The sequence below is a fragment of the Schistocerca piceifrons genome, chromosome 6 (assembly GCF_021461385.2).
Source record: "Schistocerca piceifrons isolate TAMUIC-IGC-003096 chromosome 6, iqSchPice1.1, whole genome shotgun sequence".
Classification (NCBI taxonomy): Eukaryota; Metazoa; Arthropoda; class Insecta; order Orthoptera; family Acrididae; genus Schistocerca; species Schistocerca piceifrons.
Genome location: NC_060143.1, coordinates 149,925,292 through 149,997,380, shown reverse-complemented (window position 1 = coordinate 149,997,380; position 72,089 = coordinate 149,925,292). Strand labels below are relative to the sequence as shown.

Sequence of the window (72,089 nt, the reverse complement as noted above, 5' to 3'; positions counted from 1 at the left end):
AGTTGGGCATAGAGCTTGTCCAGGAATTCGGTTAATATCCACATTTTTTGTTTAGGTTGTAACCTCCCCGCATGAATAAAAGTCAATGATAATAAAAAAAATGAACCAAATGTTGACTCCCCACAAAATATCGTTAAATTGAAATGAATCCAAGCGTAATCGCCTCACACAAAAATTAAAGAATAAGAATGGCCCAAATGTAAACTCCCCACAAAATTAAGGAATGACAATTGATCGTAAACCCACAATAATATTAATCAAATAATGAACCATCAACCGTACGTAACATCTGAACAGAAATAATTAAACCTGATAAATTCTATAAGGGCAGCAGCGCTGACCTTCGGCCCTGTATTCTGAATAATAAAAGCAAAATTCTTACCCCAAATAAAAACTGCAACTATATCTGCTCTTATCTATCGACACAGCTTCGTGCAATGCTGACGTATATTTAATTTTGATTCTTGGAGGAAATGCATAGGAAATATTCTTTAAATTGAAATGAATGCTTTTTCTTCAAAAGAGTGGAAAAATTCTTTAAATTGAAATGAATACTTTTTCTTCAAAAGAGTTACTTTATAAATAATTATTATTGGGGCATTTTTTGAACAAATTAATTACAATTAACATACATTACTAGATGTGTGCAATGCTGCTTCATTACCTTCTACAACAATACTCATCGTCCACTACAATCCTGACCAGAGTCGCAAGAAGAGCACGCCGCCGACGCATGCCGACTTCTGCTCAGTACAACTACTGCCTCTGTGGACTCGCCACACACAACTGTTCCTGCCGACTCGCTACACGCAACTGACTAGCACTGTCGTCTGGCGTGGTCAAGCGAGGACTAGCCACGATAAATAACTCTCTGGTCAGAGATTCTGTCATGCCTCGCCATCGCTGGTAATGAATACATACGTGTTTCAAGGTGTTCAACTAGTGCTTTACACAAACCATTTTGAACTGCCTTTTTGTGAGTAGCAAATAGGTCACAACACTTTTTACCAAAAATGTGGTTGTATTTGTCTAAATATTTATCTTTGTGGTTATAACAATTATTAGAAATTTCTTTCGAAATTCTTAATTTTAACAAACACTGTTCTTTAGCTGGCAAGTCACTCACTCTTATTAATCCTTGATGCACTTTCTTCTTGTAGTGTTGTTTATGGTACTGTTCACTTATTAGTTCACCCACAAAACAAGTCATTTCAATACTTGAAAAATCTACTATTCTTCAAAACAGTTGAAGATGGAAGACTTCAGATCCACACTTACAAAACTCTTATTCACTTGTTTATTGTGTTCGGTCCTGCAAAGAAAGTAATATGAAAAGTAACTCCAATGGAATTCGCAAAGTGTCTGGTAGAACACACAACATAACTGATAAACTATGCAATGAAATATCGTGTTTGTTTAACCCCCTAATTAAAATTGCACCTGGCAAGTAGTTACAACTGAAGTTTTAAATCTGTATACATGGAGAAACATTATTATGTGTATACTGTATGCAAGTGTGGCACAACAAATGTACTGTTAATTTTAAGAATTAGAACTCTTACCAATTTTTATCTCTGCCCATTGTTATTTAAAAGTAGAAATATTTGATCATTTATTGTATGTAATGATTTAAACATCATTTAACCAATGTCAACTGTAATAATTTCAAGCCCTTGTTTGCTAACTTGGCACTGCACTGCTCTATTACTCTCGATGTAGTTGAGTCTCAGTCATACTTTTTTGTGAGATATTCCCATGAGAATAAAGAACATTCTGTAAAATTTTCACTTGTTTTCATTCAGTCCCTTTTTAGATATTGACCTGCGGAAATTGACGTTAGAAGGGTTTTGGCCATTTTTGAAAAGCTCTAGAAAAAACAGGAGTGCATTCTCAGGACTGCAACTTTTACTGCAGGTAGTTATGTAAGTACACAACACAGAGATAACATATTATTAGTGAGTCTCTCTTCCTTCATGAAAATCAAAGGCCTTAAAAAGTGAAGATTGATAAATTTTTTGGTTTTTTTACAGAAAGAGTTTGAGTGACTCTCTTGCATGATAGAAAAATTTAAAAAAATTATGCCTTAAGTTCATTTCATGCTGAGCACACTGGTTTTTGAATTATTCTGAAATCTTTTAAAATAACTTGGCAACTAAACTTTCCGCAAACGTCGATTTCCACTAAAATTTGCCCAACCACCATTGTAAAAATTGCTGCCAGAAAAAAACTATAACTTATAAAAATTTTTAAAGCAGCGTTTTGTGAATGCCTGCCTATAGGGAGCTCATGATAAAAAATCAAGAAAATCAAAAATGTTGAGCAACAAATTTTATTCATATTGGGTGATTTTAAATGGATTGACCCATTTGCTGTTCGAGTGTTAGCAGACATAGGCGACATAAAAGTGAAAAAACTTGCATACTTTGCCTACTTTCATTCCATAATGTCATATGGTATAATATTTTGGGGTAACTCTTCAAGTGAAACAAAAGTTTTCAGAGTCCAAAAGCGTGTAATACGTATTATTTGTGGAGTAAACTCACGGACTTCTTGTAGAAACCTCTTCAAAGAACTGGGTATACTAACTACTGCCTCTCAGTATCTTTACTCCTTAATGAATTTTGTCCTAAATAATATATCTCTTTTTCCAACAAACAGCTCAGTTCATACATACAATACCAGGAACAAAAATGATCTGCCCAAGGACTTAAAAAGCACCTACTTTAGTTGAGAAAGGGGTCCACTACTCAGGAACACTCATCTTCAATAACTTGACAGCAAACATAAAAAATTTAGTTACAAATAAAGATCAGTTTAAAAGGAGCCTGAAAGACTTACTAGTGGCCAACTCCTTCTACTTCATTGACGAATTTTTTAATAGAAACAAATGATGTACACTCCTGGAAATTGAAATAAGAACACCGTGAATTCATTGTCCCAGGAAGGGGAAACTTTATTGACACATTCCTGGGGTCAGATACATCACATGATCACACTGACAGAACCACAGGCACATAGACACAGGCAACAGAGCATGCACAATGTCGGCACTAGTACAGTGTATATCCACCTTTCGCAGCAATGCAGGCTGCTATTCTCCCATGGAGACGATCGTAGAGATGCTGGATGTAGTCCTGTGGAACGGCTTGCCATGCCATTTCCACCTGGCGCCTCAGTTGGACCAGCGTTCGTGCTGGACGTGCAGACCGCGTGAGACGACGCTTCATACAGTCCCAAACATGCTCAATGGGGGACAGATCCGGAGATCTTGCTGGCCAGGGTAGTTGACTTACACCTTCTAGAGCACGTTGGGTGGCACGGGATACATGCGGACGTGCATTGTCCTGTTGGAACAGCAAGTTCCCTTGCCGGTCTAGGAATGGTAGAACGATGGGTTCGATGACGGTTTGGATGTACCGTGCACTATTCAGTGTCCCCTCGACGATTACCAGTGGTGTACGGCCAGTGTAGGAGATCGCTCCCCACACCATGATGCCGGGTGTTGGCCCTGTGTGCCTCGGTCGTATGCAGTCCTGATTGTGGCGCTCACCTGCACGGCGCCAAACACGCATATGACCATCATTGGCACCAAGGCAGAAGCGACTCTCATCGCTGAAGACGACACGTCTCCACTCGTCCCTCCATTCACGCCTGTCGCGACACCACTGGAGGCGGGCTGCACGATGTTGGGGCGTGAGCGGAAGACGGCCTAACGGTGTGCGGGACCGTAGCCCAGCTTCATGGAGACGGTTGCGAATGGTCCTCGCCGATACCCCAGGAGCAACAGTGTCCCTAATTTGCTGGGAAGTGGCGGTGCGGTCCCCTACGGCACTGCATAGGATCCTACGGTCTTGGCGTGCATCCGTGCGTCGCTGCGGTCCGGTCCCAGGTCGACGGGCACGTGCACCTTCCACCGACCACTGGCGACAACATCGATGTACAGTGGAGACCTCACGCCCCACGTGTTGAGCAATTCGGCGGTACGTCCACCCGGCCTCCCGCATGCCCACTATACGCCCTCGCTCAAAGTCCGTCAACTGCACATACGGTTCACGTCCACGCTGTCGCGGCATGCTACCAGTGTTAAAGACTGCGATGGAGCTCCGTATGCCACGGCAAACTGGCTAACACTGACGGTGGCGGTGCACAAATGCTGCGCAGCTAGCGCCATTCGACGGCCAACACCGCGGTTCCTGGTGTGTCCGCTGTGCCGTGCGTGTGATCATTGCTTGTACAGCCCTCTCGCAGTGTCCGGAGCAAGTATGGTGGGTCTGACACACCGGTGTCAATGTGTTCTTTTTTCCATTTCCAGGAGTGTATATATTCATACTATTGGTATTGTTATTTCAGCTTTTTTATTAAAAAAAGTGACATGTTCCACTTCCACGAGGATCTCCTCAACACGGATCTATGGAACGAAAAACTAATCTAATCTAATCTAAGGCACATTGAACGATGCTTTTGAATTTTTTCTATTTGTGCTCCACTTGTTGTCCTGCACACTGAATATGTGATGTTGACTAAACAGCTATTCAGCAATCTGTATCCTGTCGCTCTCGCTAAGCAAAAATCTTTTCCTACCTTCATTATCAGTCTTCATAACACCTGTAGCATTCATGGTATTGCAGCCTTATAATGAAACCATTTAAATAATTTTTTCACTGAAACTTGTATACAGTGGTTTAGGAACAAGCTAATCTACTTAAATCACATACGAGTACATTGAAGATTAAGGAAAAAAAACTTCCCTAAGTGATGCAGTAAATTAAGTGTAATAGAACGACGATTACAGATTGATGATAACGAAAATCGCAAACTTGTCAGTTTACTAATAATCTTGTCTCTCTTTTAAGACTGAGTGGAGAGAGAAGAAAAATAAAGATCGTCATCATATTGTCATGTACGTCATTACAGCTGGTTCTAAGATCAAACCATACAGGGATGAGGAATTAAATCTATCCTATCTTTTTCATCCTGCCATTTACCTAAGAGAATTTTGGAAAACCACAGAAAACTTTAATGTGGGTTCTGGTTCTAACGCGAGTTTTGGCAATTGGCTGTGCCTCACCAGTATGGCATACGCCATCTGAATTTCTTGGAGACCGGAAATGTTTTTATGATATATGAGCAACTAGTTTCTTTCTTCGATCACTTTAGTGAACATGTGTCAGAGATGAACACAATTTGAAGGACCTTCACACATTCAATAATATTGTCAAATTTTCCATATACACGGTGTTACAAAAAGGTAAGGCCAAACTTTCAGGAAACATTCCTCACACACAAATAAAGAAAAGATGTTATGTGGACATGTGTCCAGAAACGCTTAATTTCCATGTTAGAGCTCATTTTAATTCCGTCAGTATGTACTGTACTTCCTCGATTCACCGCCAGTTGGCCCAATTGAAGGAAGGTAATGTTGACTTCCGTGCTTGTGTTGACATGCGACTCATTGCTCTACAGTACTAGCATCAAGCACATTAGTACGTAGCATCAACAGGTGAGTGTTCATCACGAACGTGGTTTTGCAGTCAGCGCAATGTTTACAAATGCGGAGTTGGCAGATGCCCATTTGATGTATGGATTAGCACGGGGCAATAACCGTGGCGCGGTACGTTTGTATCGAGACAGATTTCCAGAACGAATGTGTCCCGACAGGAAGACGTTCGAAGCAATTGATCGGCGTCTTAGGGACCACGGAACATTCCAGCCTATGACTCGCGACTGGGGAAGACCTAGAACGACGAGGACACCTGCAATGGACGGGGCAATTCATCATGCAGTTGACGATAACACTAATGTTAGCGTCAGAAAAGTTGCTGCTGTACAAGGAAACGTTGACCACGTCACTGTATGGAGAGTGCTATGGGAGAACTAGCTGTTTCCGTACCATGTACAGCGTGTGCAGGCACTATCAGCAGCTGATTGGCCTCCACGGGTACACTTCTGCGAATGGTTCATCCAACAATGTGTCAATCCTCATTTCAGTGCAAATGTTCTCTTTACGGATGAGGCTTCATTCCAACGTGATCAAATTGTAAATTTTCACAATCAACATGTGTGGGCTGACGAGAATCCGCAGACAATTGTGCAATCACGTCATCAACACATATTTTCTATGAACGTTTGGGCAGGCATTGTTGGTGATGTCTTGATTGGGACCCATGTTCTTCCACCTACGCTCAGTGGAGCACATTGTCATGATTTCATACGGGATACTCTACCTGTGCTGCTAGAACATGTGCCTTTACAAGTACGACACAACAAGTGGTTCATGCACGATGGAGCTCCTGCACATTTCAGTCGAAGTGTTCGTACGCTTCTCAAAAACAGATTTGGTGACCGATGGATTGGTAGAGGCGGACCAATTCCGTGGCCTCCACGCTCTCCTGACCTCAACTCTTTTGACTTTCATTTATGGGGGCATTTGAAAGCTCTTGTCTACACAACCCCGGTACCAAATGTAGAGACTCTTCGTGCTCGTATTGTGGATGGCTGTGATACAATACGCCATTCTCCAGGGCTGCATCAGCGCATCAGGGATTCCATGCGACGGAGGGTGGATGCATGTATCCTCGCTAATGGAGGACATTTTGAACATTTCCTGTAACAAAGTGTTTGAAGTCACGCTGGTACGTTCTGTTGCTGTGTTTTTCCATTCCATGATTAATGTGACTTGAAGAGAAGTAATAAAATGAGCTCTAACATGGAAAGTAAGCGTTTCCGGACACATGTCCACATAACATATTTTCTTTCTTTGTGTGTGAGGAATGTTTCCTGAAAGTTTGGCCGAACCTTTTTGTAACACCCTGTATTGACTGTCTGAAGGCGCGCTTTGAATTATTTTCAATCCTAAAAATACTGATGAGCAGTATTGATGGACCTCAAAATATTCTCAGTATTGTTTAGATTAGATTAGATTTACTTTCATTCCAATTGATCCATAGTGAGGAGGTCCTCCAGGATGTAGAACATGTCAAAAAAAAAAAACAACTGAAACAAATAAGCTGATGTACCTTCCACAGGTCCCAAATGGAATGATCGTTATTTTTTTTAATGAACACGATATGAAGAAAATATTTTACAAACACTAATGCACTGAGATTAAAATAAAAAAGTTTTATTTATTTATAAGGTAATAAACATGTAATAGAACTACACACTTATCTACAATGAACACATTACTGCACTGAAATCGTTGAGAAGTTATATTGTACTTACACACACACACACACACACACACACACACACACACACACACACACACACACACACACACACACACACAGATCTTCTGGTTCTACTGAGAAATTCGTCAATGAAGTAGAAGGAGTTGCCACCGATAAATCCTTTAGGCTTCCCTTAAAGGGAATTTCACTGGCTGTTAAGATTTTTATGGCTGCTGGTAAGTTATTGAAAATGTCTGTTCCTGAATAATGCACACCTTTTTGTACAAGAGTAAGTGACTTTAAATCTTTGTGAAGATTATTCTTATTTGTAGTATTGATGCCATGAATTGAGCTGTTGGTTTGAAGTAGTGATGTATTTTTAATGAAAAATTTCATTAAGGAATAAATACATTGGGAAGCAGAAATTAGTATCCCTAGTTCCCTAAACAGGCTTCTGCTGGATGTTCTTGAGTTCACACCACATATAATTCTTACTGCACGTTTTTGTGCCCAGAAAACTGTAGCATGGCTTGACGAATTACCCCAAAAAATAATCTCATATGACATTATGGAATGAAAGTAACTATAGTATGCCACCTCTTTCATTTTATATCCCCTATGTCTGACAGAATTCACATTGCAAATGGAGATTTGTTTAGATGCTTCAGCAGTTCTGTGGTGTGCTCCTCCCAGTTGAATTTACTATCAAGCTGTAATTCCAAGAATTTAACAATTGTGAGCGACGTGTGGGTGCTATTCTGTCATTCTGCGCAACGGATTAATCTGAGATGTACCCTCTACCCTGTGGCTCTATAAAGGCACATTTGCATGCTGTGTGTGAGTTTCCTCAGAAACGCGAAATCTTAATTAAATAATTAATCTCTGACAAATAAATAAAGCCTATGGCACAGAACTACAGCGCTATGCCGCTGATAAAACTAAATACAATTATGACACTCTTATGTTTCATGAAGAAGAGGTAGGTCATGTACAATAACTGGATCATGAAGCACGTATATTTTATTAACTGGCACACCGCCATATTTGATGTTATTATATAAGAGCACTGCGAGTTTCAATCTCACTTGGCACTCGACTCTGTAAAGATTCCATATTTATGAAAGTAAGTAGAATTATTTAACTGTAGGCTTATTCGTTGAATATATCTGATTTAACTAACTGTGTAAATTTTTTATGTTTAGTAGACAGTCACCTCTGTACGACGTATTGACATGGCTGGCAAATTATTCTAATATTGAGATTTAGATTTTGAGTCCGCACCTACCGCAGCAGTCTTTGGAAACGATTTAAACACGAAGTCCGATTATTTGAGTCTTATTTCACGGTCAACTACGAATAACATGGCATTTACGAAAAAGCCATTGTCAAGCGTCTGATACCAAATAATTAAACGTCCACGTTGCAGATAAGCAAATATTAATTACAACCAATCAGTATCATACCTATGCAATAACCAATATTTTATTTTATTTTATTTATTTATTTTATATTGGCGACTGCGTGTCGGATTTGTTATTTTGTCATTTGTTACATTGTTCTCTTTGTTTCATGTGAAAAACCAACTTTCTGGATCTGGACTTGAATATATGAGAAATAACAAAAATCTGAAGATATTTGCCAATTCTAAAATTTTGCGGGAAGACGCAACGAAGCTTCCAGCAAAATAAGATAAGACGCAGCATCTTTGCATTGGCAGGCTTGACCAGACGCATAATTCAGTGTATTAGCTCTTCAGTAGATTCTGTAGTATTTCTTTCGCGTGTAGCAGTTTTCAGTGTTAAATTTCATTTTCAGTACTTTTCCTTAAGCAATACCTTCTGCAACAATACCAATACACGAGTGTACAATATGGCCGACTTCTGTACGATACGTTGTAACATGGTCAGCAGCCATTAACAATAATCCCATATTCAGTTTACATTTTTAAATTAACAAACAGACATTGTTGCTACAAGCGATTCATGTTCAACTGCATTTTATTTTAAAACCAGAGTCAAACTTTATTTTCTTGAAGCATATCCTACGTGTGGCATGGTCATAACTAGAAAACAATACACAAAGATTGAATAGCAAAGACATACTATTCAGATGCAATCCGTCTCGGACGCGAGACAAATGTTAGAAAATGACTTTACGTCAGCAACCGGTAGTGACGATTCATCAAATATTGACGCAAGTGTTAACGGAAATTTTGACAATAGGCCGTCCACTACAAAAATATCAAAGTATCAGTCAGAGCCCATGTTAATACATGACGTCACGTCTAATGACGCGGCGGGGGCAGAGACCTTGCAAACAGTAAACATTGCCAACATGTTACAATTGCTAATAAAACAAAATGCAGAAAATATGGCAACCTTTAAGACGCAAAATGAACAGTTGAAGACACAAAATGACGAAATTAAATCTGATCTCATAGCAATCAAGACAGGTAATGACACTTTATGTAAACGTGTGGCACTTATAGACGCCCCACTGACCAAACAGATGACTGAACTCAGTACGAAATTTTCCAAGCTTAATACGATACAAGAAAAGACGTGAAACGACGTAACACTTTTACAGACACAAGTAAAAAACCTTAATGTCACGTGTGAAGCTCTTACTGAACAAATTCAAACATATCCTTCAGTACATAACAACCTTGAAAGACGAATTACTGACGTGAAGAATAAATTTGACGATGTTGAACAACACCTGACTGACATCTTACAATCTGATGCCACAGCTCATTTTCAAAATATTAATAACGAATTTCATGATTCGGTAGAGAACAAAGACAAACATTTTGACAGATGCATATGTGAAAACTTACCAACAATTGTGCACGACTCCGTAGCGGAATACATCACTAATAACAAACAGCTGATTAGTGATGCAGTACAGTCTGTCACTGCACCAATGACACAATTCACCGATCAACCACAGTCTGAGTGTAACGAAAATATCAGTCAAAATGTACAGTTCAGAAACCAATATACATACGAGTATGACGCACACAACAAACACACAAGAACAAAACACACCACGACAACAACACATACCACGTCGTGCAAACACAAACACAAGCTGTTATCATGGTAAACCACAGCAACATTATCGTTATTACTCGCCATCTGAACATTACAGTAATTACAGTGGAACAAATCCATATCATAATGCAAAGGAAGAAGAAAGCTTAATAAAACACAGGCAATTTCAGACTTTTATCCCAGAAAAACGAACCATTCATCCTGTCATTTTTCTTAAATCTTTTAGTAACGCATTTCCACGCACTTGGAGTGACCGGAAAAAGATTTCATATATTGTCGGTTACATCCAAGGCGATGCAGCTGTCTGGGCAAACAGTCAAGCTGACGTATGTACCACGTACAGTGAGTTTGAGCGTGCCTTTCTGAACAAATTCTGGTCGCAATCCGTTCAGGAGCGTCTCAGAAGGCAAATTTTAGAACCTAAAACTTTTAACAGTAAAAATGGTAGCTTACGCAAATATTTTGAAAAATACTTGAACATGGGACATTTTTTGGACGAACCAGTCGCAACACGTGACATACTTCGTGCGTTGAAGGCCAAATTGCCTTTCAACATTAAAGAAAAACTCTTACATATTCCGGATGACGATCCAGATTATTTTTTAACAGCTTTAGATTCGGTTGACATGTTACTAGAAGATCAGCGCTTCGCGCGGCAAAACAGCAGCCACAATGTTTATACTATGCAAAACATGCAGGCTTGCCAACTCAATTCTGGCGCGCCAACAGTTGGATACGCGGTACAGCAAAAACAGCAAACTCACATGCCGTCTCAATACGGAAATCAAAATCAACACGCGTATTCCAATACAAACAACAGTTACAACAGTAATAACACTTCATGCGGCAATCCATACAAAAGGCACCGCGGTAATAACAACAACAACGGTAACAACGGATACAAATATAACAACAAAAACACAAACAGAAATAGAAATAATAATAACTAAGAGCCAAGACAGCATCAAGGCTGGACTCGTAGCGATCAATACTTTCATTCAAACACTGCTATACCACAGCAGCCACCAGGACAAAATTGGAGCATACCTTACGACCGACAGGTAAGTCATAATGCGCAACAGCAACAACAACTGCAAAAGTTTGGAGATCACAACAGGCAATATCTGAATGTGAATATAATAGAAGTGACACCTGATACACAACCTCAATCTGTGTCAGTACCTAATACAAATGCTAATCCAACAAACTAGAAACAGTCACTTCTATGCCCCGGGTCGTGGCTGAAGAATTCTTGGGGGGCGACTTCAATGTTAATCAGTTATTTGACACCACCATTGAACAACAAAATATTGATATGCCTAATAATTGGAAACAAAAACTACCTGTTTTATTTATAAGATACAACCACAATGAGAATATATCAGATGAACTTTTGCAAGACAGTACACAGTGTCGTTCAAACACAAATGAAATTGTTTTAGCATCTACTACTGGTTTAGTAGGTGGGATTCCAACTACTTATCTTAGATACAGGTGGAGCTGTGAGCGTTTTGTCTATTAATTTCTATAAAAAGATGTGTGAATTGGAGCCTGTGCCTGAATTTCCCGTCCAAAACTGTAAAATAACTAATGCTCTAGGTAATAAGTCATCTAGGATTAAGAAGCAAGTTTTTGTAAACATTGAAATAGGTAATGGAACCGTACAATGGCCGTTCCTGGTTGTACAAAACCTTGTGACAAATTGCATATTAGGATTAGATATTATGAGCGAGAAGGACTGCATTATAGACTTCTCCAAAGGTAAATGTATTTTAAATGATAAAGGCAGTGTAATTATTATTGATTTGGACAGGAGAACTCTAAAGCATGACAAACATTGTACAGGGTACAAGGTTCAGTTAGTACTTGACAATGACATTCAAGACATGCAAACACACTCATCTGACACAGAGCTAATGTACTTGAAAACATTGCTTGATCATAGGATAAATGAAGCTACAGCTCTCAGTGTACATGAACGTATGAAACTACAGGAAGTGTTATCCAAATATTTACAAGTTTTTACCAAACGATTAGGTGTTATCAACACGTATGTGTACAAGATTGAAGTTAAGCCTCACAAGATCTTCTACCACAAGACATATAACTTACCATTATCTCAACGACCTGCTGTGTGGCAAGAACTAAAATAAATGTTAGACTGGAAGGTCATTGAACCATCCACCTCACCTTACTGTAGTCCTCTACTTGTCAAAAAAACCAAATGGTAGCATTAGGCTAGTGTTAGACGCATGAGCAATTAATGAAATAATTTTACCAGTTCGCACAAAAACCCGAAAATTTAGAAGAGCAATTACAGAAAATCAGAGAAGCATTGACTACACTGACACATCACGCACAGATACGAAACAAACATCACACAAACATAACAAAAAGAAAACAAAAATTCAAGGCAGGAATGTTTGTACTACTTCGTACTCATCATAAATCTGTAGCACTCAAGCGACGCAATGCTAAGTGGCGTCTGCTATATGAAGGACCTTATATTATTGTTTACATACCGCATCCTGGTGCGTATCTGTTACAACATCCTAGAACTAACAAAATTATTGGGTTATACGCACACCGAGATCTTAGAGTATTTCATGCTAAATAATGTCAAAGTCATATCCATGAAAACATTGCTAAGCAACTCGCAAAACTCTATTTGCTACAACATAGATAATAAGTAGTACAGAAATTTTCATTTCAGCTGCACCAGTGATGCAGTTGAAGACAGAAGAACTTTTCTTTCAACGCCGCGGCACTACCAAGAAGATTGAATATTAATGTAAAATTTATGATTACGTAGTAGTGAATGATATATTAATTTTTCACGGAACATGTGTGACTGTAGGTACCACTGACTTGGTATGACACCTGACGAACCGACAGACGTCATCTGTGAAGGGACCTTTTACTTTGAGAAATAGATTAGACGCACATCTCTCAGCAAGAAAAGCATCTACCAGTAGCCAAGGCCACACAGACAATATACACACACGCACAAAGCGCGAGGAATCTAACAGTTTTCCATCTCTTATTATTTTGAATATTTATTGAGTAGTGAAAACGCCTGGTCTTGCCTACTGATGTAATGAATGTTGTGTCTAACCTACCTTAATTTCAGATGACATCACGAAAAAACATCGATAAAATCCCAGCAAAACAGTTAAAGTGAACGTAAATATCTGCAATTCATGTAATCAAATGTGACATAATGTAATAATTTATAGCTATGTAATGATGATGTAAACATGTTTATGTGTAACTGTATTATGTTTATGCTAAGAAAATATGCGACGTGTATATGTATGATTACTTATGTTTTTTAAAAAAATGATGTGTAATGTAACTGTTACTATGTGAAAATTTGAACGATAACGACCGAGCGAGGTGGCGCAGTGGTTAGCACACTGGACTCGCATTCGGGAGGACGACAGTTCAATCCCGTCTCCAGCCATCCTGATTTAGGTTTTCCGTGATTTCCCTAAATCGTTTCAGGCAAATGCCAGGATGGTTCCTTTGAAAGGGCACGGCCGATTTCCTTCCCAATCCTTCCCTAACCCGAGCATGCGCTCCGTCTCTAATGACCTCGTTGTCGACGGGACGTTAAACACTAACCACCACCACCACCACGATAACGAGCGCCAAAATGTGAAAAACTTAAAAAAAATTTCATAGTGAACCACTGTTCACAGACATTAACGTACGTTACTAAGTCTGCAACTACGCAGAAACCTATGTGAAAGAAACTGTTAATGACATTCATCATGCATCGTACCTTTGTAAACGCGATGAACGATTTCTTTGATAAGTAACTACAAACATTTAGGTGAGCTATATTTAGCAAAAAGCTGAAAATGTGAAGTGCATAATTGGTGCATCGTCTAGTGACATTACTACAGTATCTAATTTCAAGATGTTAACTGGATTAAATGGTCACAACGTGCCTGTCCAGAAAACAACACGACGAGTGGAAGAATTTTGGTTGGAACTTCAGGGAATGGAATGTTCTCGAAATGTGACGGACACACTTACCTGGACTGTCCAAGGGTCGACGCTAGCTATATGCCGTCCGAAGTTCTGCAACCAAGCTTCCACGGAATATTGAAAACGAACTGCATATGGACCAATTACTCGACGGGTCACGTCCGATCTGTAATAAACAATGCTTGTTGTCACAATGAACTGCATCACAGCGACTATAATGGAAATAGGAAATGGACATGCTTATGTATCAATTACGTTGTTATACAGCAATGTTACTGTGATCAAAAAAACTTTACCTCGACGACACTAACCTGTGAAACATTACTGTGCAGCAGATGAGTATAAACTGTAATAATGACACGATGTGTATAGGTCAACGCACCTGAAACAAAAAGACATTTTTCTTTGAAGCATTTAAATGCAATACTATGTAACTAAGAACATTCAACAATCTAAAGTTGTATTGTATTATAACAAATATTGTAATTTTAAAATTAAGTTACCTGTCATAGAATGTACGCTTCATATGTAATCTTGGTGGAATATTTTCTTTATGCAACGACTAAGAAACGCGCGCGCACACGAACAATATGAACTGCAATACTGTGCCACGTGATCTAAATTTACGATATAACGGCAGTGCCGGAGTCACATAGACGCTTCTGCGCATGCGCGCTCTATTTTGCCAACTTTAATGGCGCACGTGCGTCATTCAAATTTTGTATATAATATACTGTATAATGTATGTCATGTAAATAGTTGTAGATAACCTAGATTTTCTTGTGCCTTTAGGTGAATTGCTCGCCTGCAGGTGTGTCCTTTCGCCTCGCAATTCAGGAGGCAATATAAAGGCACATTTGCATGCCGTGCGTGAGTTTCCTCGGAAACGCGAAATCTTAATTAAATAATTAATCTCTGACAAATAAATAAAGCCTATGGCACAGAACTACAGCGCTATGCCGCTGATAAAACAAAATACAATTATGACACTCTTATGTTTCATTAAGAAGAGGTAGGTCATGTACAATAACTGGTGCGTGAAGCACGTATATTTTATTAACTGGCACACCACCATATTTTATGTTATTATATAAGAGCACTGCGAGTTGCAATCTCACTTGGCACTCGACTCTGTAAAGATTCTATATTTTTGAAAGTAAGTAGAATTATTTAACTGTATGCTTATTCGTTGAATATATCTGGTTTAACTATCTGTGTAAATTTTTTATGTTTAGTAGACAGTCACCTCTGTACGACGTATTGACATGGCTGGCAAATTATTCTAATATTGAGATTTAGATTTTGAGTCTGCACCTACCGCAGCAGTCTTTGGAAACGATTTAAATACGAAGTCCGATTATTTGAGTCTTATTTCACGTCAACTACGAATAACATGGCATTTACGAAAAAGCCATTGTCAAGCGTCTGATACCAAACAATTAAACGTCCACGATCCAGATAAGCAAATATTAATTACAACCAATCACTATCATACATAAATAATAATTAATATTATATTATATTTATTTGTTTATTTATTTTATAGCTCCTGCAAGATGCAATTTCCACCCCCACACTACTGCAGAAGTCAGACAGACGCTCCTATCGTTCTAAAGAGAAATGCCTGAAAAACTTTCAACAATAAATATCTTCTGGAGTCATCTGCTGTAAGTAAATGACACAAAAATTCACAAAATTGCTTGCATAACTAGTGGGATACTTGGGTACTGGAGTAGTGCTAGTTAATGTAAGAAAAACATGAAACTAACGAAAATTATTTTTTTTGCAAAAATTCTGAGAAATCACAATGGCACTTTTAGTTATGAACTGAACAAGTTATTGACAGGTTCTTTTCGGAATGTGAAGTTACCTCTTAAGGATAGGATTCGCTAATGAAATTTCTATACAAAGTTTAAGATTGTTATTGACGTGGCAGAATGGCTGAGAGCCGCGCCTACTCAACATGAATAATTATCCGTTAGAATATTGCTAGGTATGATCGAGGCTGTCATGTGTGAAGTGCAGTGAAGCATACTGTTGTGGAGGAAATATGGGGCTCGCAAGAGCTGTAGCGCACAATACTGTAAGCTGCGATGACTGCTGTCTGCGCTGCTCGCTGCTGACAAATAAGATAACTCTCATTCTATCTGGATTGACCTTCGTCAATCAAACTCTCCCTACGACTTGATGAAGTCAAGTACTCCTATTCGCCCCTAGCCTAACTACTGGCGTGGTACACCGGTCAGATAACAAGTCCCCGGCGATGCCACTCAAAAATTCGCTTGCAGGCGTTTAATTGTAGCTCTGTCCGTTCACGCCACACCATAAGTGTGGCGGCCAACACAGTGAACAACGGTTAATCGCAAGGACTCAATATAGAGTTGCACTCCAATTCGCTCTCGACAGAGGTGCTCTCCCAGTGAAATACTGAGGAGAGACTTGTTCCTCGCTCTTTGAGTACACGTAAGAGTGCACGCGCTCTCGTTACGTGTTCTCGCTCCAAGAGCGACAACGGAACGGCCCCTCTCCATGCCAAATGTGAAAATATCGTCTACCAATCAGCATTACCCTCTAAAACGAATGAATGACGTTTCGTTTAAGGCGACCAATCCGGAAATCTGTAGCATTGGCGTTTGGCTTTTGCTGTCTCCCTGTGAAAACCTCTGAAACTACGTGCTATGTCTGTAAAAGATGCGTAGGCTGGGCGCTCCCACATAATTTGCTTCTAAGCTGAACACGGGGTCGTTCTTCCTTTCACTCGGGCAAACGCTGTCTGCTCTACGGGCGGTCGCTGGCCGATGTAGATAGGCTGACTCATCCTCTGAAGGGACCGGCCTCCTGGCGTGTGGTTTGCCTCTCGCAAACTAAAAGCTTATGTGACCATCGTGTCTTGAATGTGTGTGTGTACGCCAGCCTCGAGTATTCAACCTCGGTGCGCATTTGCGATTTACTTGTTATTTGCATATCGTTTACATGAATACATACAACATTGACTTTATCTTATCGAGTCTGGGTTCGAATGAAGCGTCTTGATGTGCGGAATATGATTGTGAGGGCGGAAAATGTAAGCAATGAAGGTCAGGAGACCATGACGTCTTACATATCTCCCTCCTTCTGAAAAAAATTTTGTCTAGGGTATGTCAATGCCGAGGAAAACATTGACAAAGTCCGCAAAAGTTGTTCTTTTAGATATTCCAATAAACTTTTCTCAGCCATTCTTAACAATTTTTTCTAATGATTTCTTTATAGCTATTGTTTCTATTTTTTAATGCTACAATTTATGTTTTGTTGTTAGGCAAATATAGACTTTACAAAGGTTGTTATTCTTTGTCGTTGCCAGTACGTGTCTCTGTTTTTCTTTTTCATTTCCAAAAATTGTTTTTAAAGTATTAATTTTTCTAAACTCGTGAGTGTACTGTGTATCATGTTTTAGTGTGGTTATATCTTTTCTTTAGTTAAGTTTCGCGTGAATGTTCGCAAAAGCTCTGTTGTGTGACTTTGTTTTATTTATTTAGGCATTATTTTTCTTTTTTTCGTGTCACTGTTTTAAGAGTGAAGAAGTGTTTCTTCTTTATTCTATCCTCTCTCAACCTATGATTAACCAAAACCTTTTTTATATAAAAAAACTAACTTGGCTTTACGGGGATTTTTGAGATTATCTACTTATACTAATTAATTTTCTTTACATAATATTTGAAGGTCTCTGTCACATTATTGGCTTTACTTATATGATAAAATAATTACTTTTACAAAAAAGGAAAAAAAATATTTTGATAAATATATCGTTTTCTTAACTCTACATTTGTATTTTATCAGTCTTTTTGTTTTGCACTTTGTCAGTTCCTGTGCTCGATGATCCCCACTGAAATACTGGATGGCATCAACTCATTTGTATGGGTGTCACAACTCATGAGCGAAGCACTCTAGCATGCAATGCTGGGTCTTACTTGTTGACATTGTCATCATGGAGTGGTACTTTTAACCGATGATGATGAGTGTGGTTTACTGCATAAACAGTGATGACTTAGTACTCCTTTGCTGTCACACCTGGGACAGTATGGCAATTCGATGATTGTAGTTGGCTACCGACGATCGTCACCCAATATTGTGCTGTGACGTCTTGGTACTACACACCTGGTTCAGTATGGCAATTTGATGATGTGGTAGGGAGAATACTGTTTATTTTGCTGAATCTATTTCTAGATGATGTTGGTTGGTACTATTTAATATTCCGTTTGCCGTTCGCTTATATTTGTTTGACGATTCAAGGTTCGTTTTTGGAGAGGTGGTTGTAGTACTTGCCATGACTCAAAGTTCATGGAAAGACGTTTGTAGCAATTTGCTTTGCAGGATAGTAGAGAAAGGCATCTTGCTGTCTTCTGCCCTTCTTCATTTTGCATCTTCTGTTCTTCTCTTCTTTCTTGCATTCTTCTGTTCTTCTTGGGCTAGGAATATGTGAATTTTAGTATAGGAGTGATACAGGATTTGTAGGATCTGGCTGCCTTTCCAAATGTTACTTGATGAGTTTGTAAATCTTAGTAATTTTTTGTACCTTCATTGTCGTCTCATTGTATTATCATTCTCCCCACACTCTTCCATTGTGTAGCAGTGTCGTGACATATGAAATGTCCATGCTGCACGTTGTCCTCCTGAAGTCCAACCTGGTTGCAACCTGCATTTCCAGTGAGGCGTTGGTCTTCATGTTGTTGTTATTGCCCTAAGTGCTTTCTCAACATGTCCATAACCTCTCCGTCGCTATCTCGAAACATCTGGTGTTAAGGGAGCTGGTGATTGGTGTTGGTGGCGATGTCCTTTTTTCGTGTAGATAAATTTTTTACAATGTTTTGTTTTATACAAACAACAAGAGATTATGGCTCTATACAATGCAATGTTTGTAAAAATGAAGAAAATTATTACTTATTTCTCATATGATAATTTAATTAACGCATATAGCTATCATTTTTGTAGCCTACCACTTCTTCATACTTTTAATTGTTGTGTACCATTTATTATTTGTGTGCATGTTGTAGTGTAATGGATACTACAAGAGATTGTTAGTGTGTATTGTGTCTCTTTTTCTTTTAATTAATGTGTTATTTTGTTGATTCTTAATTTATTTTTTGATTTAGTGGTTAGTACACGATTTGCGATTGCCCCTCTGTCTCTTTCCCTTTCTTCTCTTTTACCATTTCTTTCATTCACATTCTTTTAGGTGGCTCACATGGTAGATGCCAATACTTTTACCTGTTTTTGGGTTCGTTAGCTCTATGGCATTTTCGTGAGCGATCCTGGAAATTATCATTGGCCCTTTATAGATTGCAAAAAATTTTCTGCATTTATTTTGACTCTTATGTGAAAGGTAATGAGTTTTTACGAATACCTTTTAGCCCAGTGTGAAGTGTTTCTTTGTGGCAGATTTGTCTTGAGTGATCTTACGTCTCATTGCTGCTGAGCGAATGTTTTGTAGCGTAATTCAAGTGTATCTGGTGCTGACTCTTTATCGGAAATTTTCGTAAGTCCCTGTTTGTCTGAATTTTGGCTATGTTCAGTTTTTTCTAATTTTGATCTAGCTACTTCCAAAACATGAATGTCCTTTTTTGATTGTTTTATGGAATGGACGTAAGTTTGCCTAACCTCTTCCGGATTTTCCCGTCAATCATTACGTTTTTTAGGATTTGGTGGCCTAATTTCTACTTCTGGTTTCCCTTTGCTGTGTTGTTCTTGTCTCTGTGGACCATAATATCCTCGGCAATTATTCGCGCCCAAGTCTCGCCAGTTGCTGTTTCTATCATCGTTACCTCTTTCAAAGTACCCTTGAGCGTTGGCATTTTGATTCCTAAACCCATATCCGCCACTGTATGAGTGTGCATTACCGCTCCTATTTCGGTACCAATTATTCTGGTTATCGTTTCTATGCCAATTGTCTCCATTGTGCCAATGTCCCTGTCTGTTAAATTGCCTGAAATTATTGGTGTTAGGATTACGATTATTATTATTGGAATATTCGTTCCTAGTCCTCTTCATTTGCTGTTCCCTTTCCTTTCTTTTTTCTTTCACCTAGTCTTCTTTATACATAAATTCAAGTTCCCTTAAAAACTCTTTGAATTCTTCGGTATTTTCATTTTTTCTACTGTCGCCTGTTGATACTTTACCGGTAATTTCATTCTACATAGACGTATCAGCTCTCCGTTACTGTATGGTTTGTCTAGGCTTTTATTCTTTTTGTCCATTGTATCAAAGAATTTTACCACGCTTTTCTCTCCTGAGTTTTCATATGGTGTCATCTGAAGTAACTCGTATTTAATTTTGTTTTGCGCCTCCTTAGACCAATATCTTTCGAGAAATGCTGTTCTGAACTGTAGGTAAGACGTACAGGTAGCCGCGATCTTTTGCATCACCTCTGCTACTGTCCCTGACATGTGTGCACAAATGGAGTCAAGTTTATGAGCTACGCTCCAGTGGTCTGGTAAGCCTACTTCAAACTGATCGATGAATGTGCGTGCATGCAAGCTACCATCTTCTTCCTAGAAATGTTGAAATTTTCTGACTGTAAGGAAGTGGTCTGTATCACATCTAGTCATAAATCCGGTTTGTTGCTGATTCATGGACTCAAATAATCTGCCACTGCTTGTGTCGTCGTGTTTATTCTCTGGTTATCTACTGCCTGTCTGCCTATTCTCAATTTCCTGACTCATATCCGCGTCATATAGTATCATTGGTGAACAAAAGTGTTGTTCGTGTGTTTCTACTCTCGTCGTTTGCGGTATAGTACCTGTGCTGCTATTATGTTGTGTCATTGGATTTACTGGTTCAGTTGCCTGTCTTTCGATTGGTATCGGCTGAATGTATGTGTTCCGTTTTTCCAGATACTGTGCCTGGTCCTGTGGCATGTTATGTATTACATTAATCGGGGTTTTCTGTTTCAATTTATGCGTGAGTGTTACGTCTAGCCTTGGTTCTACTTGAACTTTCTTAGACGGCGCGTGTTCGTGTACTGAATTAATGATTGACGTGTCAGTTGTTTCGTACAAGTGTAATCGGTCTCGATCATTTCTTCGATAGTTTGTATTAACTCTGTTCGAAGCTTTTCAAACTGATCTTTGTTTTCATGTTCTATTTTACTGATCCGCTGATCATATTTTTTCAGTGCAACCTTTGCGACCTTGCTTTGAATTGCTTGTTCTTCCGAAATTTGTATTGCTGTTCGAGTGGCTTTTTTCGTAAAACGTTCCACCTTTTTGTCAACGTTTACGATGTCCAATTGGACCTTGTCCACGTCAGTGCGTAATTGCTGCTGACCTTGTGTTAGTACCTGAATTCTTTCTCTAGATTCTATCGCGTCTTTGTTTATCTGAGTGATCTGACTTTCAATTCTGGCGATCCCTTCTTCCTTCTGGTTTTTAACCTGTTGGATCTGTGTCTTAATAGCCTGATTATCCTGTTTCAATTCCTGATAGTGTTTTGTCATCTGTGTATTCTGTTTCGTTATCTGTGTATTAATATCCTGATTCTGTTTCGTCATACTAGCGTTCATTTTTTGTAACATCTCCATGATCGCGTCCTGTCCTGTAACACTACCTTCTGCTGAACTATGTATTCTCGATCTATTGTTTTCTACTCGATCAATTACGTCGTTTACTGGGCTATGCTGTGGCGTTTCTAAGTTTGGTAATTGCAATAACCCGTGTTGTCTGTGTTGAGGACTAGTTGCGTTTGTCATTGAACCATTACGTGGCACAAACAACTCCTGTATGTCTTGTGTTTGCAGGTAGAGTTGCGTCTGTTACGGCACCTTTTCGTGGCGCTCGCAACTCCGGAAAATTCTGTGTCTGTTGTTGGGGCATATTTAGAATGTGTACGATAGGTTCGACGTATTCTAAATGTTCCCCCTCTTCCTCACTGTCTACTTCTCTTCGAACGTTAGCTAAATGCCAGTTCATTGACTGTATTGACGCGTATTCTTTCCCTGAATATGAGGCAAACAAAAGCGTTTCCTGTGCTCGTTTCGCTTCTAATCTTTGCCATTTCCTATGTGGGCTGTCTATTTCTGGCTCAGAATGTGCCCTACCTGGAATTTCATATTCTGGAAATTCGATGTTCTCGTCCCTTCGATTCCCATCTGTCTGATCTGTCTCAATATTATCCCAGTCTAACTGAGCCTGCTGATCCTGCAGCTCCCCGACTGTCCTATTCTCTCATTCACCGTATGTCCTATTCTCAGGCTCACCTTCTTTCCTGTTCTCAATAAGCTCGTTTACTTGCAGTCTATCTGGTTGATTCTCCCCCATCTTGTCTACTTTCAGTCTCTCACGTAACCTTCTGGCTTGTGTTCTCGTTAACATGGAAATTATTTCAACACACCACAACCCTATCTACAAAACTGTACGGCCACTTGCCAGTTGGTTGAACCAACAACAACAACGTCGTGACCTCTCTGCTCATGTTCTGTCTGCTCTGCTACAGTCTCCAATCTCCACCTGTGCGCTTGCAAAGGGAGAAAAATGTTATTTCTTAATTCTAACGTATATGATGCTGCATCACACTGCGTCTCTGCGTCACTCTGCGTCTGTGCCTATCACCTGAAAATCCTATGCCCTAACAGCTACACAGAAATCGTAAAAAATGCAAAATTTTCCAACACAGTAACACACGCCCTTTTCCCTACAATTCTGCTTTCTTCACTACCTGCATCTATTCTGATCCCAATCTTTGCAAATAGCTATTTAATACATGAAAGAAAGTTCTTCAAAGTGCTACTGCTGCGACCTGCCGTACCTAACTATCCTGACACTTTCCTATCCTGGTAGTTTACCTATTTTACCTATCCTGGCAGGGTCGCCATTTTCTGTGAGCGATGTGTAGGTGCTATTCTGTCATTCTGCGCAACGGATTAATCTGAGATGTACCCTTTACCCTGTGGCTCCTGCAAGATGCAATTTCCACCCCCACACTACTACAGAAGTGAGACAGACGCTCCTAACGTTCTAAAGAGAAATGTCTGAAAAACTTTCAACAATAAATATCTTCTGGAGTCGTCTGCTGTAAATAAATGACACAAAAAGTCACAAAATTTCTTGCGTAACCAGTGGGATACTTGGGTACTGGAGTAGTGCTAGTTAGTGTAAGAAAAACCTGAAACTAACGAAAATTATTTTTTTTGCAAAAATTCTGAGAAATCACAATGGCACTTTTAGTTATGAACTGAACAAGTTATTGACGGGTTCTTTTCGGAATGTGAAGTTACCTCTTAAGGATAGGATTCGCTAATGGAATTTCTATACAAAGTTTAAGATTGTTATTGACGTGGCAGAATGGCTGAGAGCCGCGCCTACTCAACATGAATAATTATCCGTTAGAATATTGCTAGGTAGTATCGAGGCTGTCATGTGTGAAGTGCAGTGAAGCATACTGTTGTGGAGGAAATATGGGGCTCGCAAGAGCTGTAGCGCACAATACTGTAAGCTGCGATGACTGCTGTCTGTGCCGCTCGCTGCTGACAAATAAGATAACTCTCGTTCTATCTGGATTGACCTTCGTCAATCAAACTCTCCCTACGACTTGATGAAGTCAAGTACTCCTATTCGCCCCTAGTCTAACTATTGGCGTGGTGCACTGGTCAGATAACCAGTTCACCGCGATGCCACTCAAAAATTCGCTCGCAGGCGTTTAACTATAACTCTGTCTATTCACGCTGCACAATAAGTGTGGCGGCCAACACAGTGAACAACGCTTAATCGCAAGGACTCAATATAGAGTAGCACTCCAATTCGCTCTCGACAGAGGTGCTCTCCCCGTGAAGTACTGAGGTGAGACTTGTTCCTCACTCTTTGAGTACACATACGGGCACACACGCTCTCGTTACGTGTTCTCGTTCCAAGAGCGACAACGGAATGGATTCTCTCCACGCCAGACATGAAGGGGTATATCTTTCGGTCTCTTCCATTACTCCTTCAGCTCAAGGCGTCAGGAATATCGTCTGCCAATCAGCATTACTCTTCTAAAACGAATGAATGACGTTTCGTTTAAGGTGACTAATCCGGAAATTTGTAGCATCGGCGTTTGGCGTTTGCTGTCTCCCTGTGAAAACCTTTGAAACTGCGTGCTATGTCTGTAAAGAATGCGTAGGCTGGGCGCTCCCACACAATGTAGCGGAATTTGCTTTTAAGCCGAACACGGGATCGTTCTCCCTTTCACTCGGGCAAACACTGTCTGCTCTAAGGGCTGTCGCCAGCCGACGTCTGAAGGGACTGGCCTCCTGGCATGAGGTTTGCCTCTCCCAAACTAAAAGCTTAAGTGACCGTCGTGTCTTGAATGTGTGTGTGTACGCCAGCCTCGAGTATTTCAACCTCAGTGCACATTTGCGATTTACTTGTTATTTGCATATCGTTTACATGAATTCATACAACATTGACTTTATCTTATCGAATCTGGGTTCGAATGAAGTATGGTGATGTGCGGAATATGATTGTGAAGGCGGAATATGTAAGCAGTGAAGATCAGGAGACCATGACGTCTTACACAATGTCCACTTATTCTATATGCTTGTCATCATATGTAGGGCATATATTCGTGGGACACCCCTTACAAGTTCTGAACTGGATGTAGTGTGTTTTTTTAAAGTTTAGTGACAAAGAATTGGCTAGGAACCAGTGATTAATGTCCACAAATATTTTATTAACTGATCTTTCTAAGACTACACTTGATTTTCTATTTATTGCAATGTTTGAATCATAAGCAAACAAAACGAACTTGGCATCTGGTAATGTTACTGATGAAAGGTCATTGATATATACAAGAAAAAGTAAGGCCCTAAAATGGAACCTTGTGGGACCCCACATGTAATTAGTTCCCAGTTGGATGATGCATGATATATGTCTCTTTCCTAATAACACCCTTTGTTTCCTGCCAGAGATATGAGATCTGATCCATTTTGCAGCATTTCTGTTACACTATAATATTCCAATTTACTTAAAAGGATATTGTGATTTACACAGTCAATTGCATTTGACAGATCGCAAAATGTACAAGTTGCCTGTAATTTTTTGTCTAATGAATTAAGCACATTTTCACTGTAAGTGTAGATAGCCTTCTCAATAACAGAACCCTTCAGAAATCTGAACTGCGACTTCAACAGTATGTTATTTGAGACAAGATGGTTATAAAGCCGACTGTACATTGCTTTTTCTAAAATTTTTGAGAATGCTGACAAAAGTGAAATTGGACGGATTTTGATGCTGTTTCTTTATCTCCCTTCTTAAACAATGGCTTAACTTCAGCATATTTCAACCATTCAGGAAATATTCCACTAATAAACGACTGGTTACACAGATAGCTTAATATGTTACTTAACTCAGAATCACATTCTTTAATTAACTTTGTTGATATTTCATCATACCCACTAGATGTTTTTGATTTTAAAGATTTTATGGTGGACGTTGTTTCTGCTGGGATAGTTAGGGTCAAATTCATATTATGGAAGTTACTTGAAATGTCTGGTCTGAGGTATTCCATAGCAGCATCTACAGAACCTGACAACCCCATCTTTTCATCAACAGTTATAAAATGTTTGTTAAAAAGCTCTGTAACACTACACACACCTGTCACCAATGTATCATTTACTTTAATGCTATTTGTCCCTGTTCATGTCTGGTTCTACCGGTCTCCTTCACTATATCTCATACTGTCTTTATTTTGTTATCTGATATGACTATCTTTTCCATGTAATATATTTGCTTTGATGTCCGTATTACAGTATTGCAGTATTTCTTGTAATGTGCCATAGCATCAACATCAGTACTGTTTTGGATTGACAGATACAGTTTCCTTTTTGTTTTACAAGATATCCCTATTCCTTGAGTAATCCATGGCATCTTTGTAGACTTTGCTCTAACTTTGGTTAGTTTTGGGGGAAAACAGTGTTCAAATAAGGTAAGCACTTTATTAGCAAAGTGTGTATTTTTCATTCATGCCATGAGCACTGTAAACATCAGTCCAGTGAACGTCTCTGAGGAGTGTCCTAAAATAATCAATTTTTGACTTGTTGATTAACCTCTTCAGCTCAAATTTAACAGATTTTATATCCTGTTCAGTATTAACATTTAACAGAAGGAACTGCATGTCACGGTGTGATAGGCCATTGAATATTACTTTTGTAACATAATTTTGTTCATTGGCCTTTTCTATAAAGATATTATCAATGGCTGTTTGTGAGCAATTGGCTATCCTAGTGGGGAACTTTACAGAAGGAATTAAGTTGAATGATAGTGTTACTAACTCAAATAAGTTCTTATTGGGAGAGTCTTTGAGGGAATCTACATTGAAATCACCAGCAACAACTATTTTTTTTGTTTTTGGTTGTTAAATGGGCCAGTGCAGCTTCAAGGTGGTTTATAAACAGATTAAAGTTACCTGCAGGTGCTCGATATACACTTAATATCATGAAGGATTTTTTGTGAAATTCTGCTTCTGTTGCACATGTTTCCATATGCTGTTCTAGGCAAAATTTATGAAAGTCAATGTTCTTACATTTATGACAGTTCCTGATGAATGTGGCAACTCCTTGTTTCTCAATTTCTGCTCTACAAAACTGAGACACTAAACTAAACCCTGTTCTATACCAGTGGTCACATGATGTTCAGAGAGGCAGATTATATCAGCTGGGTTTGAGGACTAATTCATCTATGCAAATAATTAATTCATTAATTTTATTTCTCAGTCCTCGAATATTTTGATGCAATAAAGATAGATGACATTTCACATTGACTGAGTCTTAACTCAGTAACTCAGAGATGCAATATCTGCTGACTGTTGACAATTCTTAACTAATAGCTGTTTATGCTGATGTAACAAGCTAGAATTATGATTTTTGGTTTCTTTCTCAAACTGAAGCTTGTTCTCAGTCCTAACCTCTTTTAAAATTTGGTTTCTTTCTGTCATCCATTCTCTAAAAATGGTCTTTTCTGAACCCTATAACCACTGGTATTTTATCACTCATGACAGTGCCTCCCCCCTTTAACTTTCCTGCTATTTTCCCAGCCAGTTTACCCTTCCCTTTCCTGTAGAGGTATAGGCCATGCCTAGTATAATCACCCCTATTGAGAGAATCAACAGGAACCACACCAACGTGTGACCCTGCACCTGACATAAGCAGCCGTTCCAACTCCAAATTAATTCTCTTCACAGAATAGTTCAAATGAGGTCGGTCATGGCGTCCAGGAACAGATACAAACTCAACACAAGTGTGCTTCGATGCTGATGCAGTCTTTGCCACATCCCACCCACTATAACCACGGTGTCTTTCTTAGTGAAAACTTTGCAAAGTGATCCTAAATCCTCTGTCACCTGCTCCAGACCAGCACTAGGTTTAAAAAAAAAATTGGTGACCTGGTATTCTGATTCCAGTTCATGTATTGTCAATACATACTTAATGTGTGAGGTCAATTATTGACTGTTTGACAATATTCTCCATTCAGGTGGTGACAGAGCTTTAGGAACCAGCAACGAGGTGTTAGTGTGCACTGTTTATTTTTTTTTCGATTCGCAGTTGCATATCATACCTTAGATTCAATTCTCAACGAGTCTTTTGACACAAAATAATTTTAATAGACCTATGCAAGGGTAATAATTGTATATGCCACTTTCGGAGAGTAAACGAAGGATTTCCTATGGCGTCGCTTACTTCATTAGTTTTATAATATAATATGGATTGTTGCGTAGCACAGCAGTTTTGAAAAACGTACGCATTTCGAAAAATACGTCATATATCTGCAGTGACTAGTAAGAGATCTCTGAAGTGCGTGTCAGTTCCACCAAATTACCACAAAGCATAAAAAAAGAAATGTTTAACGTTAATTTCCTGAACAGGTCCTTGCCGTGGAGATATAATTGCTTCATAAGTTTCCATAGAATTTTACTAATTGTGCTTGCTGATATTACAGAACTAAATTTCGAGCATTAGAATGACCTGTCTGTCGCCAGAAACATCTGTAAGATGTGCCTATCTCTTGCCGAATGCGACTGTCTCCCTCATTAACGTGTTTTGCTTCCCTATTTTAGCTCGTATCAACACTAATAATAATCTCGCACTCATTTCCTCTTTCTCGTTGTTTTCTGTTGCTTGCAAGATAGAACTAATATAATTGCAGTACAGGCTTTCTTTTGGGTCTTCGACATCTTAACCATGTAAACTAGTGTCATTGTTTTTGATAGTGTGAGGTCGCTTCCATATATTGAAGGTTTGACAAACTAGTATTGTCAATAAGTATTGAGCTTGTGCAGGCCGCTTTACTTTTTGTCAGATTTTATAAACCTGTTTTGGACCCACAGTTGAATTATGTTATTCTTAAGTTACTTGTACTTGGCATTTTTTGGCCACCTACTAACTGCCTTTAGAATGTTCAAGCCAAACAGCATTTTTCATCTGTATCTCGCTGTTTGTGTTGCCGAACCTCCTTGGTGCCGCCGTTGTGATTGTTTGTTCTTCCTCAGATAAACTTTGCATTATGAACACAGTGAGCGCTCTGTTCCAGATATCTTATTGGCTGTGAGTAGTTTTAAAAACTGTGGTGCCACATTTATATTGGTTTTGAAAGCAACGTACGTTAAGGGATGGCACAAGAGACCAATCGTCTTGTAGATGACAGTAGGACACTTGCGAAAGCAAATGAAGAATCGCAAACAATCTCAAGAGATAATCATGCAGTTAGTAAGAGGTAATGTATTTCTGTTTATTTTGTTGGTGTTGTGGATAATATTTTAATGCAGGAACTTGCTTATTTCTAACTCAGTTCATAGATCAACCTGAAAACTTATGATATGATGCTTCTCTCTTTTTCAGGCTACAGAAAGAATTAATGTCTCTAATGGTGAGTATAGGTCAGATGCCTAGTAAATTTTGTTGTCAGTTCCATCTTTTTGTGAGTAGTTTTGTGTCCCGGATCTCACTGATAAAATTTCAAAGAAATTGGAGCTGCGGATAATTGCTTCAAACTGCTATCGTGGTATGACCATGAAGTATTGTTTTACCGATTTGCTATTTAACTTGGTGTCTGTTGAACTATAGCTAGTAGCAAATGGAATTAGATAATACGAGGATTGGAACTCCAATAGTGGCAACTATTTATTTACAGTTAGTCCAAAATAGAGACGTGTTTCAAAGTTTTACAGACCTTCAAAGTAGTCACCAGCATTGTGTATAAACCGTTGCCAGCGATGTGAAAGTCGTAGGATGCTCTTAGCAGTGCCAGTTGTGTTGAAAGCTCGAGCGGCGCGGACGAATTTGTAGCAGTTCTGAAGCGAATGCCTTGAAGTGTTTCCTTCAGTTTAGAAGTAGAGTTGAAGTCACGAAGGCTTAAGTCAGGGGAGTGCAGTATGTGGTATAGCACTTAGCTGCCCCGTCAGTCAAACAAATAAATAATAGCTTGCACTGTACGTGCTAAATGATGGCCAGGTCCTGCTGCAGAAAGTGTCATCACTTCTGCCTCGAAGCTGGTCGTGGGTTGTGTTCCAAAAATGAACAGCACAGAGATGGAAGTGATGACACTTTCGGCAGGGCCTGACCATCATTTTGCAGGAGAATGCTGAAGCACGTACAGTGCAAGCTGTTACTGATGGGGCTAAGTGCTAGACCACCTACTGCACTCCCCTACTTAAGCCCTCATGAGTTCAATTTGATTTCTAAACTGAAGGAAACACTTCACAGCATTTGCTTCAGAACTGCTACAAATTCGTTGCTCAATTGTCAACACAACTGGCACTGCTAAGAGTATCCTACGACTTCCACATCACTGGCAACGGGTTATACACAATGCTGGTGGCTACTTTGAAGGTCAGTAAAACTTTGAAATACGTATCTATTTTGTACGAGCTGTAAATAAATAGTTGCCACTATTAAAGTTCCAACCCTTGTATATATTGAGCCCATTGTACTTGTATTTCATTAGCATCTGTTTGACAAAGCTGCTGATAAAGGATTTGTCATGAAAGTTTAAAACAAATTCAAGGTTTACATAAAGTCACTGCTCACAATTCTATACTTACAGCAGCATTCAAAAGTGCTGATGTAATTTTACCAAGTTATGCGCATTAACATGCATAAACACTGGGCAGTCACTGGTAAAGTGAAACTGGGACAGTCAAGAAATTTGCTAGATTCTTAGTCATAGCTGTCTGTGTGCTACTCTATGAAATTTGTTACTTGCTTCATTAGTTACAAACATTACTGTTCAATGCTTGTCATCAGAAAGCATGTGTATTTGTTACTTAAAAGTTTAGTAGTGGACCCCTTGCTTTTTTTTATAATTTTTGTGAGATACGTGTATATAATTCACACCAAAATACTTCTCCAAGAAGTAACCATTATATATAGGTGTTTTGAATTTACAGTATAATGAATTTACATTATAATTTACATTATAATGAAAAGTGAGTTGAACATGGCTACACTGCATTTCAGTATGTTAAAAACATTTATTTTGTATTTATATTTGTTGGCCTCACCCCTTCATTCCAATCTTCCAACCTAAATTGGACACTGGGCTATGTGACAGATTAGTCTCCTGGTTGGCAAGGGTTGGGGGTGGTGTTCACTGTAGCAATTTTGTTGACTTAAATGATTGTAGAGTCATGATCTTAGGGTGGGCGACAAGTCTGTGTGCCCCTAGTATTGAATGCTAATTGATTTGTTTTGTTTTAGAACTAGTACTTACTTTTAAGTGTCAAATATATTGGTATGTTCCCCACTGTGCTGTAAACACATTTCTATACATCTCCATGTTCTTGGCATATTTTTGAGCATGTTTGGTTTCATAGTGTGAAATGTTTGCCCTGATAGCTGAGTGGACAACGTTACGGATTGCCGTCCTACGGTCCCGGGTTCAATTCCCGGCTGGGTCGGGGATTTTCTCCGCTCAGGGGCTGGGTGTTGTGTTGTCTTCATCATTTCATCCCCATGGGGCGCGCAGGTGCCCAATGTGGCGTCGAATGTAATGAGACCTGCACCAAGGCGGCTGGATCTGCCCCATAAGGGGCCTCCCGGCCAATGACGCCAAGTGCTCATTTCCATTTCCATAGTGTGAAATGCATCCTGAATAGTATTGTGCTGGTCTTGTAGCATGACTACTTGAAGATAACATATGCAGGTGTTACTGGTGAACCACGACCTATCCAACATTCTAGAAAGTGTTCATTTAGGAACTCGTGCACTGCAAGAGCATAGTGAGGAGGCTCTCTCTTGCTGCAACTGTATGATTTTTGTGAGGCCCTTTGCATCAAGCTGAGGTATGAATCATGTTTGTTACGTAGGTAAATAACTTGTGCCGTTCAGTCCCTACAAAAAAGTATGGGCGAAGCAAATATTGTGATGTCATTGCTGCCCATATCGTTACATGAGGTGGGCTCCTTTCTAAGTTGACTGTGTGAGGAGTAGTCTCTTTGGCCCAGGCAACATTATTTCTAGCAGTTGTGGTACGTGACTAGCTACTATGGGGCTCCAGCCTTTGCACCATTACTTCCACTATCCATTTCCCCCTCTGCCTCTCGGTTGGTTTTCATGGTGCTGACCCAGCTTGGATCTGATTTATGACTGGACCCCAAGTTTCCACTTCCAGCATATTCTAAAACTTTTCATTAAACAAACACATGGTCCCTGTTGTTGGATTTGACGTACCATCAATTTTCAAAATTCTCCAGAAGTGTGGATTGTGCAAGGAGGTCATCCAGGGCAGTGTATGCTCCACCTTTGTGCCTTTCCATCTGTGCACCATTCCCTTTAATATGGTAATACAGCCAAAACACAACACAGTAGTCAAGTACCTCCACCACAGTAGCCCCCAGGCCACGCAGGGATCACACTGTTGGTGCTGGAGCTGAAAACTCTGTGTATGCCATGGGGCATGTGCCTGTAATGACTGGGGTACAGGGAGTCTGAGCAACAGATTATGGCCTGGTGGCCTTTGCTGAGGCTGGGTGGTGCCCATGGGGAGAGGTCCCATTGAGAGTGAATGGCTCCCCGGCAGATGAGCCGCAGAGGAAGCGAATGAAGTTATCTCCTGCTGGTGGCCATACAGTTCCAGCAGTCTCCATGAAAGGACATTCCTCTTTCAATGCAGAGAGAGATGACCCTAAAATGTTTCCTTCCCTCACTATGCTGTGGGAGGAATGTAAGGCTTAGTGGCAAGCAGAGCAATGCTTCATTTGTTTGAGAATTGATGCTGATTCCCTCTTGCCATAAAGCAGTTATTTTTTGTTGAGAACTTGGAATGTAAGGTTGGGCAAGTGGCAGCCACCTGTAAAATGAAAAGTGGGTCAGTTTTGATCAAAATGGCAGCCCCTGCCCAGTCACGGCTGTTGCTCGCTTGCAACAAGATGAGTGACATACTAGCAACTGTCACTCCCCATAAGTCTAAATTTGGTTCAGGGCATCATTTTCCACAGAGACCTGGACTTACAATCAGATGATGAGCTACGCGCCACCTTGGAGCAATTCAGTGTACACTTCATCTGTCAAGTATATAGGCGGGCCAAATGACAATAGGGTTGCTACATGTGCCTTAATCTTGGCCTTTGAGGGTGATTCATTGTTTGAAAACTTCAGGATAATGGTATACCGATGTGCTGTGAAACTGTATGCTCCCTCTCCCTGCCCCAGTGCGGTGATGCAAGTGTCTGAAATTCAGATACATGTCTTCGCATTGCAGTGCTAGCCCCATATGTTGAGATTGTGGACGAGCGCTACATGTGAATGCTCCTTGTGCCCCTGCCCCCATCTGCGTCAACTGTTGAAAGCACCATTCTCCCTGCTCATCATATTGCACTGTTTTCCAGAGAGAGAATAAAATACTCTCTGGGAAAACTCGCCCACTGAAGAGGGAAAGAAGTACGATCTTTTGCACCTAGCATGTCCAACAATGTCACACGCAACAACATCGCCCTCTTTGGGGACGGTACTCCTGCCTATAGTGGGTCCTCAGGGCTGCTCACCCGTGCCTGCCCCCTCTGATGGTTGGGGGCTCCCCTCTTGCTGCTTCTCTCACACATACTTTGGGATAAGTGGCTTCCTGTGCAGCAGGGACATTGGTCCCCACCTCCCAGCCGGAGACAAATCATCTTCCTCAGGCTTATTCGGGACACTGCGTTCCAACATTTCCACCGGTCGACATCCGGACACTAGCCAGTGGCTGAAGGAACAACAGACTGCTGGCTGCAGAGCTTCGCGATCAACCTCTGTACCTGCAACTGATTCAGAGAAGCCCTCGAAATCATCAAAACCCACTAAGGAGAGTTAAGACAAGAGAATGTATGCAAGAATGACATTCCGGTGCCCCCATGTCACCAGGTCCTGCCTGTTCCACTCCTGTGGCTGAGGTGGAGAATCTGGCAGCCCCTGAGGCCCCAGTTCGCAACATACAACGGAACTCTTTGCCTATGTATGTTGATGCCATAACCCTTAACCAGTAGTAGCAGGTGACCCTAAGGCATAACCTTCTCCCTTTGTTCGTTCAAGGCCTCGAAGTACATCGACGACATTATTCTCAAGAGGAATTGTAGCAGTATTTTCCACCACCTGGCTGAGCTATTCATCTTTTAAACATTTGTCCTACCTTCTGCATTGCCCTTCAGGAGACCTGGTTTCCAGCAATGCAGACCTTGGCCTTTCGTGGATACCGTGGATATTATAAGAATAATGCTACTTATGACAAGGTGTCGGGTGGAGTTGGCACTTACATTCTGGACAATCTGTATAGCAAGTTTGTAGGCTGTGGCTGTTGGTGTAAGGACATTTCAGGATATTACCATCTTCAACATTTACCTCCCTCCCCAATGGCGAAGTCTCAGAATATACTGTTTGCATTGGTTTCTCAGCTCCCTCCACCTCTCCTACTCTTGGGTGATTTCAATGCCCATAACCCTTTGTGGTGTGGAACTATGATCACTGACTGTCATAAAAGTCCTTGAACATTTACTGGCACAATTTGGCATTCTTCCCTTGAATACTAGTACACCCTAACACTTCAGTGTGGCACACACAACTTTTTGGCCATTGATCTTTCCATTTGCAGCTCCTATCTTCTCCCATCCTACCAATGGAGGGTCCATGGTGACCTGTATGTTGGTGACCACGTGCTGATCTTCCTGTCCCTCCGCTGGGTGCCTGGCCGGATGGGCTCTCCACAGTGCTGACTGGGGTGCTTTCACTTCTGTTGTCGACCTTGTCTCCCTGCTGTTTGGAGATACTGACGAGACAGTCCCGAATACAACTACTGCCACAACTACCATGATCTAGTGGTCCCCTGTTCCTCAGACCCACCACGACGGAAGACAGTACCTTGGTGGTCATCGGAAATTGGAGGCTGTTCGAGGTTGTAGGGCGGGCTCTCCAACGCCCGGGTCCCCCACTTAATAAAAAAGATGGAAGTGAGAATGTTGGGAACACAGTGTTCTTCCCCTTATTAGGTTTGGGCTAAGATCAGACATCTCTTTGGGTACCAGATGCCTGCAGGCGTATCTGGTATTACTTAGGATTGCACTGTCTATGCTGGCGAAGATGCTGTCATTGAATGTTTTGCTCTGCACTATGCTAAAGTCTCAGAGCCTGCAAATTATCAACATGCCTTTCATGTTGTAAAATAGCTGGAGGAGCAAAAGAAAATATTTTTCACTACATGCTACCTGGAGCCATATAATACTCCCTTCATTGAGTGGGAATTTGTCAGAGTCCTAGCCCACTGCCGTGATGCAGCACCAGAGCTGGACGGCATGATAAAGCACCTACTGGTGAATGGTAAGTGCATTTCCTTGCCATTTTTAACTGCACCTACATTGAGGGCGAGTTCCCATTGCAGTAGTGAAAAAGCATCATTGTCCCAGCATTGAAACTGTGTAAGCACCCTCTAGAGAATTGCCCAATAAGAGTCACCAATGTTCTCTTAAAGTTGCTTCATCACATCGTGACAATACTGTGTTTGCCCCTTGAGTCATGGGGTGTTGTCTCATGGTGGTTTCGCCAAGGCGGCTACCCTACTGATAAATCTGGTTTACTTGGATTCTGCCATCCGAACATGTTTTGCCTGACATACCCACATTATAGCTGTCTTCTTTGACCTGCAAAAGACTTAAGACCTCACATCCTTGCTACCTTGCAAGAGTGGAGTCTTTGGAGTCTGCTTCAGATTTTCATCCAGAACTTCCTGCCACACTCTGTTCTGGTTTTTGGGTTGGTGCTTTCCACAGTACCCTCCATACCCAAGAGATTTGAGTCCTGCAGGGCTCTGTATTGAGTGCCCCTCCCTTTCTAGTAGCTGTCAATGGTCTAGCAGCAGCTGTGAGGTCCTCGGTATCACCTCCCTTGTATGCTGACAACTTTCGCCTCTACTGTTGCTCCTCTGGTGTGGGTGTCACTGAATGTAGATTATAAGGCACCATACGAAAGGTGCAGGCATAGGCTTTAGATTTTCCACCGCGAAGACGTGTCATTCACTTCTGTTGACATCGTACCATTTACCCCCAACCAGAACTTTACCTTGATGACCCACTAACTATTCAATGTGGTGGTCGTAGATCATGTCACACTTCGCTGCCTGAGTAACACCAGCTGGGGTGTAGATTGCACTACTCTTCTGCAGCTTTACAAAGCACTGATAAGTCCCCTTATAAGTCCAGCATATGGTTTGGTATCTCCCTCAGCATTGTGGATACTGGGTCTGATAAATCACTGTGGCATTCAACTTGCGACAGGAGCCTTTTGAACTAATCCTATGAACAGCTTACTTGTAGAGGCTAGATTCCCTCCATTGCGGATCAGGTGCCGATGACTGCTTGTCAATTATGTTAACCACATTTGCAGGTCCCTTAAGCATCCGAACTACCATCTCCACTTTTCTAAACACAGTAATCCATCTCCCGTAACAGGAGCCCAGATCAGGGATTATGATCAAAATTGGCTTCCTGAACATCAGCTGTTTACTATCCACTCCCCAATTTCTGCCCCCCCCCCCCTGCGGGTCCGGTGGTGAGGTGAGAATAGAACTGAGGTATTCCTGCTTGTTGTAAGAGGCAACTAAAAGGAGTTTCACATGTTTCGACCTTTGTGATGGTCCCTTGTAGGGTTTGACCTCCATTCTTCAAAATCTTCGCGAAGAGCGAGCCAATTGGGGAAGGGTGCCTTACATGGTGCATCGTGTCTGTTGTGCATTGAGATCTTTTGCCCACTTTCTCGTCATCACATTTTAGTCCTGCTCATTCCCCATCTCTTGGGTAAGGAACCTTCCTGGGTGAGTTTTCCACCAAGCACTATGCAGTGTCGCTTTCTGGGTCGACAATGACCATGGACTTCTTTGCACCTGATATCCAGCACGGTAGCCAGTCCGTTGTGATGGGGCCGCCATGTACCCTGTTGGTTGTAGCCCCCTGACCACACTGGGATTGCTCTGCTGATGCCTGCACTGTTAACTCCCTACGTGTGTCAAGGGATAGATGCCCATCCCGTTGGGGCATCGGGACTCCCAGCAATGGCCATCTTGCCAGGTGGCTGGGTGGCACCTATGAGGAGGGCCCATGGTTGGAATGGGTGGCATCAGGACAGATGACACGTGATGAAGCATAGTCCATCTCTTGCCAGTGGTGAAACACCAGCAGTCTCTAAGCGATCACTAGCTCAATTAAACGCCCAGAAGTATGACCCCAAATCGTTCCCCTGCCTAGCCACACCTTGGGAGGAATGTCAGGCTAAGGGATGGCAGCTGATCTTATTTGCTCTGGTACCTTGTATGTTCGAGAGCTGGTAGGGAATCTTTCTTGATGATGAAGCCTCAGTTTTTTGTCGAGCATTTAGAGGACAAGTTTGGGGAGGTGGAAGGCTTGTCCTAAATGAGATCTGGGTCAGTCTTGATCAAAACGGCATCCTCTGTCCAGTTACGGACATTACTCGCTTGTGACAAGCTGGGGGATGTTTCTGTAACCATCACGCCCCATAAGAGCTTAAATATGGTCCAGGGTATCATATTTCACAGGGACCTTCTTTTGCAGTCTGACGATGAGCTGCGTGCCAGTTTAGAGCAGCGAAGTGTACATTTAGTTCGGCGTGTCCACCGGAGTCAGAGGGATAATCAGGTTGCCTCTGGTGCCTTCATCTTGGCCTTTGAGGGTGACACATTGCCTAAGAAGGTCAAGGTGATGGTCTACCGGTGTGATGTAAAGCCCTATATCCCTCTCCCAATGCGGTGCTTTAAGTGCTGGAAGTTCGGTCGTATGTCTTCCTGCTGTACTTCCAGCGTCACATGCCGAGATTGTGGATGCCCATCACATCCCAACCCCGCCTCCCATCTGTGTCAACTGTGGAGAGCACCATTCACCTTGCTCGCCTGACTGCAGGGTTCTCCAGAAAGAAAGGAAAATCGTGGAGTAAAAGACCATGGACAGACTGACCTACACTGAGGCTAAGAGAAAATTTGAATGCCTGCATCCTGTACTTATGACATTGTCTTTGCTGCCACTACAACAGTTCTGGCACAATCAGCTCCGCCAACCCCAGTCACCTCTCAGAGCTGGAAGACTACATCTGCCCCCCTGATGTTGGGGGGGGCACGTCCCTCCATGTTGCTCCCACACCACCTACTTCGGGAGCAACACCCCCCCCCCTCCCCTCCCCCAACCATTGGGAGTCCATCCCCACTTCTAAGCCAAGGAAGCATGTCTTCTTCAGCTTCTCTCAGTAGGAAGGCCCCCCTTGAGTCACTCCCTTCCCAGGTTTTGGCTAGTGGGAAAAATGACACCTAAGAGTGGCTGAAGAGCTCAAAAGCAGCTGGTCATAGGGATTCACGTTACTCCTCATTCCTGGAGACTGAGCCAGTGAAGTCCTCCCAGCCAAGGAAACCCAAGGAGCAGTGAGAGAAATAAAAGACCCATAATACCAAGGAGTTGAATGGAATGGACAGTGTCTTGAAAGGAGGATATAAGATGAACATCAACAAAAGCAAAACAAGGATAATGGAATGTAGTCTAATTAAGTCGGCTGATGCTGAGGGAATTAGATTAGGAAATGAGGCGCTTAAAGTAGTAAAGGAGTTTTGCTATTTGGGGAGCAAAATAACTGATGATGGTCGAAGTAGAGAGGATATAAAATGTAGGCTGGCAATGGCAAGGAAAGCGTTTCTGAAGAAGAGAAATTTGTTAACATCCAGTATTGATTTAAGTGTCAGGAAGTCATTTCTGAAAGTATTCGTATGGAGTGTAGCCATGTATGGAAGTGAAACATGGACGATAAATAGTTTGGACAAGAAGAGAATAGAAGCTTTCGAAATGTGGTGCTACAGAAGAATGCTGAAGATTAGATGGGTAGATCACATAACTAATGAGGAAGTATTGAATAGGATTGGGGAGAAGAGAAGTTTGTGGCACAACTTGACCAGAAGAAGGGATCGGTTGGTAGGACATGTTCTGAGGCATCAAGGGATCGCAAATTTAGTATTGGAGGGCAGCGTGGAGGGTAAAAATCGTAGAGGGAGACCAAGAGATGAATACACTAAGCAGATTCAGAAGGATGTAGGTTGCAGTAGGTACTGGGAGATGAAAAAGCTTGCACAGGATAGAGTAGCATGGAGAGCTGCATCAAACCAGTCTCAGGACTGAAGACCACAACAACAACAATACCAAGGAAACTGCGGTGGCACCCACACCACTGCTATTTACAATCTCTGCGTCTGAGGATGGGGTGGAGATTCTGGCATCCACTGAGGACCTATATCTCGCCACACCCTCAGACACAATGGATATAGACTGCTCAAGCAAAAAGTCGGTGGCAGCAGATGAACCTGAGGCGTAAACTACCTCGTTGAATGTTTCGTGCCTTCCCAGTCTCACTAGGTCATTCTCCGGTGGAATTGCGGCGGTTTTTTCCACTGCCTGACTGAGCTACGACAACTGTTAAGCTTTACACCTGTTATCTGCATTGCCCCCCCAGGAAACCTGGTTCCCAGCAGTGATTTCCCCTGCCCTCCTCCGTGGGTAAAAGGGATATTACAGGAATCATAGCGACTATAATTGAGTGTCAGGTGGAGTTTGCATTTATGTCCTAAACTGAGTCTGTAGTGACACTGTGCCCCTTCAAACCCCTCTTGAAGCTGTGCTGTCAGGATAAGGACACACAGGAAATAATTGTCAGCAATGTACACTCCTGGAAATGGAAAAAAGAACACATTGACACCGGTGTGTCAGACCCACCATACTTGCTCCGGACACCGCGAGAGGGCTGTACAAGCAATGATCACACGCAAGGCACAGCGGACACACCAGGAACCGCGGTGTTGGCCGTCGAATGGCGCTAGCTGCGCAGCATTTGTGCACCGCCGCCGTCAGTGTCAGCCAGTTTGCCGTGGCATACGGAGCTCCATCGCAGTCTTTAACACTGGTAGCATGCCGCGACAGCGTGGACGTGAATCGTATGTGCAGTTGACGGACTTTGAGCGAGGGCGTATAGTGGGCATGCGGGAGGCCAGGTGGACGTACCGCCGAATTGCTCAACACGTGGGGCGTGATGTCTCCACAGTACATCGATGTTGTCGCCAGTGGTCGGCGGAAGTTGCACGTGCCCGTCGACCTGGGACCGGACCGCAGCGACGCACGGATGGACGCCAAGACCGTAGGATCCTACGCAGTGCCGTAGGGGACCGCACCGCCACTTCCCAGCAAATTAGGGACACTGTTGCTCCTGGGGTATCGGCGAGGACCATTCGCAACCGTCTCCATGAAGCTGGGCTACGGTCCCGCACACCGTTAGGCCGTCTTCCGCTCACGCCCCAACATCGTGCAGCCCGCCTCCAGTGGTGTCGCGACAGGCGTGAATGGAGGGACAAATGGAGACGTGTCGTCTTCAGCGATGAGAGTCGCTTCTGCCTTGGTGCCAATGATGGTCGTATGCGTGTTTGGCGCCGTGCAGGTGAGCGCCACAATCAGGACTGCATACGACTGAGGCACACAGGGCCAACACCCGGCATCATGGTGTGGGGAGCGATCTCCTACACTGGCCGTACACCACTGGTGATCGTCGAGGGGACACTGAATATTGCACGATACATCCAAACCGTCATCGAACCCATCGTTCTACCATTCCTAGACCGGCAAGGGAACTTGCTGTTCCAACAGGACAATGCACGTCCGCCTGTATCCCGTGCCACCCAACGTGCTCTAGAAGGTGTAAGTCAACTACCCTGGCCAGCAAGATCTCTGGATCTGTCCCCCATTGAGCATGTTTGGGACTGGATGAAGCGTCGTCTCACGCGGTCTGCACGTCCAGCACGAACGCTGGTCCAACTGAGGCGCCAGGTGGAAATGGCATGGCAAGCCGTTCCACAGGACTACATCCAGCATCTCTACGATCGTCTCCATGGGAGAATAGCAGCCTGCATTGCTGCGAAAGGTGGATACACACTGTACTAGTGCCGACATTGTGCATGCTCTGTTGCCTGTGTCTTTGTGCCTGTGGTTCTGTCAGTGTGATCATGTGATGTATCTGACCCCAGGAATGTGTCAATAAAGTTTCCCCTTCCTGGGACAATGAATTCACGGTGTTCTTATTTCAATTTCCAGGAGTGTATATCTTCCTCGAGATGCTGCAGTACCCCTGAATGTATTAGCTGCACTGATTGATCAACTCCGTAAACTCTTCTTACTTCTGGAAGATTTTAATGCCCATAACCCCTTGTGGGGTGGTACCATGCTTACTGGCCGAGGCAGAGATGTCAAAACTTTAATGGCGCAATTCGACTTCTGCCTCTTAAATACTGGGGCCGCCACACATTTCAGTGTGGCTCATGGTAGTTACTCGGCCATTGATTTATCACTTTGCAGCCCAGGGCGTCTCCCATCTATCCACTGGAGAGCACATGACTACCTGTGTGGTAATGATCGCTTCCTCATCTTGCTGTCACTGCCCCCGTGTGAAGCCCACAGCTGCCTGCCCAGATGGGCTTTAAACAAGGTGGACTGGGGAGCTTTCACATCTGCTGCCACCGTTGAACCTCCCCCACATGGTAACGTCGATGTGATGGTTAAGCAGGAGACTAGCACAATTGTTTTTGTGGCAGAAAAAGCGATCCCTCGCTCTGTAGGGTGCCCTGGCTTAAGTCGGTCCCTTAGTGGTTGCCAGAAGCTGCTGAAGCAATTAAGAAGTGTCAGCGAGCTCTACTGCGGCACCCTTTCCTGCAGCAGCTCATAGCCTTTAAACGGCTCCGGGCTCGTGTTCACCAACTTATCAAATGACAGAAGCAGGAGTGTTGGTCGAGATATGTCTGAAGCAGGAGTGTTGGTCGAGATATGTCTCTACCCTTGTGTGCTATGTCACCTTCCCAAGTCTGGGCAAAGGTCAAACGTATTTTTGGGTACCATATCCCAACAGGTGTTCCCAGTGTTACCATAAATGGTGTGTTCTCTACCGACGCAAACGTGATTGCCAAGCACTTTGCTTGAGCTTCTGTGTCGGAGAATTACCCCCAGCCTTCCGCCCACTGAAACGGTCGCTGGAAGGGAAAGTCCTCTCATTCACTACATGCCACAATGAATCCTGTAACACCCCATTTACAAAGTGGGAGCTCCTCAGTGCCCTTGCACATTGCCCCAACACAGCTCCTGGGGCTGATTGGATCCACAGCCAGATGATTAAACATCTCTCATTTGACTACAAGTGACATATCCTCGTAGTCTTCAACTGGATCTTGTTGTGATGGCATCTTTCTATCCCAGTGGTGGGAGAGCACCATTATTTCGGTGCTCAAACCCGGAAAAAAACCGCTGGATGTGGATAGCTATTGGCTCATCAGCCTCACCAATGTTCTTTGTAAGCTGCTGGAACGTATGGTGTGTCGGCGGTTGGGTTGGGTTGGGTCGGGTCGGGTCGGGTACTGGAGTCACGTGGCCTACTGGCTCCATGTCAGGGCGGCTTCTGCTAGGGTCGCTCTACCACTGATAATTTTGTGTCCCTCGAGTCTGCCATTGGAACATCCTTTTCCAGATGCCAACACCTGGCTGCCGTCTTTTTTTGACTTACGAAAAGCGTATGACACGACCTGGCGACATCATATCCTTGCCACATTGTGAGTGGGGTCTCCAGGGCCTGCTCCAGATTTTTATCCAAAACTTCCTGTCGCTCCCTGCTTTCCGTGTCAAAGTTGGTGCCGTCCATACTTCCATAGATATCCAGAAGAATGGAGTCCCACAGGGCTCTTTGAGTGTCTCTCTATTTTTAGTGGTCTTTAACGGTCTAGCAGCAGCTGTCAGGCCCTCCATCTTACCTTCTCTGTATTCAGAAGAGTTATGCATTTCGTACGGCTGCTCCAGTACTGGTGTTGCTGAGTGTCACCTACAGGGAGCAGGCGCAGTCATGGGCTCTATCCCATGGCTTCCAGTTTTCCGCCATGAAGACGTGTCTCGTGCATTTCTGTCAGCATCGTGCCATTCATCTGGAGCCAGCACTTTACCTTAATGATGATCCACTCACAGTAGTGGAGACATATCGATTCTTAGGTCTGGTTTTCGACGCTAGTGCGACTTGGCTTCCTCATCTTTGTCAGCTTAAATGGAAGTGTTGGCAGCACCTCAATGCCTTCCACTGCCTGATTAACACCAACTGGGTTGCAGATCACACCACGCTGCTGCAGCTGTACAGAGCCCTTGTTGAATCCTGCCTTGACTTTGAGTGTGATTTATGGTTTGGCGGCACCCTCAGCATTGCGTTTGCTTGACCCATTCCACCATTGCGGAGTTCAACTAGCGACTGGAGCTTTTAGGACAAGTCCGGTAACCAGCGTACTGGTGGAGGCTGGGGTCCCTCCATTGCAGATCAGATGTGCTTAACTGTTCGCCAGTAGTGTTGCGCACACATTCATAGCTCTCCTGAACATCCTAATTACTGTCTTCTATTCCCAACCATGACGATTCACCTCCTGCATAGGCGGCCCAGATCAGGGCTAACGATTGCAGTTTGCATGCTATCGATACTGTCTGAACTGGAGTCCTTGCCTGTACCACCACTCCTCGAGGTCCATTCACATACACCTCCGTGGTTCAGCTGTAGGCCGAAGCTTTGCCTGGACCTTTTGTGTGGCCCTAAGGACTCCATTAACCCTGCAGCTTTCTGCTGTCACTTCCTCTTGATTCTTGAAGTGTTCTGGGGCTCTGAAGTGGTTTACACCAGTGGCTTGATGGCTGAGGGTAATGTTGGCTATGCCTTTGTTCACAGAGGCCATATTGAACAGTATTCCTTGCCCGATGGCTGCAGTGTATTCACTGCAGAGCTGGTGGCCTTATCTTGTGCACTTCAGTATATCCGTTCATGCCCTGAGGAATCGTTTCTTCTGTGTTCTGACTCCTTAAGTAGCCTACAAGCTATTGACCAGTGCTACCCTCGCCATCCTGGTGGTGTCCATCCAGGAGTCCATCTATGCCCTGGACCGGTCCTGTTGTTGAGTGGCGTTTGTGTGGAACCCAGGACATGTCGGCATCCCAGGCAATGAACTTGCTGACGGGCTGGCCAAACAGGCTATGCGGAAACAACGTCTGCAGATGGGCATTGCTGAACCTGACCTGCATTCTGACTTACCCCGCAGTGTTTTTCGGCTTTGGGAGACGGAATGACATAACAGTACGCACAACAAACTGCGTGTCATTAAGGAGACTGGGACTGATGACCTCAGAAGTTAAGTCCCATAGTGCTCGGAGCCATTAAGGAGACTACGAATGTGTGGAAGTCTTCCATGCGGGCCTCTCACAGGGAATCAGTTGTCCTCTGCCGGCTCTGAATTGACCACACTTGGGTGACCCATGGTTACCTCCTGCTCCGTGACGACCGACCTCAGTGTCGGTACGGCGCCCAGTTGTGACAGTGACCCATATTCTGGTGCACTGTCCCACTTTGATTGCACAGCGAAAAAATCTTGGATTACTGGACTCATTGCCACCCATTTTATCTGACAATGCCTCATTGGCTGATTTAGTTTTGCATTTTATTCGTGAGGGTGGGTTTTATCATTTGATCTAAGTTTCAGCGCATGTCCTTTGTCCCTTTGTGTCCTCCACCGTAGTGCATTTAGGGTTGAGGTTTTAGTGTGTTGCAGAGTGGCTAGCTTTTCCGTTTTATTCTTGTGGTTGGTCAGCCACTGTAATCTGCTTTCTCGTTTTACTCTCTTCTGTTTCTAGTGTGTCTTTGTTTTTTGTTCCTTTTAGTGTTCATTCTTGTGGTTTTTCCTTTCTTTCCATTTTGTGTGGTATGTCTCATCTGTTTTATTCTCACACTTGTGGCATTGTTTTATTAGGAACAAGGGACTGATGACCTCGTAGTTTGGTCCCTTCTACCCTCTTTTTAACCAGCCAACCCAATTTCTGGCCTGAGTGTAGCAGGTGATAGAGTGGACCTTATCAGTATTTCCAACACCTTGGGCTGCGATTTTGTGATTTCGAGCTCAACCCACTGTCACCTTGCTTTCCTGCATTGGAAATGAATGGACGCGGCTTGGACAACAGTTCTCTTCTCAGAACTGAGAGTGCCACAATGCTTCTTTCACTATGAGGGAGCTGGCTCATGCTCTCACATCATCCTGATCCACCACTCCAGGGCTGGACAATGTAAACATTCAGATGTTGCAGCACCTTCGTCTTGCTCTCAAGCACTTTATACATACAATCACATCTGGGCAGAGGACAAGTTTCCCAGATGCTGGCATGACGACACTGTCATACCAATACCTAAGCCTGGTAAGGACAAAAACCTTCCTTCTAGCTACTGCCCCATTTCTCCCACCAGCTGTGTTTGCAAAGTGATGGAACATATGATTCATGCCCGGCTGGTAAGGTGGCTCAAGTCTCGCAATTACTAACCACTGCACAATGTGGATTTTCAGCACGCTGTTCTGCAGTTGACCATCTTGTTACTTTGTCAACCCATGTCATGAATGGTTTGTCGCAGAAATACCAGACTGGCTGTGTTTTTTGATTTGGAAACAGCCTACACCACCTGCTGGAGGACTCCCTACATGTGGAGCTTCCGAGGCCTCATGCTCTGTTCCTTCAAGAATTTTTAAGACAGAGCTTACAAGATAGGTGTGGGTTCTGCTTTGTCAGACGACTTTATCCAGAAAAACGATGTGCCTCAGGCTTACGTCCTGAGCGTCATCCTCTTTTTATTGCCATTAACCCAATTCTTGTCTGTCTCCCGCTGGGCATTTCCAGCTCTGTTTTCATTGACAATTTTGTGATCTATTGCAGTTCTCTATGGACTCCTTGAGCAGAGCCTTCAGTGATGTCTCGATCATCTTTACTCATGGAGCATCAGTGATGGCTTTTGCCTTTTGACTGAAAACACTGTTGTATGAATTACTGGCAGTGCAGGTAGTTTCTTCGAACATGTTTACATTTTGGACCTGATGCTTTTCTGTTCGCTGAAACTACGAAATTCCTAGGGCTCTTGCTCCATAAGAAACTTTCTTGGTACTCCCACGTGTCTTACCTGGCTGCCCGTGCGCTGTACCCTGTTACTGTGTTGAAGAGGTCCTGAGCGGTACTTCCTCGGGAGCAGATCAGATCACCCTCCTCTGTTTGTGCTGATCCCTTGTGTGTTCGAAACTAGATTATGGGTGTTTTGTTTATGCGCCTGCATGCCCATCCATCTTATGCTGTCTCAATAAGATCCACCATCATGGCATCCGTTTGGTCATTGGCGCCTTTTACACTAGCCCAATTGAGTCTTTAAGGAGAGGCTGCCGAACTACCGCTGTCATACTGACGTGATACTCTTCTCAGCAGATATGCATGCAGTTTCCCTGCTGTGCCTGGCCACCATTCTATGCCTCCTTCTTTGATTTTTCTGCCATGCCTGGCCACCATTCTATGCCTCCTTCTTTGATGACTTCTGTGACTGCCAGTATGGGGCACTTCACACTTCTCTGCTACCCCCTGGAGTTCGCTTTCGGTTATTGCTGCAGCAGTTTAACTTCATGCTATGTGCCACTTTCCCGACCTTGGTTTTGTGGCAGCAGCCCATATTCACCTTGGACTTGATTTGCTTCCTAAGGACACTACCGCAGACTCGCTCTGTCATTATAAGTTTCTTGACCTTCGCACAGAACTTTGCGGTAGTACTTTATGTGCACTGATGGCTCTGGGGCTGACCGTGGTGTCATGTGTGACCTCACCATTGGTACCACCGATTTTCAGTATCGTCTTCTGGAACACTGCTCAGTATTTACAGTGGAGCTCTTCACCCTGTATCAAGACACACAGTTTATTCGGCAACATAGGCTTCTCAATTGTGTCATTGTCTCAGACTTTTTGCCCTACAGAGCCTCTTTGAGCTGTACACCATGTATCCATTAGTGCAGTGGGTCCAGGAAAGCTTTCACTTGCTCACTCTTGATGGAGCCACTGTGATGTTTATGTTCGTCTGATGGGATACGAGGCCACTGACACTGCTGCCAAGGCTGCAGTCTTCGTACTTCGGCCCACTTGTTCTCCCGTTCCCTCTAATGATCTGTGTTGCAGCCTGTTGGCAGGTGGTGTCACTTCGGCATCACCACTGGTCTTCCCTTCATGGGAACAAGATCAGGGGAATTAAACCTCTCCTAGCGGCTTGGCCAACCTACTCTTGGCCTTCCCATTTTAGTCATCGCCATTTGTTAAGTGATGATGAGAATGAGAATGAAGTGAGTGGAGATCAACATTTAATGGTTTGCCTTTTCCTGATGGAATGCCCTTCTTTTAACCATGTACATTCTAATTTGTGTGTGCCGTCTGAGTTTCAAGCCATTTTAGCGAATGATGCGCGGTCTATTGACGGCGTTTTACTTTTTATCCCTCATAGCAATATGGTGAAGGACATTTAAGCTTTAGTTCAGGTCCTCCATGTTTCTATGGTGTATAAACATAATTGTTAATTGAATCTTTAATCTTGTATTGTTCATTGTTAATCATGTAAATAATGGATATCATTGGGGTCCAAGAGAGTCCCTGTTTTTAACTGCCTTTCCTTCTGTCAAATGGACTTAGCGTGTAGTCTTAGTGTTCTACGGTTCTGACATGGGGTGCATATAATCGTAGTTGTTTTTGTACCCTAAAACAAAACAAAACTAACTACATGTGATAAAGGAGATCATGACTCAGTGGAGGTCCTCTATGCAGGGCTCACAAGAAACCTACTGTCCTCTGCCAACTCCGCATCGGCCATACTTGGCTGACTCGTGATCATCTCCTCCACAGCAAGGACCCACCCCATGCATTAATCTCACTGACTCGTTACCCCTGGTGTTACATGGTGCCTCACTGGCTGATTTAGTTTATCGTTTTATTTGTGAAGCAGGGTTTCACAGCTCTCTTTAAGGGAGGGCCACTTAATCCTACTGGCCCATTGAGGGTTTGTCAGAACACACTGTTGCTGCCTCTACCCAGACTGGGCTGCAGTTGTCTGGGCTTGTTGGTCCACATGGTTCTCATCTTACCTGCTCTTTCACCCCCCACCCCCCCACCCTGTATGGTCTGTTAAGACTTGTTCAACTTTTGTGTCTTTGTGCTTCTCTTGCCCTGTCTGTGTTGCCAGTCTTTCCAGGGCAATCTCTGAGTGGAGTTCCTCTGGTAAGTGGCAGTTGCTGGAGAATGTCTGTCCCCTCATTGCACTCTTTCAGGTACTGCTCCCAAGATTGGGTACCTTGCCTGCCTTTATTCCTGTCTTCTTTTTGTCCCTTATCTCAGCTTTACTGACCTTGGTAAACCGTGGGGTTTTCTTCCGCTGGGTTTCACACAGTAGGCTATCTCTGACCTACAGTCATGTAGATCTGTGTTCAAGAAAAAAGTGACTGATGGCATAGTAGTTTGGTCCCTTTAACCAGCCAACGAACCACAAGTAGCCCCATGCAAGTGCAGGAGAATGTCTCCTGTAGCATAATACTACTCCCACCAGCCTGCGCCTGTGGTGCACTGTGCGTTTTGAGCCACCGTTCGCCTTGATAATGGCATTTGTGGTGACGACTGTCAACCTAATGTAGCAAAACTGTGATTCACCTGAAAACCTGACACTTTTCCATTGACCAACTGTCAAATCCCGGTGGTCCTGTGTCCTTTGTAGTTGTAATTGGGTCAACATGTGAATACGTTAGGGTGGTCTGCTGCGGAGCTCTATTCTCCTCAATGAATGGCGAGCTCCAAAATACTTGTCTGTGCACCAGCATTGTGCTGTTTTGGCAGAGATGCACATATCACCACCTATATTACTTTACGGAGCAGAAAAGCCTCCTGACACCAAATTCTGTGAAGAGTCATGGATGTCCAACCATTTAGTGCCTAGTGGTAGTTTCACTGTCTTTCTACCTCCTTTTAGATGCTAACGACAGTAGCACATGAAAATTTGACCATCTTTGCCGTTTTTGAGATACTCGTTCACAGGCTTTGTTTAATAATAATCTGTTCTTTGACAAAGTCTCTTATCTCAGTGGATTACCCAATGTGCAGCCAATATCTTTGGTGGGGTGATCCCAAATCTGTCTCAGCTGTGCTTATACATTTTTCATAGAATGCCACTTGCCCACAACGGCACTGGTTGGCATCCAACCTCGTGGTGCGCAGTGCTCATAATATTTTGGCTTATCAGTGTATAATTGTTTCACTGAGTGGCTCCCCTAGCTAAATGCATCTGATAACATTTCAAAGTACAGAAATTGGCACAGAAGTACCACAATTGGATGATTTCAGGATTGCAGAAATACTTACCGTACATAGAAGCCACTGCACTGAGTGGTTCATGCCAGTAATTAAGTAAAAGTGCTCTCGCATATCAATGATGTTTGGACACAGTTAAAGATCATTAGCATTTGTTTGCTTTGGCACCTTAGTGAATCATCAAGCTTCAACAAGAAAGTGCTGAGCTCTTAGTATACGAGAACACTTGCATGATTTCAGTTTTGCCTGTATGTTGAGAACATCTGTAATATGATAGTTTCTGCATCATGCCACAGGAGAAGTACATTAGTCACAGTATTGACAGCAGCTTTTGTGAATGGATTTGCATGGTTCAACAATGTTTTCATTGCCTTGTGGGGCAAATGTCTCAAGTTGTCACTGTTGGCAGAATCAAGAGGAGTTAAATTTGTTTGTTCACTAATGTAACACATTCAAATTAGAATTTAGTTTTTGTTAAATTTTATTATATTTGAACAACTAAATGGTTTTGGTTAATTCTTTTGACAATTAGGTGTCCTCTGTTATAAAATCTAATGATAGATGTAAAGCTGAAACTGGTTACCTGTTAAAAGCAAACTTAAAATGTCAAGACTATGAATTCTGAAGTTTTTATATATTGAGGCCAAAATGAGCTTATTTCTTGTAATATATTTAGTCTAGTATTGCAATGGTTGCACCTCACTGAAGTGAACTTTTGGTACCAATACTTTCAATTAAGAGTGAGGGATTGTTTGAGCTCTGCATTAAATATAGCTCTGTATTGTAATTAAATTCATTGTTCTTTTGAGTGTTGTGACACGTTGATTTCTTGCTTGTAGAGTGCAGTGAAAAAAGAAGAGTTTTAAATGTGTTATAGAGTACTCCACACTGCTCTGTAGGTACAATACAACCTTGTTCAACTTTCAGATTTGGGCTCGGGGTGGTTAGAATGCTAAAAAGGTCAGATGATCAGAGGAGAATAAAATGTCATTTACAGAGCTGAAAATGGTGTAGTCAGAATTAAGAAAATACACATGCATTTTTAATAAATAGGAAGGAAAACAGTTTGCTACCTGAAAATCTACTTAAAAAGTGTAAACTGTTTTTGTTTCAGTTTTTGTAGGTTTATGGCTGCACTTTGCCCACAGTATTTCCGCATCTGTAGCGGTTGATTGTTCCAAATATTTGAAGGTAGTCTCAAATGCCTCCTTTATTGCAGAGTGGCTGATATTTTCATCTTCTGCTATTCCTTCATCTGGCTCCTCTTTCAATTTTTAATGGTTGTCACTCTAGAACCCATTTGAGACTAATGTAGTAACTGACTCACCTTTGTCAAGTCATAACAGAACTCTTTCTGTTTGATTGATTACAAAACAAATTTCCTTTTCTGATTTGTAGCTATTTTTAGTACTTCAGATTCACTTACACCTGTTAATGTGAACTTGGAATAGACTTGCACTGCTGCTTTAATATTAAAAGGGATGAGTAATAAACTTAGGTGGATTGATAACAGACACCAGATGTGATGTTCTTCAGCATGGAGCACACAGTCAGACACGTGGCTGGATAATCCGAGAAGTAGGTTAGTTGGAGGTTGGATAATCAAGGTTCTACTGTAATATATTAAATCAAAGTGTGTTTATATTATTCTGACAGCCTTTTATAATAGTGTTGGGATGTTCATGTTATGATGTCCATCAAATTAAAATTAAAATTTATTACAGATGAGTCCTGATAAAACTGTGTCGGCATTCCCTGATGGTGAAAACTTATTCAAGTGGATTGGGACTATAACAGGTCCTGTGGGAACGGTTTGTATTCATTACTTATTTATATTGCAAACTTGTAGGATAGAGGCTTGCTGATGCTTCAAAGGTTTCATCAGGAGTGTAAAGTTACGTTGTAACTATTTTGATAAGCATAGTAAAACTTTTTAGATTTGATGACTCAGAGTGTAAGTGGTAGACAATAATTCAAGTTTTAGATTGTCCTCAAATAGTCTTACAATTTGCTGTCACTACTTCCTCTGAGGTTTGGAGTCCATCTGTGTAGGGAAATAAATTCAAAGGTTAGAGGATTTTGTGAAGAGAAAGGCATACCATCTCCAATATGGCCATTCATGGCAAAGCACGGTGTTGTTAAAACCAACGCCCAGCATAAATACAGATATATTTTGATAAAAGTGCAGACTCCAAATGAAAATAACTTGCTGCTTCAAACGTGTGGCCATACCTCTTAAAGAATCTTCGTATTATGTGATTGGCCTCACAGTAATAGCACCATCAATTAATTTTTTCCCCCCAGGGGGCTCATGGTCCTTTTGTGAGTACGTGCGTGGTGAGCATGGCCCCCGAGCTATTGCAGCCTTACTTGTTTCCCGGGCCGCATTTCCTTGCCCTTCCCCTCCTTTCCTGTTCTTGCTCCTTCCCCTTTGCCCTCTTCTCCCCCTCTCTTGGTGTCCTTGTTTATGTTGGCCCCACTATCCTACTGGTAATATTGGCTTTGCAGTTTTGTTTTGTTGCGTAAATACCTCATCCTTTCGGCATTCTCTGGCCCCCCTCTGGGGTTTGACCTCCATTACTAAATTTCTCTTCCGTAGTGTGAGCCATTTGGGGAAGAGCAACTTACCTAGTGTCTCCGACGTATGCCCTCCTAGTTCATTCCACCTTTTCTTTCACGTTGTTGTCTGATGCTAGGGTGCATAGCAAGCACGGTAGCCAGCCTGTGTGGTGGGGTTGCTACGTACCCATTTAGTTGAGCCCCCTGAACACACAGGGATCACACTTCTGATACCTGAGCTGTGACCACCTCATGCAAGCCTTGGAGTGGGTGCTCGTCATCCTGGAGCATCGGAACTCCTAGCAATGGCTGCCGTGCCAGACGGCCCTTGCTGTGGCTGGGTGGTGCCCATGAGGAGAGCCCCTGATTGGAGTGGGTGGTATTGGAGCAAACGCTATGCAAATGAAACGCATATGGGTCCAGAACTCTGGCCTTTCTTCTGCGGCCGTCTCTCTGCGTGGAACTGATTCTTCTAGTGCTGCTTCTCCTGCCCCTTCGGCCTTCCCTTCCATGGCTACCCCCTGGGAAGAGGGTCAGGCCCGACGGCTAGGGGTGAAACCTTTCCCCCGCTATCTTGTTTATACCAGAACTGATGGGGATACTTTCACCAATACCAAATCTTTCTTTGTGGAACACATTGACGACATGTTTGGCGAAGTGGACTCCCTGAGCAAGATGCGGTCGGGTTCGTTGCTGATCAAAACTGCTTCAGCTGCCCAGTCTGCGGCCCTTCGTGCCTGTACCCATCTTGGCACAATTCCTGTGTCCATTATCCCCCACCAGTCTCTCAATATGTTTCAAGGTGTGATTTTTCACAGGAACCTCATCCTTCTAACTGATGAGGAACTTTGGGACAATCTCGGACGGCGGGGTGTTAGCTTTGTTCGGCATATTCAGAAGGGTCCTAAGGACAATCGCATTGATACTGGTGCCTTTATCCTGGCCTTTGAAGGGGATACCCTCCCTGAGAAAGTGAAGATTATGGTTTATCGATGTGATGTGAAGTCGAACATACCACCTCCTATGAGGTGTTTTAAGTGCTTACGTTTTGGACATACGTCTTCCGGCTGTTCGCAGGCCCCTGTGTGTGGTGACTGGACGTCCACTCCATGAGGGGAGTCCCTGTGTTCCCCCTCCTGTCTGTGTTACTCGTCATGGCAATCATTCTCCACGTTCACCAGATTGCCCAGTATATGAGAAGGAAAAGAAGATACAGGAGTGTAAGTCCCTTGATCGTTTAACCTACACATAGGCTCATAAGAAGTATGCACGTCTTCACCCTGTGTCCTTGACATCTAGTTATGCTTCAGTTACATCTTCACCCCTTCCTCCCCCTTCCTTACCCCAATCCCAGACCCCTCTCCTCCCCCCTCCCCTGCAGCTCCCACACCTTCTCCTCTGGGCACTGCTCCCCCTCCCCAGCTGGAGAAGTGTCCCACTCCTTCGGCGTCTGCCGGTCAAGGGCACCCCTCCCGGGATGACCGTTCCTGGCACCTTCCAGGCCAAAGGTCTGCTGCCACGCGACAACCGCAAGAACCGCGGTCTGTCGGCCCCCAGGTCACCCGATCTCTTTCTGTTCCCGATCTTGGTGCAGCTGGCTCCTTTATGCCACACAGCCCTCCTTGATCTCAACCAGAAAAGAAGAAGAAACATAAGTCTCGGGACAAAGAGCCTCTGGTGTCAACAGAGGTCCCATCCCCGGCTTCACAACCAGATTCTGACCTGTCATTCATGGATGTCACCCCCTCCTTGTCGGTGACGGGTGGTAACCCGGCGGTATGACTGGCTTTAGCCTGTTCAACCCCCATTTAAACCACCGTTCTGTGGTTATCCAATGAAATTGTAATGGATACTACCGTCACCTTCCGGAATTGAAATCCCTTATTTCTTCTTACTCTGCAGCTTGTGTGGTTCTACAGGAATATCATTTTACTGACGATCACTCACCGACCCTCTGTGGGTTCTATGTTTTCTGTCGAAATCAGGTCAGACCCCTGCGGGCTTCTGGTGGCGTTTGTACGTCGGTCCGTACAGACATTGCTAGCATGTGGATTCCTCTTCAAACTACATTGGAAGCAGCTGCTGTTAGGGTCCACCTGGACTCTGAGGTCACAGTTTGCAATCTTTATCTCCCTCCTGACAGGACTCTTACACCTGCTGCCTTAACTGCCCTTCTTCAGCAACTTCCTCCTCCCTTCCTCCTTCTCGGGGATTTTCCTGCTCATCATCCCTTGTGGGGCAGTGCATTTCCATCTAGACGAGGTCTTCTCTTAGGTCAGTTTATTACAGACCAAGACTTGTGCCTTCTTAATGGCTCCCCTACTCATTTCAGTGCCGGTCATGGTACCTTTTCTGCCATTCATCTTTCTCTTTCTTCTCCCTCTCTTCTCCCTTCATTACACTGGTCGCCATACGACGACCTTTGTGATAGTGACCATTTCCCGTTGATTCTCTCTCTCTCCCTCCCTTCCCGCTCACCGATGGACAGATTACCTCGTTGGTCTTTCCCATGTGCCAATTGGCCTCTATACACTGCACAGGTCGTGTTTTCTCCCCCTTTGTCGGGTTGTATTGATGACATCCTATGTGACGTGTCTGACGCGATTGTTCGCACTGCTAGCCTTGCTGTACTGTACTCATCTGGACTATTTCATAGCCGGTAAGTCCCGTGTTGGAATACGGCCATTGCCATTGCCGTCCGTGATCGCCGTCGAGCTTTGCAACACCTTAAGAGGCACCCATCTGTTGCCAGCCTTATTACCTTTAAGCACCTTCGCGCTAAAGCCCGTTATTTAATCAAACAGAGCAAACGGATATGTTTGGAACAATTTGTTTCTTCCCTCGGCTCTACTGTCCCTATGACACAGGTATGGACTACACTTCGCTCTCTCCAAGGTTGCCATCGGCAGTCCACCCTCCCAGGCCTTCACCTCCCAGATAGCTTTTGTACGGACCTGTTGATTCTTGCGGAAAATCTTGCGACCCATTTTGCAATGGCATCAGCATCAGCCTCCTATCCGGCTGCTTTCCTTCACTGAAAACAGCGGGCCAAAGCTTCCACCTTATGTTTTACCCCATGTCGGTCAGAATCTTACAACGAACATTTTACTGAATGGGAACTTCTTTCCGCACTTTCTTTTTTTTCATGATACGGTCCCTGGCCCAGACTCAATTCATAAGCAACTGCTTCAACATCTCAGTGCTCCACAATGGCAACATCTTCTCCGGGTGTTTAACCGTATCTGGCTCCAGGGTGACTTCCCTTCTCAGTGGAGGGATAGCATTGTCATTCCTGTCCTCAAGCCTGGTAAGAAACCCCTATTTGTTGACATCTATTGACCAATTAGTCTGACCAATGTTGTTTGCAAGTTACTTGAACGGTTGGTAGCCCGTCGGCTCAATTGGGTCCTCGAATCACAGGATCTACTGTCCCCTTACCAGTGTGGCTTCCGAGAGGGACGGTCTCCGATTGATCATTTACTTAGCTTGAAATCCGCAGTATGGCAGGCTTTTTCCCTGCGCTGCCATTTTGTTGCAGTATTTTTTGACCTACGCAAGGCCTATGATATGGCCTGGTGCCATCACATCTTACTTACCCTTCATCAGTGGGGTCTTCGGGGCCCACTCCCGATTTTTATCCGCCAGTTCCTGTTCCATCGTTCATTCAGGGTTCGGGTGGATACTGTTTTTAGTTCTCCATGGACCCAGGAGACAGGCATCCCACAGGGTTCTGTCTTGAGTGTACTTCTTTTCCTCACTGCTATTGATAGACTTATGGCCTCTGTCGGTCCTTTGGTCACCCCTGCCCTGTATGTGGATGATTTCTGCATTTGGGTTAGTTCCTCTTCAATGGCTTCTGCAGAGCGGCAGCTCCGGGAAGCTATACGGTGTGCCTCTGCGTGGACCCTCTCACACGGGTTTCAATTCTCTCCTTTAAAATCGCAGGTGGTCCACTTCTGTCGCCGTACTATGATCCACACTGATCCAGAGCTCTATCTCGATGCACAAAGATTGCCTGTGGTCCCACAGTTTCGTTTCCTGGGTCTTCTTTTCGACAACAAGCCCACTTCAGACTTCTGAAGGTGGGATGTGTCCGTAAACTTGATGTCCTTCGCTTCCTTGCCCACATCTCTTGGGGTGCGGACCACTCCATCCTTCTCCACGTAAAGGGCGTTAGTGCTGTCTCGCTTGGACTGTGATTGTCAAGTTTATGGTTCGGCTGCTGCTGCCGCCACACTGCGCCTCCTGGATCCGGTCCACTGTTGTGGTGTCCATTTGGCCACCAGTGCCTTCTCTACTAGCCCTCTTGATAGTCTTTTGGTTGAAGCTGGGATACCTCCCCCCCCCCTCCCCCCCCCCCACCCTTTCTGTTCGGAGGTCCCCGCTTCTGGTGTCTTACGCACTCGCTGTCTGTTCCTCTCCCACTCATCCTTCCTATTCTATCCTGTTCCAAGACCATGGACATCGCCCACCTGATTCCCACCCTCAGGTTTGTTTACCGGTTGGGCTCCGCCTTGCATCTCTTTGCCTTGATTTTCAGCTTCCTTCTTTGTCCTGTCTTCCACGCTCCCTCCTCTCCACCCCCCCTTGGTTAGTTCTTCAGCCTCAAATTCGGATGGATCTCCGTCGAGGTCCGAAAGATTCCATCCCCCCGATGGTGTTCTGTACCTTTTTCCTCCGAATTTTATGGGAATTTCAGGATGCTGTTGTTTTTTACACTGATGGCTCTAAATCTGCTGATCATGTGGGGTATGCCTTCTCGTCCTCTGTTGGAACGGAAAATCATCTGCTGCCACCTACATGTGGGGTGTTTACTGCAGAATTGATGGCCATTTCCCAGGCCCTTAACTTTATTAAACAGTCCCAACACAACTGCATTTTGTTACGTACGGACTCAATGAGTGGCCTCCTGGCTGTTGACTGGTGTTTTTCGCACCATCCCTTGGTCTCTGCCATCCTTGACCATCTCGCTGACATTCACCGTGCTGCTTGTTCCGTTGACTTCCTTTGGTCCCTGGCCATGTGGGTGTCCCGGGTAGTGAGTTTGCTGATCGTTTGGCTGGGGGAGCGGTCACTTACCCCTCATTTTCTGTAACTGCTTCTGCAGCGGATTTACAGCTTCACATCGAATCCCACTTGGCACAATCGTGGGCCAACTCTTGGGAGGCTACTTCCCTGTCTAATAAACTTCGTGCGATTAAGGTGACACCAGGCCCGTGGTGTTCTTCCTTTCGCCTCTCCCGAAAGGACTCTACCACACTGTGTCGTCTCCGCATTGGCCGTACCAGGCTGAGCCATGGTTCTCTTTTGTGTGATGAGCCACCCCCACTTTATGGTTGTGGAGCCTTCCCGTCAGTAGCCCACATTTTGGTTGAATGCACCCCTTCTTTTGGCTCTGTGTGCTAAGTACAGACTCCCCCGCATTTTACCTTTGATGTTGGCTGACGATTCCCGGATGGTCACCCTGGTTCTCGGTTTCCTCCAGGAAAGTGGTTTTTATTCCCAGTTTTAAGGTTTTATAGTCTCTCTCTGGTGTTGGGGCAGGGCGGTGAGTGTTGGGGTATCTCCCACTGTAAACCATGTTTGGAGATTCCTGACTCCCCCTCCCTGACTGAGATCCTCTTTTCTTCTCCCTTTACTCTGTTTTTATATTTTTTTTTAGGATTGGTTGGTCTCTTTTTTTCCCATATGTACTTCCACATTCTAGCAGTTGCACCTTTTAAGTCGCAGGTGCTCTTGCCTCTGCTGCTTCAGAAGTGGGATATTTCCTGCCTCTAGCATAGCGTTGGGTTCGCTCTCTTGCTGACTTACCTCATTTTGTTTTTACCATTGACAACATGACTGCCCTTTTACATTTTTTAGCCTTTTCCCTTTTATTGTTCTGACTTTTCTGAGATGTCACACTATCGGAATGGACCACATTTGAAACAAGGGACTGATGACCTTGCTGTTTGGTCCCTTAAACCCCAACCAACCAAACAACCCAGTTTAGGGAAGGAAAAGAAGATACAAGAGTATAAGTCCCTTGATTGTCTAACCTACACTGAGGCTTGTAAGAAATATGCACATCTTCATCCTGCGTCCATGACGTCTAGCTATGCTTTAGTTACGTCTTCAGGCTTTTGGAGACGGAATGGCATAACAGCACGCACAACAAACTGCGTATCATTAAGGAGACTATGAATGTGTGGAAGTCTTCCATGCAGGCCTCTCGCAGGGAATCGGTTGTCCTCTGCCGGCTCCGCATTGGCCGTATGTGGCTAACGCATGGTTACCTACTCTGTCGCGAGGACCCACCTGAGTGTTGCTGTGGCTCCCAAATGAGTTGTCCACCTCTTGCTGGACTGCCCACTTTTAGCCGCTCTGCGGCAGACTTTTAACTTTCCCAGCACCCTGCCTTCGGTGTTGGGCGACAATGCCTCTGCAGCAGCTTTCGTTTTAAGTTTTATCCGTGAGAGTGGGTTTTATACTTCTATGTAGTTTTTTTAGCACATGTCCTTTGCCCCTCCGTGTCCTCCAACCTAGTGCTTTTAGGATAGAGATTTTAATATGTTGCAGAGTGGCTGGCTTTCCCTTTTCATTCTCGTGGTTGGCCAGCCACTGTAATCTGCTTTTATGTTTTACTCCCTTCTGTGTCTAGAGTCTCTCCTGTTTTCTTGTCCTCTTTTGTTCCTTTTAGTATTAGTTGCCATCCCTTCGTTCTTGTGGCTTTTCCTTTCTTTCCGTTTTGTATTATATGCTTCGTCTGTTTTATTCTCAATCTTGTGGCATTGTTTTATTGGGAACAAGGGACTGATGACCTCGTAGTTTGTTCCTTTCTCTCTCTTTTAAACCAACCAACCCTTCCTTGTCGGTGACGGGTGGGGACCCGGTGGTATGACTGGCTTTAGCCTTTTCACCCCCCATTTGAATTGTCGTCGTGTGGTTATGCAATGGAAGTGTAATGGATATTACTGTCACCTTCCGGAGTTGAAATCCCTTATTTCATTTTACTCTGCAGCTTGTGTGGTTCTACATGAATCTCATTTTACTGACTATCACTCACCGCCCCTCCATGGGTTCCGTATTTTCTATTGAAATTGGGTATGGCCTCTGGTGGCATTTGTACGTTGGTCCATACGGACGTTGCTAGCACGTCGATTCCTCTTCAGACAACATTGGAAGCAGCTGCTGTTAGTGTCCACCTGGACTCTGAGGTCACGGTTTGCGATCTTTATCTCTCTCCTGACAGGACTCTTACACCTGCTGCCTTCTCTGCCCTTCTTCAGCAACTCCCACTTCCCTTCCTTCTTCTCGGGGATTTTAATGCTCATCATCCCTTGTGGGACAGTGCCTTTCCATCTAGTCGGGGTCTTCTCATAGACAAGTTTCTTGCAGACCACGACTTGTGCCTTCTTAATGATGGCTCCCCTACTCATTTCAGTGCCGGTCAGGGTACCCTTTCTGCCATTTATCTTTCTCTTTCTTCTCCCTCCCTCCTTCCTTCATTACAATGGTCGCCACACGACAACTTTTGTGATAGTGACCATTTCCCGTTGATTCTCTTGCTCCCTTACCGCTCCCTGATGGACAGGTTACCTCGTTGGTCTTTCCAACGGCCTCTATATACTGCTCAACTCGTTTTTCTCCCTCTTTATCGGATTGTATTGATGATGTCCTATGTGGCGTGTCTGATGCGAATGTTTGCACTGCTAGCCTTGCTATCCCGTGCTTATCTGGACCATTTCACAACCGGCAAGTTCTGTGTTGGAGTATGCCCATTCCCATTGCCATCCGTGATCTCCGTTGAGCTTCACAACGCCTTAAGAGGCACCCATCCGTTGCCAATCTTATTACCTTTAAATGCCTTTGCACTAAAGCCTGTTACTTAATTAAACAGAGCAAACGGATGTGTTGGGAACAATTTGTTTCTTCCCTCAGTTCTACTGCCCTTATGTTGTGGGTTTGGGATACATTTCGCTCTCTCCAAGGTTGCCATCGGCAGTCTACCTTCCTGGGCCTTCACCTCCCGCATGCCCTTTGCACAGACCTGTTGATTCTCACGGAACATATTGCGACCCATTTTGCAACAGCATTAGCCTCCTGTCCGTCTGCTTTTCTTCACCAGAAACAGCGGGCCGCAGCTTCCGCCTTATTTTTTACCCCTTGTCAGTCAGAATCTTACAACAAAACTTTTACTGAATGGGAACTTCTTTCCACATTTTCTTCCTCTCTTGATACGGCCCCTGGCCCAGTCTCCATTCATAACCAACTGCTTTAACATCTCAGTGCTCCACAACAGCAACATCTTCTCCAGGTGTTTAACTGTATTTGGCTCCAGGGTGACTTCCCTCCTCAATGGAGTTATAGCATCGTGGTTCCTGTCCTTAAGCCTGTTTGTCAAAAGCTGTCGGCCAATTAGTCTGACAAACGTTGTTTGCAAGTTACCTGTCGGCTCAATTGGGTCCTTGAATCTCGGGATACATTGTCCCCTTGCCAGTGTGGCTTCAGAGAGGGATGGTCTCCGATTGATCATTTACGTAGCTTGGAATCCGCAGTTTGGCAGGCTTTTTCCCAGCACCGCCATTTGGTTGCAGTATTTTTTGACCTTCACAAGGCCTATGACACGGCTTTGTGCCATCACATCTTACTTACCATTCATGAGTGGGGTCTTCGGGGCACACTCCTGATTTTTATCCACCAGTTCCTGTTCCATGGGTCATTCATTCAGGATTAGGGTTGGTACTTTTTAGTTCTCCATGGACCCAGGAGAATGGCATCCCACAGGGTTCCGTATTGAGTGTACTACTTTTCCTCATTGCTATAGAGGGACTTGTGGCATCCGTAGATCCTTGGGTCACCCCTGCCCTGTATGTGGATGATTTCTGCATTTGGGTTAGTTCCTCTTCGATGGCCTCTGCAGAATGGCAGCTCCAGGGAGCTATACGGCGTGCCTCTGCGTGGACCCTCTCACACGGGTTTCAATTCCCTCCTTTAAAATCGTGGGTGGTCCACTTCTGTTGCTATGGTCCACCCCTACCCGGAGCTCTACCTCGTTGCACAACAATTGCCTATGGTCCCATCGTTTTGTTTCCTGGGTCTTCTTTTCGACAACAAGCTCACTTCAGACTTCTGAAGGTAGGATGTGTCCGTAAACTCGATGTCCTTCGCTTCCTTGCCCACATCTCTTGGGGTGCGGACCACTCCATCCTTCTCCACATAAAGGGCTTTAGTGCTGTCTCGCTTGGACTGTGATTGCCAAGTTTATGGTTCGGCTGCTCCTGCCACACTGCGCCTCCTGGAACCGGTCCACTGTTGTGGTGTCCATTTGGCCACCAGTGCCTTCCTTACTAGCCCTGTTGATAGTCTCCTGGTTGAAGCTGTTATACCCCCCCCCCCCCCTCCCCCACCTTTCTGTTCGGCAGTCCCAGCTTCTGGTTTCTTATGCAGTCAGTCCTTTCCTCTCCCACTCATCCTTCCTATTCCATCCTGTTCCCAGACCAAGGACATCGCCCACCTGATTCCCGCCCTTGGGTGGGCTTACCAGTTGGGCTCCACCTTGCGTCTCTTTGCCGTGATTTCCAGCTTCCTTCTTTGTCCTGTCTTCCATGCTCCCTCCCCTCCACCCCTCCTTGGTTAGTTCCTTGGCCCCGAATTCGGATAGATCTCTGCTGAGGTCCGAAAGATTCCATCCCACCAATGGTGTTCCGTTCTTTTTTCCAACGAATTTTATGGGAATTTCGGGATGCTGTTGTTTTGTACACCAGTGGCTCTAAATCTGCTGATCATGTGGGGTATGCCTTCTCGTCCTCTGTTGGAACGGAAAATCATCTGCTGCCACCTACATGTGGGGTGTTTACTGCGGAGTTGATGGTAATTTCCCAGGCCCTCAACTTTAATAAACTGTCCCAACACAACCGCGTTTTCTTATGTACGGACTCAATGAGTGGCCTTCTGGCTGTTGACCGGTGTTTTTTGCGCCATCTCTTGGTCTCTGCCATCCTTGACCATCTCGCTGATATTCACCGTGCTGCTTGTTCCGTTGACTTCCTTTGGGTCCCTGGCCATGCAGGTATCCCGGCAAATGAGTTTGCAGATCGTTTGGCTGGGGGAGCAGTCACTTACCACCCCCCCCCCCCCATTTTCTGTAACACGTCCTGCAGCGGATTTACAGCTTCACATCAAATCCCACTTCGCACAATCATGGGCCAACTCTTGGGAGGCTACCTCCCTGCCTAATAAACTTCGTGCGATTAAGGTGACACCTGTCCCGTGGCATTCTTCCTTCCACCTCTCCCAAAAGGACTCTACCACCCTGTGTCGTCTCCGAATCGGCCATACTAGGCTGAGCCATGGTTTTCTTTTTCGTAATGAGCCACCCCCATTTTGTGGTTGTGGAGCCTTCCAGTCAGTAGCCCACATTTTGGTGGAACTCTTTCTTTTGGCTCTGCGTAGTAAGTACAGACTTCCTTGCACTTTAATGTTGGCAGACTATTCTCGGATGGTCGAACTAGTTCTCTGTTTCCTCTGTGAAATTAGTTTTTATTCTCAATTTTAAGGTTTTTAATCTCTCTGGAGTATGGGCAGGGTGGTGAGGGTGGGGTGTCTCCCACTGTAAGCTGTGTTTGGATTCCTGACTCCCCTCCCTGGCAAAGATCCTCTTTTCTTTCCCTTTCACTCTGTTTTTATCACTTTTTAGAATTGGTTAGTCTCCTTTCACAATAAGCACTTCCACATTATAGTGGTTGAATGCTTTTGAATAGTAGGTGGTATATTTCCTGTGTCTAGTACAACCGTGGAGTCGCTCACTTGCTGACTGTCCTCATTTTGTTTTCACCATTGACAACAAGACTGCAATTTTATGTTTTTTAGTCTTTTACCTTTTATCATTTTGACTTTTCTGAGATGTCAATCTGTCTGAATGGACCACATTTGAAACAAGGGACTGATGACCTTGCTGTTTCGTCCCTGCAACCCCAATCAACCAACCAATTCATTTGTTTGAGAATTTGAGATAAGAGACATCAGTTAAACAAAAGTACTAAGTCCACAGTGTCAGCCATTTAGTCAGAAACCAGTGTAACGAAGCTATTAATGAATAAATGTGCCTTGACCATACAATTAAATTACGGATGAAAACAATCAGAATCCAGAAATCCCTAGCAGAATAATGCTGAGCTGGGCAGTGTTCTGGAAACTGAGTCATCCTGATCACTAAGGATGTTCCAAATATCATGGAGGCTGTCCATAATATGTGCATACTGCCAGTTAAAACATGTAATCTGGAAATTATGACTATGACTAAAGCAAGTGCTCATAAAATACAGCACACACGAGCCTTGCAGCAACATATGCTAAGAGTAAGCCTCAGGGATAGGATTCAGAGAACATTAGGAAGAAAACAAAGTAATGAATATCCTACAGAGAATTGCAAGACCAGAAGTGTAGCTTGACAAGATAAGAGCAAGTGGACCCCTGCAGCTGTTCCCTGTGGATCATGGAATCAAAAGACAGGCACTGGAAGACCACAATCACTGGCATGGCATTTCATTTTGTTTTGCTTTCATTATTTCAAAGTCTTCTTCTGATGATTGCTACACTCAGATCTTCCTACACACTTTGCACATTGGCCTCCTCTTTAACTTTTGAATGGAGTTGTTATATTATTTCATACATTGATTGTTTTACTATTTCATACATATCTCCAATAATTGCTTTTTAACCGCTTCAATTATTAATGTTCTCATTGTCTCTGACCTATTTTCGCTTGTTGTTTACTATGTGATTTTTAGTGCAAGGTAAATTACCGAGTTGAGCAGGACATTTGTAATTGCCCATAACTTTAGAGATATCTCTTGTCTACTTTTAATCAGCAACTTTGTTCTTCACGGACTTGTTCTACGAATGAGGGATTGACAGGCTCATAGTGTAGTTATGTTGCACAGGGAGTAGGGGACCAATCTGCAAGTTTCGCACCTATGGTTTACAGTTTTATTGAAATACTTCCTTGCAGCGATATTATTCTGTTGCTGAGTGGGAGAATGTGATCAAGTAAGCTTTTTCTACAGAATATTCAGTCAAGTGATTGTTTCAGTCGTTGTACTCTTCACCTAATATTTAGACAGATGTACCACCACACTGATTTTTATACATAGTAATAACTCACGTGAAGATGGCTGAATGTTTGTCAGTCAAAAAATTATAGCAAGATGTCAACATTTGGTTGCAATCCTGGAACATGATGGAATACACAGCAAGCTGCAAAAATTTCAAGAATCACATTTGTCATGTTCAAAATATTGGGAAAAAAGTGTTAAAAACTGGACTGTGATTGTCACTTTCCTACTATCATCCAAGTTGTGATACCATTTACAAAACCAGGGCATCTGTGTATTGAGATCCCCAGTTCTTCAGAGATATGGTCTGACATTTAGTCATTCATACTTGTGTGACCACACAAGAATCGTCTGTGTCACTTCACTGTATCATATGATGATGCATTGCTGCTGTACATGTAAAACAGCTAGTCAGTCTTTTGCAGCATTGTCCCCTATAAAATGCAGGAAACAAATTAAACATTACACTCCAATTTATCAATGGGCTGCACCATTTTGATTTGACTCATCGAGTAGCATGCTATGGTACTGTGATGTGGGGATTTAAACGCATGCCAGGACAGCAGAAAAGGTTCTTTTTTACGCAGTAACACACTACCATCCAAATTGGAAGGTAAATTACAGAGTTGAGCAGGACATTTGTAATCAAATTTCCATTATTGGAATATATAGACTGGAGGCACACATTAAGATCCAGAATAATTTTAGGAACGATTTTACGTAGAATCTAGTAGCTGAAGGAAAAATAATTTTCGTGAGATGTTAAATAAAAAGCTCTGAAAACTAAAGTATGTACTCAACTTCTCCAGCAAAGTGTAATATGTATGTCCTGTGGCTTATTTGTAGATTCAGGCAACAGCCTGATAGCAAAGTGTCTGTGTCAGTGGCAAAGTTAAATTTTCAATATTGTTTGCCCTGTTTTTTCCCTCATTTGTTATTTGCTTGAACTGCACAACTATGGTTGTGTAAAAATGGGATGCTGCTGAGTGCTGTACCTAGTGTTGAAATTTTTATCCCTGGAAAAAAAAGGTGTTGTTTGTAGTTATCATAGATCCACAATTTGGCCTTTTTAGAATTGCATTTTCTAGTTTGTGTATGGAAAATGCTTGCAACTAAAATATTTTTTGTTTCCTGTCTAATCATCCTAGAATCAATGTGCCTTTATTCTTATCACCCCCTATCCTCCCCCCACTTTTTTTCTGCTGCTTCATATATGTAGAAACAACATATGTAATGTAGCAGTTTGTAATACTTATCAATAACTTGTTATACAGGTGTATGAAGGTCTGGTGTACAAATTAAGCCTGGAATTTCCCCATAGCTACCCATATTCAGCCCCACTAGTGCGATTTGCTACCCCATGTTATCATCCAAATGTCGATCAGGCAGGAAATATCTGTTTGGATATTTTGAAGGAAAAATGGTCAGCTCTGTATGATGTGCGCACAATTCTACTCTCCATTCAGTCTCTGCTTGGTGGTATGTATACTTGAAAAGTTGTTAGTTTTATGTATTGTTAATTTTAGATGTGTAATTCTTTCATTTTTCTGCCCAAAGAACCAAACAACGAATCTCCATTGAATGTCCAGGCAGCAGCCTTGTGGTCAAATAAAGTTGAATACAAACGTCATCTGCATAGTGAATACCAAAAACAACGAAAGGGACATTGAGAATGATAGGGGATTAATATGTAAGTACTTTCATATTCTTTTCTGTCTTTGTTCAAAGATCTCAGAAATCTTGCTTTACTGCCAGTTAGTTTCACAAGATAGAAATCGATTTTTTGTAATTCAGCATTGTTAATTTTTGGTTCAGTTGTAAATCAACAATGTTTGCAGGTCATAGGAAGAGGATGTTGCTGATGGGAACTAAATGTGCAACGTGACACGTGTGAAGCACAAGGACAATTTCACTGATTGAGATTGTGATATTTATTTTAAACTGTTCTTGCTTTATCTTTTATATTCATTTATTTATACATATTTTAATAATTTCGTATGTTGTGGTTTAGAGCATACTAGTACATCCTTCCCATTTTACTGTTCTAAGTTTGTAAAATTAAAGTCAGTTTCTCTTAAAATTTATCATAATCTGTAGCCTTCATTGACCAAATGAAATTGTTTTTCTTGGCAAATACAAATTTAAGAAAATGTTTGCGACAATTTTCTAATGCTATTGCCAGTAAACATACGTTATGAGCACTGTTTTTTATTGAAACAAAGAAAAATTGTAGAATTTCTTTAGATAATTTTGTCTAGTAGGAGAAAATCTAGATATCTGCAAGAGAGAGAGATGTACATAGCAGAGATCATAAAAAAACAAATGGTATTTAAGTGAAGGGAAAAACTTGAAATTTGACAGTGCAGCCCATGAAAAGGATAATGAAAACTGTCCAAATTGTTGGGGGGTGAGATCCGGACCAAATTGAATGGTTGTATTGGCATATGGATGGATACAGTTGTGGTGATGATAATAAATCTTTCCATTATGTATATGGTAAGTTTTAAAAGAACATGCAGCGGGACTCAAATGCAAATTAAAACTTTAGGCATTAGTTTTTATATTTCACTGGCTTTCTTTTCTGTTGAATAGTATGAAAGTTGAGTTTTAACTGTGACCTAAAAATTAATTTAGTAGGTACCAAGAGATGAATTAAAACGAACTGTTTTATAGTGAAGCAGTGGTAAAGATGTGGAGTATATCGTGGCAACAATGTTTTCATTGCAGAAAGCCAAAAAAATACTACATCTAATGAAGACAAAATTGTGAACAGTTAAATGCGGATCAAGGCCAATATGAACTCATTGCAGTAATCTTATTCTTTGTTTGCTACAAGAATTGCCCACAAAAGGAACAGTGTAGCCAGCATGGAAATGTCTTTGCATAATTGACAGGCAGTGACTTGCATTGAATGGTAGAACATGCACTTACTGGCATTTCTGCATATTGTACACATTCTCAGATGGTCTGCTAATAAATATCCCATAAGCAATACAGGTCCTCTGGGTTTCTGACAATTACAAAATGTAAGCTCTTTCTCATATTGTTTTGAGGGTGGAGACAAAAATGACTTTATTACAGTGGTTAACCAAGGCAAGAATGTCAAAGATATGTTTGTTACGAATTGTGCTTCATTGGAACTCAACAAAATACAACTACATATCAAGGATGTGTTGATTGCTGGAATAAAAAGTTAACTCCAAAATAGAACCACACTTGGGAACAAAATTTAATACGTAACTTACAGATTCTTGATTTCTCTCTCTCTCTCTCTCTCTCTCTCTCTCTCTCTCTCTCTCTCTCTCTCTCTGCTGCAAATATCTCCGTCTGTAAGCAAGTTTTAGGCGCTCTTTAATTTAAAGATTTGCACCTTGGTTAATAAACTCGACAAATTGATGTTCCTGAAATGAAAAATGTTCTGAATAACTTATTTAATCACATCACAAAGTTGACTGACTTAGCACTTCCCTGATGGGCTGTTGCGTATATTAATATAGCTTTCAAAAATTAAGATTTGCATATATTTATTGTGTAAAACAGTAATTTTTAAGTTTACAGTTGGAAGTTATTTATTTTTGAAAAGAAATTAGAGAATTCTGGTACAAAAATTTCAGAACAATAAACGTGCAGATACATGAAATGCATGTTTACAGTAATTTTTCATTTTAAAATATTTCACTTTAAAATAAAAGTCTGGTTTTGATGCTAACATCAATCGTAGATCTTTACATATATAAACAATAATATCAGGTTTCTGTTTATGTATTTCGTAAATACAAGTTTTAGTTTTTGTTTACAATGGTTACACACATTGTGGGATAGAAACTGTAGTTCATCATTATTTCATTCCAGGTACCTCAATTTATATTTGTGTTTACATCAGGAGGTAGGATTGGATATTAAAATATCGGCTGTATCACACTCCTAGTTGTCTCATTCTGTTAAGACTGCTTGGGGAGTTAAAGAGAAGACAGTCTGTATTCACAGTAAGTTGGTAAATGTGTGATAGTGAATAATTCACCATTTGAAGGGACATAATATCTAAATCTTGTAAAAAGTTGGTAGTTACATTTTTTAATTAAGTTATTTGTAGTGCACACTACCAAGAGAAAATTGTGTCCTAGACTACTTCACATGTCTTAGAAAATAAACTGCAATGAAACATTTAATTTAATAGGATAATTCATATTACAGAAATAAATACAAACAGTAATGTGGACTCTTTTCATTAAGAGCTGTTTGCAGTATATCATATACTTCCTTTGCTTAGGTCTTTACTCAGAAATACCAAGCTTAGAATGAAAGCAACAAGTAACCACAACAAAGTGAAGACAAAACAAAACTTTATATTCGAAACCTGTTCTTCCCCCATTAGTGCGCGCGCAGCCCTGGTATGCATTGACATCTGTATACCACAATACTGTCGCACGTTGCTAGAGCCAAAAGATAGATGCTGCCAATTACCACTTTAAGGGTGCTGCACCATTTTATGTTGGCTTATCTAGTGATGTGATGTGGGTAAACAACCCCCCCCCCCCCCCCCCCCCCCCCAGCACGCACCTCCGATGTGGGGATTTCAGTCTGTGCAAAGACTACAGATATTTATTAAAACAAAACAATTATGTAACTTTTGACAAAGTAATAATTAAGTTTGACAATCCCTTGTAGAAAATATTTACCTAAGGTAGCTTAACATTTGCAAATATTTGTCAATGTGTGTAATATCACACTGCTGTTGCAGGCTTCTCAACTTGAGCAGAAATATCTCACCTCTTGTAATGTGGAGTATATCTGAGGAAGTAACAATTTGTTTCACATAATAATTGCTTTAAGACTTACCACCAACATTATGTAGTATAGCCACATCAGCACATTTTTACAAAGTATTAGGAAGAACAGACACCATTATAATCTTCACATGGGAAATATTTGGTGAATATACACTGCCGGACACAAAAAGTGAGCACCAGGCAGAGGAAGAAAGGAAACTGTATGGTTCAAGAGGGTTATGTGACAATTTCAGTGATTATAATACTGAGACAGGTTTATAAAGAATATTACACCATTTCTGGCCTGGATGCATACACTGATTCAGTTTGGAATTATCATAGTTGTAGCTTCTCCTGAGGCAAGATGATCAACTACTGTTGTAACTGGTCCTGGATACTGGCACTGAGATGGATTCGAAGTTTGAGCTGGTTCCACATCTTCTATTGAAGACAGATCTGGGGATGTAGCTGGCTGGGGTGTATCTCAACATCATTCACACTATAAAGACTTGGGCATGTGTGGATGAATATTGTCCTGTTAAAAAATAGCACCACATTCCAGTTGCGCGAGAGGTAATACACGAGGATGTCTGTGATGTACACTTGGGCTGCCAGAGTTCTTTCAATCATTACCATCTGTGACCTGAAGTCGTACCTGATCGATCCCCACACCATGACACAAGGAGTAACACCGTGTTTCTTCAAAATTTAGGAAGAATGGGGCCATTCCCCAAGCTGCCACCATACTTGCTGATAATCATTTGTGGTAGTGCAGAATTCCAATTCATCACTGAACACAATGCTTCCTGGTCAAGTCACCACTCCAAATGCAGTAATTTGTGTTGAGATTTTAATGGCAGCCTATTCATGGGATGGTAATTTCCTAGTCCAGCTGCTGCTGCTGGTATCTGACCTAGGGTGTGGGATGACACAGAATGTTGGATGGAAACCATTAATTGCTGTCCTATGCAGGCACAGATGTCAAGGGTTTACAATGTGCTTCATGCGCAATATGGTACCCTCCCTCGACCGGAACACTGACAATGAGTATGCCTACCTTCATGTTCACATGCAGTCCATCAGGCCACGGTCATCTCAGTGCCCTAAAAATCTAGGTAACAGCACGATCCAACCAGCTGGCCAAATGGCACTCAGTATCTGTCACTGTTCACGCCTCTTACATGTCCTACCAGGGCTGGTAACAACACTAATGCAGTTTGGTGACCATTGTACCTTTCACAGAGAATTGAAATTCTAAATCATTTACACACCTGCAGATGGTTTGTATGTGTAAGTTCTGTTGACATTAAGATATGAAGGGGTCAGAGCTTCAGCAAATCATTCTGCTTTGGCAGTTTCCTGATCATCTATGGCTGTGAAAGCTGTTGTTCTGGTAATTGCACCACCATTGAAATGTGCATCTATCAGACGTTCAGAAATTTACAACTAACAAAGACCACTTTGTGTGCCCACTACCATACACAGTTGTTTGAACTTTGTTTTGCATTTGGACATGTAGATATTTACCAAAAGCCTTGGACACTGCAAGATTTCTTTATACTGTCTTTATTGCTTCCATAAGCGTCAGACGAAAAAATGCCTGACTACATTCTTTACAGGTAGTGTCATTCAGCTACTGGCCTTCTATGTTTAGGTACAATCCATGATGTGTTTTCTGGTCTGTGAGAAAATATTCTAAGGTACCAAGTAACCCCGACACCATTCATCATGTTCTGCAAATTCCCCCCCCCCCCCACAATATCTCTCTCTCTCTCTCTCTCTCTCTCTCTCTCTCTCTATATATATATATATATATATATATATATATATATATATATATATATATAAAAATCACACACACACACACACGCTAGCTTGTAATACTGCATAAAGTTATTTCACTGTTGAGTGCCCTTAACTCACACAAATCACTGTATTTGAGATGACTGTTTTATCACCAAATGATCTGTCATTAACTCTAGTTATAGCTTGATGGTGTGGTCTCATGGGGGTACAGATCCCCACATAAGTGATATCTGTGGTACATGAGGTAAATGAAAATGTCTGCAACACACACGACATGACAAGGTGTTGCACCTAGAACTTCACATATTTCCTATTATTATTTTGGATCCAGGCTTGAAACTGACAGTTTGGTTAGAAGTGCATGTGGTTTTTATTTCTAAATTACAAATTATTACCTATCATTACTTTTCAAATGAAATATAGAATTTATTTTATGTAGCAAAAATGATGTGGTCTGTAAAAATTATTTTCATACCAGGTAACCCAAACGGCTTACATCATGTTCTGCAACTCCACCCCCCCCCCCCCCCCCCCAACACACTTTTTTAATTGAATTTTGTCATTACCCTATTATGTGTTATTTTATTTCATTGTATGACTTGAATTTATCATTTCCATAAAGATAACAAAATTTCACTCACAACACAGTGCATAAAATGATGAAATAAAAGGAAGGAAAGAACTGATTGGCTGGGGCATTATATAACTCTTCAACAATGATACTGTACAGCTTAAAAGTTGTTCGGTCTCATAGTGAGGGCACACTCTTCAATGGCCTCTCATGAAAGGTCTTATGGGGGGGGGGGGGGGGAAGGCAATCATTTGAAAAGTTACTTTCTGTTCATTAAATGCTAGCAGCTGGAAGAGCTTTGTGGTTTCAGTCTTCCATACTCTAACACCATAAAACTTAAAACATTGTTCAGCAAAATCGATCAGTTAAACTGTCACTTTAGTGATGCTGGAAAATTCCTCCAATTTTCTTGCCTTTGTAATTAACTGCCAAATTACTGTGGAAGCTGTTGTCGTAAAAGTTCGTATTGCTGCAGTGGACGTGCACTTTCTTGCTTTTCAGTACTATTTTGCTTCAGCTGCACCATATACGTTAAGGTTAGTGCTTAATTTTCACAATAAATTTAACTAACTAAATACCCTATCAGTCCAAAAAGTTTTGAGACTAAACAAAACACTGAAAAGTTAAGATGGTAATTAAGCTTCTGGTGTTCTACCCAGTCTTCCCCACCTAAGTACGCCACATAGGACATTCATAAAACTGTGTGAAACTGTCCGAAAAGTTTGCTGTGATAGTGTTCAATTTGTGTGTCACATTGGCTTAAACTTTTCCAGAAAACAATTGACAGAGTTTAAAGGTGCACAAACTTCTTTTCAGGAGAATCTTGAACAGTTGATTTAGAGACATTCCTCCACTGCAATTTGTGGCATTGTGGCCACAGGTCCACTACTTGACTCTGCCTTGCCCACAAATGACTGGTCAATTGCACATATCTTGTTTATAGTTTAGTTCAAGGTGCCACTATAGTTATTGCACTGTCCTCACTTTCGTGCCAGGAATAAAATCAGTCTCCGAAATTTGTGGACAGATGGTGTATGTGCACCAAGTACAGTACAGTGATAATGTTAGAAAAAGTAGCAAATTTAATGAGGCAACTTTGAGTTTTTCTTTAAGCTAAATTTAAATGAGTTTGTTTCATGTCTCCTGGAATATGAAAAATTACAGTCTGTCAAGCATCAAAGCAGAGGTCTGGTCACCTAGCTATATAAACTCCATGGATGTATTTGCTTTGTTTTCATTCATGTGTTTCCCAAACATATAGTAATACACTCTGCTAGGATTAAAAATGCCATGTGCCAATGTATTCCATTATTTTTGCGGAGTGTGACACTTAACTGAACTGCAGTTACTGCTCAAGATTTGGGACTGTATGCAGGACCATGTAGATG

At 42.7% G+C, this 72,089-nt stretch overlaps 1 protein-coding gene across 2 annotated transcripts; it reads left to right on the top strand.

Annotated features, from left to right (window-relative positions):
- Positions 1-28,697: 28,697 nt before the first annotated feature.
- On the top strand, positions 28,698-67,670 carry LOC124802984 (ubiquitin-conjugating enzyme E2 C). 2 transcript variants are annotated; one of them, XM_047264085.1, is made up of 6 exons: positions 28,698-28,926; positions 29,052-29,079; positions 50,626-50,712; positions 64,830-65,034; positions 65,113-65,245; positions 67,408-67,670. In XM_047264085.1, the coding sequence occupies exons 1-5, from the start codon at positions 28,823-28,825 to the stop codon at positions 65,223-65,225; spliced, it is 537 nt and encodes a 178-aa protein (XP_047120041.1). In that variant the 5' UTR covers positions 28,698-28,822; the 3' UTR covers positions 65,226-65,245; positions 67,408-67,670. The 2 variants fall into 2 exon arrangements, with proteins under 2 accessions (XP_047120041.1, XP_047120040.1); XM_047264084.1 differs by lacking the exon at positions 67,408-67,670 and adding an exon at positions 65,394-67,199 and having other exon boundaries at positions 28,700-28,926.
- Positions 67,671-72,089: the final 4,419 nt, after the last annotated feature.

Coding starts and splice junctions, on each gene's coding strand:
- LOC124802984 (XM_047264085.1), top strand. CDS start 28,823: ATGGCACAAGAGACCAATCGTCTTGTAGATGACAGTAGGACACTTGCG. Junction 28,927..29,051: donor AATCATGCAGTTAGTAAGAG/GTAATGTATTTC, acceptor TCTCTTTTTCAG/GCTACAGAAAGAATTAATGT. Junction 65,035..65,112: donor CATTCAGTCTCTGCTTGGTG/GTATGTATACTT, acceptor TTCTGCCCAAAG/AACCAAACAACGAATCTCCA.